The sequence below is a fragment of the Arachis stenosperma genome, chromosome 10, assembly GCF_014773155.1.
Source record: "Arachis stenosperma cultivar V10309 chromosome 10, arast.V10309.gnm1.PFL2, whole genome shotgun sequence".
NCBI lineage: Eukaryota > Viridiplantae > Streptophyta > Magnoliopsida > Fabales > Fabaceae > Arachis > Arachis stenosperma.
This window is the reverse complement of record NC_080386.1, coordinates 119,443,852-119,515,940: the sequence shown is the minus strand read 5'-3', so window position 1 is coordinate 119,515,940 and position 72,089 is coordinate 119,443,852. Positions and strand designations below refer to the sequence as shown.

The 72,089-nt window shown below is 32.5% G+C and overlaps 5 protein-coding genes across 6 annotated transcripts in view; 4 read left to right on the top strand and 1 right to left on the bottom strand.

Annotated features, from left to right (window-relative positions):
• The window catches only part of LOC130954194 (uncharacterized), a 5,088-nt gene extending 2,890 nt beyond the window's left edge, over positions 1 to 2,198 (top strand). The window contains exon 4 of one of the 2 annotated variants that reach the window (XR_009076216.1): positions 1,743 to 2,198. The gene's annotated coding sequence lies outside the window, so the exon portion shown is untranslated. Of the gene's footprint in view, positions 498 to 1,742 lie in introns of those variants that run through there. The other variant, XM_057880925.1, reaches the window with a different exon arrangement.
• LOC130954193 (protein SMALL AUXIN UP-REGULATED RNA 9-like) lies at positions 527 to 1,339 on the bottom strand. The gene has a single exon (XM_057880924.1). The coding sequence runs from the start codon at positions 1,178 to 1,180 to the stop codon at positions 656 to 658; it is 525 nt and encodes a 174-aa protein (XP_057736907.1). The 5' UTR covers positions 1,181 to 1,339; the 3' UTR covers positions 527 to 655.
• A 19,889-nt stretch (positions 2,199 to 22,087) lies between the features above and the next one.
• LOC130957571 (sugar transport protein 10-like) lies at positions 22,088 to 25,007 on the top strand. The gene is made up of 3 exons (XM_057884415.1): positions 22,088 to 22,549; positions 22,784 to 23,407; positions 24,555 to 25,007. The coding sequence occupies exons 1-3, from the start codon at positions 22,088 to 22,090 to the stop codon at positions 25,005 to 25,007; spliced, it is 1,539 nt and encodes a 512-aa protein (XP_057740398.1).
• Positions 25,008 to 43,355: 18,348 nt separating this feature from the next.
• Positions 43,356 to 46,713, top strand: LOC130957549 (uncharacterized). The gene is made up of 2 exons (XM_057884395.1): positions 43,356 to 43,644; positions 46,050 to 46,713. Exons 1-2 carry the CDS (start codon positions 43,474 to 43,476, stop codon positions 46,581 to 46,583), a joined length of 705 nt encoding a protein of 234 aa, XP_057740378.1. The 5' UTR covers positions 43,356 to 43,473; the 3' UTR covers positions 46,584 to 46,713.
• Positions 46,714 to 68,278: 21,565 nt separating this feature from the next.
• On the top strand, positions 68,279 to 71,136 carry LOC130956537 (26S proteasome non-ATPase regulatory subunit 11 homolog). Its single transcript, XM_057883584.1, has 2 exons — positions 68,279 to 68,463; positions 69,774 to 71,136. The coding sequence occupies exon 2, from the start codon at positions 69,794 to 69,796 to the stop codon at positions 71,060 to 71,062; it is 1,269 nt and encodes a 422-aa protein (XP_057739567.1). The 5' UTR covers positions 68,279 to 68,463; positions 69,774 to 69,793; the 3' UTR covers positions 71,063 to 71,136.
• The last annotated feature ends 953 nt before the right edge of the window (positions 71,137 to 72,089 follow it).

The following is a 72,089-nucleotide window of genomic DNA, read 5'->3' as shown; positions in this document are numbered from 1 at the left end:
TGTCAATTGACCCCTCAAATAACTATGTACAAATAACATCTCTATTAGAAACACTAGATAGACATGACTCTAAGGCGAGCAAGTGCAATTTAACATTGTTAAACATGATTCCATCATTGGAATAGTTGTTTGCCTATTTCTGTTCTGGAAGTGTTGGAACTTTTGATCTCCAGCTCTCAGATTTCAAAGGATACTTGAATGTCTCTTCTTTTATCTGTTCCTTCATCATTATTGTTCAATAATTGTGTCCTTTACAACCTTTTGACTCCTTTTTCTTTTGAAAAGTTGGTAGTGAATTCAATTTAAAAAGAATAGTTATTTCCAAGTTCTATAATCTGTATATGATACTGCATGTGTATGATTAAGGTCTTGCATGTAATGCAAGACTTTCTTGATAGTAGGATGTTATATGATTTGAACTGTTAAATATGAAAAACTTTCAACTCTAGATCATTCTAGAATTATATATGATTAAGAGTAGCACTTCTATAAAACAACCATTATTTGCTTCATAATACCCCAAAAGGGATTATCTTACATCTAGTTAAATCACTCTCCCTCACTTTCACTTTCACTTTCAGATAGAAAGAACATTATAAAAAAAATGGACAATGTCAGATTCCTATACTCTCTATCTATCTATCTATCTATATATCTATCTGCACATAGGACTTTGAGGATGATGCGAATAAGTAAGCTGATTGAAGGAGCAGTACCCCATCATCATCTTTTCTACACTGAATAATCCGCAATTGTGAGCCGAAAACTTGTCCTTTTCCTCCACCATCTTCAGGACACTCTCAAACACAGATACTTCACAAGGAATCCTCAGAACGCCTGTCTGCTCAAACCCGAACTCTTCTTCAGCTTCTCTTAGCAACATGTGAAAGGCTTGGTGACCCAAATATACAGTTGGTATGACAAATCTCTTGAGCTCTAGTCCGACGCAAACAGCTAAGTAGCCTTTTGGAACCGCATTGCTTGACGATCCTTTGTCACGCTCGGACAAAGAAAGTGTCCTTTTCAGAAACTTAATGCTTTTACTGCTGGTGCTGCCGCTATGATTGTTGTTGTTGTTGTCACTTGATTTTGAAGAGTTGGCAATCCTTCTCCATTTCTTGAGGATCTGTTGAAGCCTGACAATGTCCTTGATCTTGTTAGATTTCTTTGGTGGATCCATGGATATACTAGTTTCTCTCTTTCTTGGGGTTATTTTGGTAATTTCAGTTTTCTATCTTCCTTTTATTTTGGTAGCTAGTATCTAGAGGAATTGAAACTGAACCCCTTTCCCACATTTTTTTTTGGTTACGAGTTAGAAATCAAGCACTCTTTAATCAGGTTAGCTTTAACTCTTGGCTATGTGGTTGGTGCATGCCTCCAATTTATAAAGAGTAAGAGAACTTGGTAGCTCAATATTAAAATTACATTTCTATTAAACAAAGAATATAATTCTATAATAATTGTTGTGTTTTCTATGTCACATGCATGACAAAACCTAACAGAAGATGTTGTCATAAGGTTAGGTTAAGAAATGGTTCAAGTTGTGTTCTCCAAAACTTTGCATGTGAGTGACTAGTGTATGTGTTAAGGTTTGATGAGCTTTCTTTCTCACTCACAATACTTTGTTTTCAAAGTTAAATCCATATGGTTTTGGACTAATTTATATAAAGTGTGACTAGGACTTTAGATATATTATTAGTGAATTTGCAATTATTGAACATATTTTTCTATGTTAAACTCAGTGACAGGTATTGGCGCATTGGTGAATCATACAGTACAAGGGTACATTACTATTATATTAGTAATGTACCGTAAAAGGAAGTAATGAGGTCCTTTTTTTATTGTGCTAGACTAATGTAAAAGAGTGTATTCTCAAAAATCATGAATAAATATATATATGGGTTAATTTCAAGGTCCAACTTCAACCATAAGCTAAAATGTTTCTTTGCAGATTCATTGCATCCTTGAACAGAAGGTGAAAAGAATATATACCTAATCTTTGGGGGAGGGGTTAATAATAATAATAAGTCCAACGAAACAAGAAATATTGAAAGTTCTGGCTCAACCCATGCAGCTTTCATTCACTACTGTTTAAAGGAAATTAACATTGGAATTAAGGCTTTCTAAATGTATGTGGCTATGTCAATCTTTCTTTGTTTTTCATGGTATTTTTTGACTTAGCAGGTTGACCAATAGGCTGTTGTATAATGTATATACAAGATAGGATTTGAATTTTTAATATTTACTTAAATAGATGAATAAATTAATTACTTGATTGTAAGCATGTCAATCTAATGGAAAAATTTGGCGACATTATTCTCTTTCCATATATGAAGAGTTTAAAAGAAATATCAATAAAATAATGATGCGCCTTATGCACGTATGTAGGTAACTACTTAATTATTTATTATTTTATTTTATAATATTGAAATAGAAGATAACATTTTTGAAAGAGAATTAAAGGGTGCTTCCGTGCTTGCATATGCATAGAATATATACAATGAACCTTTTCTAGCATTAGAGCTTGCTATTTCTTCCTAATAATATAATTATAAAGGTTAAGTTACATATAATTAACATATAATTATAAATATTATATATATATATATATAAAATATTGTATATATATAAAATTATAAAGATTAAGTTACATAAAAAAAAATTTATACTATTTTTTCTCTAGCATTATTCTTGTATTATTAATATTATAGTATGAGCCATTTGACTTTGCCTTATAAATTTTATCTAGTTTAATTCCAAAATCAATACATTATCATGGAAGTTCTCCGATCATGACCCGTACTCAGTTGCACCGTTTTAGACATTAATAAGTAATAACCGACTAGGCTTAAAAATAAAAAAATCATCCATTAATTGTATATTAATGCATATTTAGCATCTTGAAGGAATTATTTATTATTATATTATTATAAATAAATTTAATTATTTTTTATTGTTTTATTATAATATGTTTGATTATTGTAACCGTTAATTATTTAGTTGATTATATATAAATATATACAATTAAATAATAGTTGATTCGGTAGTTATTATTAATTTATAGATAGAGTATTTTTGCAACCCATAACGTTTAATTACTAAATGATAATAATAATAATTGAGTGGTCGGTGATATTATTTTCAAAGTTTTATTAATTTAATAATTTGGTGACACGTTACTTAAACACTAGAACGAATAAATATTGATTGGAATTCAAAAACCATGCTTGGTTTTACCTAGAAGGAATAAATCATTATTAGAAAAATAAAAAAAGTAACATGGTTTGTTTCAGGGTTTTTTTTGTTTAAATTATTTAAATATAATATTAACAAAATGTGTAATATGTGGTATATTTATGTATATACAAAATAGTTCATATTTTGGGTACATAGTCTTAAATTAAGTTATGCACATTCTAGATATATTGTATTTTGGGTAAAATACTAAATTGGTCCCCTAGGTTTGGGCGTAATTCTGTTTTGGTCCTTAAGGTTTAAAGTGTTTTATTTGAATCCAAAAAAGTTTCATTTAGCATCAATTTAGTCCCACAGTGAGGTCAAAATTAAATAATTAACAAAATGTTCTACATAACAACAGTACAAGAACAAAATCGATAATTTGGAGAACAAGTACAAGCTCCAGAGACACAAAATCAACCATTGATGCATCAATACATTTATTTATTATTTTTTATAATATAAATAAAATATTTTCTATAAAACTAAAGAAAATGATAAATAAATGTATTGATGCATCAATTGTTGATTTTGTGCCTTTGGAGCTTGTACTTGTTCTCCACATTATCGATTTTGTTCTTGAACTATTGTTATGTAGGACATTTTGTTAATTATTTAATTTTGACCTCACTGTGGGACTAAATTGATGCTAAATGAAATTTTTTTAGATTCAAATATAACACTTTAAACTTTAAGGACCAAAACAGAATTACGCCCAAACCTAGGGGCAATTTATTACTTTACCCTTGTATTTTAGATATAAAACAGGCAAAACACAATTTGAGTGCTACCGGAATACGCTTAAAATGTAGTAATCAAATATTGTGTATTCGAGACACGTATGTAACAAAAAAGCAGGCATAGTACTTGAGATACGTTAGAACGCTGTATAAAGCGTGTAGCCAAGATTCTTGGCTTCCTTCTAATTTTTTTTTTTAGTTTTGGATAATTTTAAAAGTATACATGGTTAGATACGAAAGTTATGTCTGATAAAAAAATATTAGTAGGCCGAATGTAATCTGATATATGATCGGAGTACTGTATTTTGAAGTCAGTTTGTGTATTTATTATTTTTAATAGTTAATATATTTTAATTTATCTAGTTTTTAGTTAATACCACCTTATATGTTAATTAGATGTTTAATATTTATTTGGATGAGATTTGTTAAAAAAGTAGAATATTAAAATTTAATTAGGTATATATGAAATAATTTTTATCTATCGTGTTAGTTTATTATAAAATATATTTTTTATTTATTATTTTTAATTAAATAATACATTCTCTTATGCATTAAATTAGGTAATAAATCATGCTTAAATTTAATTAAATTATATTATTAAGTAAATAATACATTCTCTTATATATAGTAATATTCATATGCATTAAATTATTTAATGATTCTTGCTTAAATTTAATTAAGTTATATTTTTAATTATTTTATTGTAAAGCAATAGACAAAAGACTAATGAATAGAAGTTGTACAAACACTTTAGTTGCTCTTGGCACGTCGTGTTACTTTGGGGCTCCCGCCGCATGAGGTGCTACTACCTTATATCAGGATGGCTGGGTTTGGACATGCAGTAGAGTTAAGGGATTTCATCTTCGACAATACCTTACTCTCTGTATTTGTAGAGCGGTGGAGACTAGAGATCCATACTTTTCACCTTCTGTGGGACGAGGTCACTATCACACTCTAGCATGTGCCATACCATCTTGAATTGCACACAGATGGTGACTTGATAGGCAGTTGCACTAGAGATTTTTAACAGTTTCATGTGCATCCCACATGACAGTGGGTTGAGGATTTCCTCAATGATAAGCCTGCGCCCTAGCCCGAGGACAAGAAACATAATTTCGAGCTGAAGATGACTTGGCTCAGGAATAGGGTGGCCCACATTCCACCAGGGATTGATGCAGCTACTCTCCGCCAGTATGCCAGATGTTACTTATGTTGATCGAGGGATACTTGTTTACTGACAAGTCAGCCAACCTTGTCTCCCTCAGATGGTTGCCACTTCTGGAGGACTTTGATAGTTGCAGACGGTTATCATGGGGATCTGCGTTGCTGTCATACACCTATCATTCGTTGTGTAACACTGCCCGACGTGATATAGCAGACATTGCTGGGTGCGTGCCATTAGTCATGTCGTGGATCTACCACAGGTTTCTGACTTTCTGTCATGCTGGATACGATATTCTCAGATTTTCACTTGCTTTGAGGTAATTATTTAATATCTTTATTGTAATAATAAGAATGTGCAATTTAAAAACTAACTATAATTTTTTTTTATTAGTAGGTTAGCGGGACTTGAACAGCAGACTCGGGACCACCAACATAACAGAGACCTTAGATTGTGGCACAGGCTGGATGCGCTCAGGTTTGACGAGGTACGACGTCTGGAATCTTCCTATATTATACACAAATTATTCTTCCAGTGCTAAATATAGTATTATGCGTATTTCCAATTCAAATGGACACCGTACGATGATTCCCAACTACAACAGATGACACCTGACTGGATTAGGAACGCTAGAGAGATTCATATATGGAGATCCATGGTGCCATTAGTGTGCTTTCATTTTGTGGAGTTCCATTGTGTGGACAGGATAAATAGACAGCTCAGAGGTCAACAACATCAGCTTGAGGGCCCGGTCAATGTGGATGAGTTCTTGTTTAGGATGACCCGGGGTGACGACGTGTGGTGGCCTGAGCAATACTGTGCTTGGTATGATATGTGGAGGGAGCATGGTCACCAGCATAGGATGGCCACCATTGCGAGTGACCCAGATCCTCGACCCACGAAAGACTACTTATGGTGGCAGGGAGCATGTTTGGGGATGAGGTATTGGCCCCTCCTCAAGAGCACAGCAACATGATACATCATTCACAGTAGGATAGTAGGATGGCATCGATGTAATGGATGAGATTGTCTTCAATGAGTTGTGTGACCTCATGCGTGTGTTGATAGATATCATAGACGCCCTCGTAGATAGGTATCGTGGTAGGAGAGATTTGTTGGTCCATCAGGGAGACCAGTCTTTCACATCTGGGGAGCCCACATATATACTTGGGCACATGGTGAGTCCTGTCATTTAGCAATAGACTCCAGCACAGTAAAACTATACCCAAGGATTTCTGATGTATGAAGCTACATAGGCGGCTCCAATATATCCACATGTACCACCTATAAAAGCGTACCAGGCGATTGTGCCACCTTCTCCACTTCCAGGTTATCAGTCACTCCCATCATCAAGATATCAGTCAGTCTCTCACCCTTCACAGCACCAGTCTGTCATTTGTCTTCGCCCTATCCGACCTCAGTGACAGACACGTGATGCATGAGCATCTTAAACACTTTTCATTGGCATTTATTATAGAAAAGTGATTACTTTTGCTTGATAATTATATGATTTTCAAGGTTATTCTATTAGTACTTTTATTTCCTTGGTTTCATGATTCTTGTAGGAAAATTTTAGGAAAAGAGAAGCAAAAGAACAAGGAGGAACCAAGAATTAAAAACAAGTGCAAAGAGAATTCGTGGATATTGTCAACCCTAAACTCCTCACACTCTAATGCACATAACTTGAGCTACAGAGGTTCAAATGACACGATTTTAGAGGCAATAGAAAGTCAACTTCCAAAGCTTTCTAACGATATATAATGGTTCATGCTTGCTCTCTGTCATCATGGCGCTAAATGCCGCGACATTGGCATTTAGCGATAAACCGTGTCCAACATCACGATCTTCTCGGGACTCCCGACGTTTAGCGCTAAGAAATTGGCGTTTAGCGCCATGCCTGTAGAAAAGAGCGTGTGATTTGTATCAGAAGTGGCGTTTAGTACCACCAAAGTGGCACTAAACGTGAGCAACATGTCCCAGAGTCCAACCACGTTTATATAAAAAAAAGGGATTGAGCAGCGAGAAGATATTCTCTCTTCCGTCTTTCATTCTTTTTAGTTTTAAGTTTTACTCATTATATTAGGATTTCAATTTCTTTGCACTATGGGCAACTAAACCTCCATTATTAAGGTTAGGAGCTCTGTTTACTTTGATGGATTAATAATTATTTGTGCTTCTACTCTTGATTAATGCATTGATTTATGTATGAGAATTAGTTTCATTTTTCATCCTACGGATTAGTGTGTATTAGAAAATAACCCTAATCTAAATTGAATTTTTTTGAATCTTGAAAAAGTTATATCACTAGAATAAAACTTGAAATCCTTTTCTCACAACTCCTTAATTGTCTGGATTTAATGTGACACGTGACATATAATCGGATTATTTTTAGGTTCTTAGGGATTGTGTGGCTTATAAATCAGATTTTGAACTTAACCTTCTAACACAATTGATTGATCAAGGAATTGACGGTTGGTTGGGTTAGAGGAGATTGAATTGCCTAGGAATATGAGTTCAATCACCTAGGATTTGCCATGAATTATATTTTTGCATGATCAAAGTAGATAAATATAATTATTAATCTTGAAATTTAAATATCTCTGACACCTTAACTATCTTTATCATATTACTTTTTTAACCAATTTTAGTTTGTTCTTGTTTAAATTTTTGTTTTTATGTTACTTACTATTCAAAACCTAAATTTTGATTGTCTGACTAGAATAATCAATTTACCATTGCTTGCATAATCCATTAATCCTCGTGGGATCGACACTCACTCACCATGAGTTTATTACTTGGTATGACCCAGTGTACTTACCAGTATGTTGTGGTTAGAAGTTTTGCAGCAAGTTTTTGGCGCCGTTGCCATGAATTATTTGTGATTAACAAAATACTAGTAGATTGATTTCCTAGATTAGACACTTTTTTTTTCTTTTTCTGTTTTCCTTCAGTTTAAAAAAAATTAATTATAAAAATAAAAACTAAAATTAAAATTAAAAAATTAAAAAATAAAATTCTTTCTGTTCCTTTTTCTTTACTTTTCTGTTTACCACATGGTGTGTTTTGGTTGTTTTGTGCTAAGGAAAACAATGGAGAGAGATCACATGGGTTACTACTCACACTCAAAGAATTATTCATATTACTGTGGATGGAGGAACTATCCAAATTTTGGTTGGGAAAGTCAAGACCAAAGAAACTTCAATATTCCATATTCCATCCATCAAGAATCATCATCTCCTTACCCATACCAAGAATCATCATCTATTCATATTAAGAAGCACCACCTCTATATTTATACCAAGGATCATCACCTTTTTATTCATATCAAGAATCATCAGCTCTTGAGCTTGCCATGAAAGAGTTAGTGAATACTACTCAAAGTTGCACACATGATATAAAAATGAGTGTAAAAAATATAGAGAAACATGTGAAGTTGATTACCAAATATTTGATAGAGAAATAAGCAAATTCCTTCCTAAGAGATACAATGTAAGATCCTACGAAAAAATGTGACGAAATCAATCAAAGGAGTTCATACTCCAGGGAATTAGAGAACTCTCCACCCTCACACATGGAAGAGGAGGAGGATGCTCAAACAAAGGAGGAAGTGATAAACCACTATTTTATGATTTATATTGTGCTAAATTGAGTGGTTTTTCATCCATTATTCTCACGCTTATTCATAGAAATCGCATGTTTTACGTTTTCCTTCCTGATTTTGTGCTATGATCGAAAACATGTTTCTTTGGCCTTATATTTGCTATGTTTAATCCTCTCTTATTTCCATTCGATACCATGATATGTGTGTTAAGTGTTTTCAGAGATTATAGGGCAGGAATGACTTAGAGGATGGAAAGGAAGCATGCAAAAGTAGAAGGAATACAAGAAATTGAAGAAACTGCTAAAGCTGTCCAGCCTGACCTTCTGATACTAAATCGATCATAACTTGAGCTACAAAGGTCCAAATGACGCAGTTCTAGTTGCGTTGGAAAGATAACGTCTTGGGCTTCGCAACGATATATAATTTTCCATAGCTGCCCCAAAACCATGCGAGCGAACGCGTGGATCACGCGAACGCGTGACCTGGCAAAAAAAAACCCAATCCGCGCGAACACGTAGACGACGCTTCCGCGTGACTTTGTCGCGATCTGTACGTACCAAAAATCACTAGAGATGATTTCTGGGCTATTTTTGACCCATTTTTTGGCCCAAAAAGCACAGATTAGAGGTTATAAAGTGGGGGAATCCATCCATTCATTCAACGTATACAACATTCATTCATAATTCACAATTTTAGTTTTTAAATGTAATTTTTAGAGAGAGAGGTTCTCTCCTCTCTCTTAGGATTAGGATTTAGGATTTCTATTATGTTTAGGTTACTTCTTTTCAAATTATAGGTTTAATGTTCCATTATTTTATTTTCTACTTTTATTTGTTCTATTACTTTAATTGTTATTTATCTTTTCTAAATTGGCTTATGACCCCTTTCATGTTAGATTTGAATTTATGTTTAGATATAAATTGAGATATTTTAGATTTATGATTTTAATTTAGCTTTTTACACTCTTAGCTTTGGTTGAGTAATTAGTGACACTTGAGTTATCAAATTCAGCTGATGATTGAAAATTAGAATTCTTTGCTGATTGATTTGAATTCCCCCAACTCTAGTCTTTTCTTAGGAATTGACTAGGACTTGAGGAATCAAATTGATTTATCCACTTAACATACCTTCATAGTTAGAGGTTGACCAAGTGGAAACAAAAGTCAATTCTCATCACAATTGATAAGGATAACTAGGATAGGACTTCCAATTTTCATACCCTGACAAGAGTTTTCTTAATTATTAATTTATTTTTCTTGTCATTTAAATTGCTTGTTCCTTATTTCAAAACCCAAAATAAAATATATATTTTTTCATAACCAATAATAAATCATACTTTCCTGCAATTTCTTCGGTTATTTATTTTTATTGGGTTTGCTTAAGTGACAAACAAACTTTTGTACGAAAGGATTCTCTGTTGGTTTAGGAACTATACTTACAACGCGATTATATTTGTGAATTTCTTTACCGATAGAAAATCCGATCTTCAAGAAGCCATGCACACTCCATGCATGCACATTCCAATAATTAAGGAGGTAGCCATATAAGTCCCTTCAACTCTATGCATGCAAGCTTTTGAGAAGAAAATTCTGAAAGTACCGCCCACATTTGAATTGAAGTGTTCTTTCCCAACACTTGAATATGCTTTCCTTAATCCTAGTGAATCAGAGAGTTGTATGGGAGTTGATTTTTGGTGGATATTCTTTTTCTCCTCATGTCCATTGAAGTCATTTCTCTTAACAAATTAGAAAAAGAGGAAGAAAATCCAAGAACCAACTGTCAAGCTAGTGACGTTAAAAAAACGCTTGTTGGGAGGTAACCTGACATTAGGTAATTTCTTTTTATTTTTCTTTTTTCTTTGCTTCATGTTGCATATGTATTTCAAGGATTATGTTTGGTGTTGCTACACCAACATGATGCTTGCATTTCAATGGGTACTTGGCCTAGCCTCTCATTGATTGTGTCACACTAAGTTTGGTGCTCTCACACCAAGTTTGGTGTTGTCCCACTTCACCCATGCAAGGTCCACTCTTCCTAGCAACATGTTTATTTTACTTTATTTTGTCTTGCTTTTTGTTTTATTTTAATTTTTTCTTGTTTTATTTGAATGAGTTTTCACCTTGCTTCCTTATTTCTACTAGACAATAATGATTATTCCTATTTTCGTGACCACTATTTTTCTTTGTTGCTTGAGGACAAGCAATCATTTTGAGTTTGGTGTTGGAGGCTATGCTCTACATAGCCTAAAAAGATAATAAAAAGAAAGATGAGGAAGATGATGGCAATGAGAACTAAGGTTATTGACTTCTATTTGTTTCCTTGTTTTTAATTATATGCATATGTTATCTTGTTCTATCCTATATAATGCATTTGTGAGTCTTGTTAGTCAAGTACATATCATTACTTGTCTTTCACAACCCACAATTATAATTGTGCTTTCTCCTAAATGTGAGTAAGGATCATTTGTCAAGAAAGAACAAAAAGAAAAAGGAGATTGATCATAAAGAGTATGACAATGTGAGTTTGGAAGGTCAAACTAACTAAGAATGTTCAACACAAGCTGAGCCAAATTGCTTGAGGCCTTAGTCTAGAGGACTATTATGGGATCTTTATACTTGACAAAGCCTTAAAGGAGAAACACGTAATGAGAAAAAAAAGGGGTTGAAAGAGAAGTCGAAGGCTCTGAGTACCACTTACTAAGGATCCGAATCAAGTGCTTGTGGTGCTTAAGTATTAAGCAAAAGCCTGAAAATAAAGCATTTAGAGTCATGACTAGGCTCAAGTTACAAAGTACTCCTCCCAAAAGAAGAGAAAGCCAAAGGCTCTGAGCACCAATGATGGGAATGTTAAAAGGACATGGTAAGCTCAAAGAGCTTCCCAATCAAGTGCTTGTGGTGTTTCTGTGTCCAGTAAAGCTTGAGACAAACCATTTAGAGTCACGGCTAGGCTCAAGATGCAAAGCACCCAAAGAAAATAAGTTGTGAAAGGAAAGTAAATTTGCTTGCTTCAAGGCAATGATTCAAGGAAGGATTCTATAATCTAATCCGAACAGAGGCTTTGAAAGATTATAGCCAATTATGTTGAATTATGCATATGTGAAACGGCTAACCAAACTTATTTGAATTGCAACCATTCACCCTTGTATTTTAAGGTTGGAAAGTTTGATAACTATGCCATGATTCTTTGCTTGCTTGAGGACAAGCAAGAGTTTAAGTTTGGTGTTGTGATGCATGAACATCTTAAGCAGTTTTCATTGGCATTTATTATAAAAAAGTTATGAATTTTGCTTGATAATTATATAATTTTCAAGGCTATTCTATTAGTACTTTTATTTTCTTAGTTTCATGATTCTTATAAAGAAATGTTAGGATAAGAGAAGCAAAAGAATAAGGAGGAACCAAAAATTGAAGACAAGTGCAAAGAGAATTCGTGGATGCTGTCAACCCTGACCTCCTCACACTTTAATGAGCATAACTTGAGTTATAAAAGTCTAAATAATGCGGTTATAGTGGCATTAGAAAGCCAACTTCCAAAGCTTTCCAACGATATATATTAGTCTATACTTGATCTCTAGTATCACAGAATTTAATACTGCAATATTGGCATTTAGCGCCAAACCGCGTCCAACATCACCATCTTCTTGGGACTCCCGGCGTTTAGCGCCAAGAAACTGGCATTTAGCGCCAGACCTGTAGAAAGGAGCACGTGATTTGTATCATAAGTGGCATTTAGTGCCACCATGCCAGCAACACGGCCTAGAGCCAACCATGCTTATATAAAAGAAAAAAAGGGACTAGGCAGCGTGAAGACATTCTCTCTTCTGTCTTCCATTCTTTTTAGTTTTAGGTTTTACAAATTAGATTAGGATTTCAATTTCTTTGCACTATGGGCAACTAAACCACCATTATTAAGGTTAGGAGCTCTATTTATTTTGATGAATTAATAATTATTTATTCTTCTACTCTTGATTAACGCATTGATTTATGTTTAAGAATTGGTTTTGTTCTTCATCCTACGGATTAGTGTGTATTGAAAAATAACCCTAATCTAAATTAAATTCTTTTGAATATTGGAAAAGTTACATCACTAGAATTAAAGCTTGAAACCCTTTTCTCACAACTCCTTAAATGTCTGGATTTAATGTGATACGTAATATATAATTAGATTATTTTGGATTCTTAGGGATTGAGTGGCTTATAAATCAGATTTTGAACTTAACTTTCTAACATAATTGATTGATCAAAGAATTGATGGTTGGTTGAGTTAGAGGATATTGAATTGCCTAGGAATATGAGTTCAATCACCTAGGGTTTGTCATGAATTATATCTATGCATGATCAAAGTAGATAAATATAATTATTAATTCTGAAATTGAAATATCTCTGACACCTTAACTAAATTTATCATATTACTTTCTTAACCAATTTTAGTTTGTTCTTGTTTAATTTTTTGTTTTCATATTATTTACTAAAGAAACCCTAAATTTTGATTGTCTGACTAGAATAATCAATTGACCATTACTTGCTTAATTCATTAATCCTTGTGGGATCAATACTCACTCACCATGAGTTTATTACTTGGTATGACCCGGTGCACTTCCTAATAAGTTGTGGTTAAAAATTCTGTTGTGTATATGGTATGAGAAGATGACAAAATCTTATATTTGTGTAGTGGTTTCAAGGCACGATTAGATCGCTTTCTTTAGAGAGATATTTGTCCCCACACTTAGTTGCTATAGGGTTGATGACAATACTCTCCCAGGATACAATGAAACCTAAGAATTTCTTAATTAGCAATAGTAAGAAATTCTCAACTCTCTTGAACAAAAAAAAATCTCTTAATAGTAGTGTAAATTGTACGCTTAGTACTTCATATCTGAAATAGTGGACAAGGACTTATTTATACATATTGCACGTAGCAATTATGATTAGTTATGTATACAAATGGTTGTGTCATTTCTATTGCCAATAGATACAATGTTTTGAACATATACAACTCTTAAAGAGTTGTGTCCGTTTAGCCAATAGACACTATGTTTTGAACATACACAATCCTTAAAAAGTTGTGTCCCTTCAACCAAATGGTACAAAACGGTTAGTAACCATTTATTAATATTAATAATATTAATAATAATATTAATAATATTAATAATATTAATTAATCAAATTTGTAAATACCCTTCAAATTCTGCACCGACACACCCACCTGCATGTGGGACGGGACACGGCTTGATCACCATCCTAGACAGTAATAGTGACTTCACTATTACTCTATATAGTGTTTTATATTGTGTATTCATCTTCTATTTGTTTTTTGGTACTTATAGCCTTTAGAAATCTTGTTACTTTCTGAATTATGTAGCAGTTGCTTATGTTTGCTATGTATGTTATATTATTTATCTGAATACTATATTTAAAAACGCGAAAACTTAATAGGTAAATGGAAACAACACACTTATTCAAATGAGTAAATATTTAGACACATGCGTTAAAATTACATAAACTTTTTGAAATTGACATGAAACAACACTACTATCCTATTAAAGTACTATATCACTGTTCCGATGTTGGAGTGTTAGGACATCCTTGCCTCGTATGACTTTTCTGATGACAAAGACAACACTTCTTCTCAGATCTCTCAACAACGTCCATTTTATTATGTAATCATGTCAATACTGGTCATCCTTTTGCCTTTCTGGTCGTCCATCTCATGTGAGAATTGAGTTTGACTTATAAATGGATGCCTTTTTAAGGAGATCACAAACATAGTTAGTTTGTGCGATATGTATGTCACTAAAAAGCAAAAAGTTAAATTGCATGCCTAAAAAATGATGCAGTGTCTCTAAGTCATTTGATGAGAAAATTTGATTCAATTGAGAGGTAATGAATTCTATTTCAGATTTATCACTACCTGTGATGACTATGTCATCAACATAGCAAGAAGAAAAAAGTAGAAGAGGTTGTGAAACGAACAAATAAAGAAGGATCAGATGAAGTATTTTAAAAATCAAAAATAAATAGAATAGTGCATAGTTTAGAAAACCAAGTCTTGGGAGCCTACTTGAGGTTATATATGGCCTTGTCAAGTTTACATACTAAACCAGAACCAAAACTGAAGAGGCCAGGGGTGGTGCCATATACACATTATTCTCAGTGAGATCTCCATTGAAAAATGTATTGTTAAAATCATATTGCTTAAAAGACTAATTTTTAGATAAAGGCCAAGGATAAGATGACTTTAATAGTTGTTAGTCTAATAACCAGGCTAAAGATTTGAGAATAATCGATACCCTCAATTTGATAGTATCCCTTGGTCACAAGATGAGCTTTATATTTTTTTAATAGAGTTATCAGATCCATGGTTAATGGCAAACACCCATTTAGACTCAATAATTGTGTAGTTGGGTGGTGGCCGGACTAAATGCCAAGTTTTATTTTTTTATTAGAACAGTATATTCCTTTTTCATGGCTTGAAACCAATAAGAGGAGTTCTTAGCTTGAGATACAATACTGAAAACATTATTAACTAAGTCAATATTATTAGAATGTGTAATAAGAGCCTTAGACTTAGAGACACGAGATTTAGAACAAGTTACCATATCACTAACCTTGGAAGCTAAATTTCAAAACCAATTGGTATTAGTGCAGAATCTATAACAACTTCTTCAAAAGGTGATTAATTAATAAATAATGAAGTATTGTTAGTTAGAGGAGTAAAACCTGTATTAGAGTCAGTAAGCATAGTTGATGTAGTTGGAGCTTTACTTGGGATACAAGGTAACTGTGATGTACTAGAATTTGAAATAGGAATCTAAGGTAACATCTTATGCTTATAAAAAAAAAGTTACTGATGAATCAGAGACAATATTCTTATGTAAAAATAGGAAAAATAAAAAAATTCATAAAAAAATAACATTATGTCTAATAACAACTTTATCATCTTGTTTTAAATATTTACACCTTTTTTAAAAAGGAGCATAATAAAAAAATTGCATTATTTAGATTTATAGTCTAATTTATGTTTATTAAAGGGCTTTAAGTTTGGATAACAAGCACACCCAAAAACCTTCAAAATAGAATCATTTGGGGGCTTAGAATGATGAACCTCAAAGGGTGATTTCATATTAAAGACAATCTATTAATAAGAAAAGTAATAGCAAGAAAAGCATCCTCCCAATATTCTATTGGCAAATGTGCAACAGCAAAAGAGGTAAATCCCATTTCATAGATATGTCTATGCTTCTTCTCTACAACACCTTGTTGCTGGTAAGTATAAAAGTGTGACAATCTATGAATAATGCCATTGGTATTGAGAAAGGTTTTGAATTCATTTGATAATAATTCTTTAGCATTATCCATTTGAATATATTTAAGAACTTGACATGTCTGATTTTTCATCATAGATTTATATTATTGTAAAATTGTAAACACTTGAGATTTGGTAGTTAATAAGTAAACACATGTGTATCTAGTGAAGGCATCCACAATACTCAAATAATAAGATTACTAAAATGAGATATAGAAGGAGTAGGGTTTTAAATATCTACGAAAACTAATTGTAAGGGTGCAATATAAGTGATTTTAGAATAAGAAAAAGGTAAGGTGTGCATTTTTTTTCTTTATAACTTGCTTCCAAACAAAAGATGTTGAATCAACTTTATTAGAAAATGGAAGATTATACTGTTTAATGACAATTTCAATAATAATTGGAGATGGATGGCTTAGGTGTTTATGTCATAACTCGTAAATTTGTCCTACAAAGTAGCTAAAAAGGCATGAAAATCTGAATTATCATAACATGATTTTGGAATACAAAATTGATCAAACATATATAGCCCACGTTCAAGTTGTCCTTGAAAGAGTACTTGTTTGGTATCTTGTGATTTAACTACACAATGAAATTGATAAAATTCAAAAAAGACATTATTGCTCAAATAAAATTTTAAACACTAATTAAAATTTTTAGCTATTTGAGAAATATGAAAAAGATTCTTTAAAATGAAAACATGATTATTAGATGAATTCTTAATAAATGAATAACTAGATTTAGAGATAAGCAAACCTGAATCATTGACTATGTATAATTTATCAGGTCTTGTGTATTCTAAGGCTAAAATCAAACTTGATGTATCATTAGTGAGGTGGTGAGTGACACCAAAATCAGGATACCAGGACATATTTGAATTTTGAGAATAGGATGCAAGAAATGATTATGGTTGATGAAATAAGGCTGGTAGAGGAGGTGGTTGATTAATAGTTGGAGAGGAGGTTGAAGAATTTGTAGAAGAAGCTCTCTGGTAATTATGATCATATCAAACGAAGCATTAAAGGGCACTGTATCCAATAACTTGACAAATCTACCTATTATTAAGTTGCTAAGAAATTTTGCCTGCATGAGAGAATCTGTCACCTTTAGCACCCCTTCTACCTTCATAAGGACGATTGAAGTTTTTTGGATTTGAAAAATTAGTTTGAACAAGATTTATTTGAACCGTTATTAAAAAATTCTATTTGAATTTTTCAATGGTAGCTTCATGAGATACTAAGAGTTTTTCAACCTCACCTGTAACACCTAACTTTTAGCACCTCATGATCGTACTAAAAGTTCGAGCGCTACTTACCTCTATTCCTTTAATTATATACTATGTTTATTTAATATTGAGTCTTCGCGAATACGAACCAAAACTTTAATTAAGAAAACGGAAAGTTTTTACTTTTAATCACTTAATCACAAAGATATATATTCACATAGCATTATATACATAGGCTTATTTCAAGATTCTCAAATACAAGTCATATCCCCTCTAAAAATTAAAAACAATAAACAACGAGGGGAAAATAAAATCTAACAACTCAACTTGTAAACCTAATCTTCTATGCTCCTGTAGCTCCCCATTAAACCTTCGCACCTGTAGCTGAAAGTGGTGGAAATAGGGGGTAAGAACTGGAGAGTTCTTAGTAGGGTCGGGGTGTATAGTTATGTTCATTTTTATTATCATAGCCAACAGCAACAAGCAATAGAATACATTTAGACTTAACAAATAAAGAACACAGAAATCAAACAATCATATAGCATACCCACAATCACAGAAAACACACTCACAAACAAATATGTACAAACAAGTATGATGCATGTCTAGTCATATACAAGCCATGAGCTCATGTGTCGGTTTGTTGTTCGATCTCCGACACTGGTCCTGAGATAAGCGTCTCGTATCGCCGTCCCTATCTCAACCAACGTTCTCCTCCATGAGCGTTACGCATCACCGTTCTCCTGGGGGAACCTTCCTTTCGGTCTCCAGTGAGCGTTACACATCGCCGTCCCCACTAGACACTTGGTATTAAGGTCCAAACAGTACTTAATTTCTTTTTTATCTTTGCTTTCTACTCTACTGCGGCAAAGATCCCTTTAATTAATACTTTCTTTTCTATCTGCTCTACTGTGGCAGATATTCATTAAAATCTTTTTAGTCATTGCTCTCTACTCTTCTGTGGCAGAGATTCTTTTACTTAATATATCCTTCTCTTTTTGTTCTTTTTCTTTTCTTTTCCTTCTCATTTTTCTCTTTTATTTTCTTACTTCTTTTATTTCTCTCTTTTTTTTTCAATTTTTTAATTCTTTATCATAATTCAATTTTACATTCTTCTCTTGCCTTTCTCTAATGTCTTATGAAAAAAAAAATCATAAGATTCTTAAATTAACTGTGTCCTCTAAAACTTTTAAGAGTTTTTCTATTTGCTCTTCTCTGACTTAAATATTCTTAATAAAAAGATAACAATAATATAAATAAGATAATTTAAATAGTAAATAAATAATATTATATCTTTTTTTAAAAAACTTAGTTTCGTAAAGCTTTTATTCTTAAACTCTTATTATCTACGTTTTAAACTTCAAACTTTTAAATATTTTATTTTTAACCCAACATTCTTATAAAATTATATTTGAAATCTCACTTATCTCAGTATTTATAAAAGTAACCCTGAAAATTTTATAAAATACCCAATTTTATCCCGTATTTTATTTATTACCCAAAATACTCCAAAACGTATATAATTACAAAACTAACTTCAATATTTTATTAAATTACTATTTCAATCTCAAATATAAATTTTGTTTCCATGATTATAGCTTTACCAAAGGAACGAACCCCATTTTCCAAATTATTCAAGTTTTCTGCTTGATTTTTAAGTCTTTTTTTTAGCTTTACAATTACCGTTTTTTCACAGTTTTTCATTCAATCTTCCAATCACCAAATCTCATCAATTTTCTCAAAATACCACATCAAAACAATCTCAAAATCATTAAAATAACCACAGCTGAGCTGTTCCTCATAGCCAAACCAACAAATCACAAACAACAACAGTAATTCAACATAAACTCATTCAAACTCAAATAATAATCAACCAAATCAACATTCACTTATCAAATTCACATTTAATTATTATAAAGTTACCAAACCCTACCTCCGTACGAAATTAAAGTACTCGAAACTCCGGAGAAGCTTTCTGACTGAGCAGCCGAAGAAAAAAACGTCAGAAATCGTCTGTTTCTCCTAGAACTCCAATTGGCTGAACTCAAGGGAAAGGAGAGCTACGTCACCATCAACTTCTACCGAATAAAAGTGACGCCAACGTGTAGAGAGGGAGGATACAAACACTTTTATCGGATTAGATTTTTTTATTAGAGTTACGGAGTTCAAGAAATCGAAGTCGAAAGCTTTCGGGTGCCATGGAAGCTTTCATGTTCTCTCTGTTTCTCGTCTCCAATTCAATTCGGGGATGATGATGATGATTAATATCTCAGGAAGTGAATTGATGTCATGGTTGTATATATATGTATATATATACATATCTAAATTCAAGCCACGTTTGGTTTTTCCTTGATTTTTTGTTTCTTTATGGCTTCGGCCATTAATAATAATAATAATAATAATAATAATAATAATAATAATTCTTTTATTTTTTTGAAATATTTTATTATAATAAAAATTATTTAAAAATTTTAATGAATTTAAACTTAAAATATTATAATATTTAATTTAATTATTTTTAAAAAAATAATTTTTTTAAAATAAAATTATAAACAAATATAATAAATCATGAATAAACTATTATTTAATTTTCAAAAATTCGAGTTATTATATCACCTCTGCTAAACAATCCAGGTTTAGCTTGGACAAGGATGATGCAACTAAAAAACTCTTCTGACAAACCTTCACAAATAGCCTTAATATAATCTCTATTGCTAAGCTAAAAACTAATTGCTATTAATAAATCTGTAATTTTTTTTGACAAATACTCAATTATCACAAGGTTCTTTTTTTTGGTCATCTTCAATTGATTCCTCGATTGCTTGGTCTTTACTTTAATTGATTCTGTAGAATAGTTATGAAATTTTGCCAAATTTTTCCAAGCTTAAAAAAAATATAATGGATAATTCGATTCTTTTGAAAGAAGAATCTACAGATACTAAGAGCTAAGAATATAGATTATAGTCTTGTTGTATTCATTCTGAATATGTTGAAGAAATTTTATTAGTAACCTTTGTTCCTTTAAATTTAAATTTAGCAGGCATTTTTTTTTCAACTATATATGATCTTTTAGATTCTATCCCTTAATAATTGTAAAGAGTGCTTGTTGTTATCAAGTAACAATTTGTTTTTTCATGCTTATCCAAGATAGCTAGAAACAAAAAAAATTTTGATTTGCTGAATTTACAAATAAAGCTATGGATTAAACCAATGCTTTAAATACCATGTGGAGTTAGATTACGAAAGATGAAAGAATTAAAAATAATTGGAAGAATGAGAGAGCAGAAAATAATTTTTAAGATGAATAATATTGATCTGAAAATGTTATTGAACTAGTATGTTTGTATACACTAAAATTCTATAGTTATAGTGATAGCATGTACTATATGACTTTATTGGTGTCTATATTCTCTATATTTATGGAATCTAAATCTTATTCCAATTTAATTAGTTTACAAACCTAAATAATAAATATTAAAGGTAACCCTCTATTATTATTATTATTAGAGAAAATTCCACTCCCCTCCTCTATGAGATGCTAAAATGATACTCTCCTCCCCTCTATTTTATAAATGTACATTTTTCTCCCTTCTAACTTTTAAAAAACCTCATTTTTAATTCATTTTAAAATTTTTGTGTTAACTAATATTAACTTTATCCATTTTTAAAAAAAAATTATTTTTTAAAAAAATATTCATTAGCAAAAATTTTATTTTTTATTATTAAATTTTGCTTAATAAAATATTCTTTAATAAATTATTTTTTATTAATTAAATTGTATTTTTAAAAAATTTAATAATTATGTTATTTTTTTAAATACCCTTTAATAATTTTTTAATTATTAAATTATAATTTTACCAAAATTTTTGTTAACAATTTGTTTATATTTTACTATTAATTTTTCGATATCTATATATTATTTTAACATTAAATAAAAAATTTTAGTAAGATTATTTTTCAATATCAATAAATATTAATTGTTATACATATTACCAATGGTAAGATTTTTTTATTTAATATTAAAATAATATATATTAATATAAAAAAAATTAATAGTAAATATAAAAATAATTGTTAACAAAAATTTTAGTAAAATCATAATTTAATAATTAAAAAATTATTGAAAAATAGGTATCTTAGAAAAAAATAATTTAATTATTAATTTTTTTCAAAATATTTCGTTAAAAATACAATTTAATTAATAAAAGAATAATTTATTAAAGGATATTTTGGTAAGCAAAATTTAATGATAAAAAATAAAATTTTTGTTAATGGATATTTTTTTAAAAAATAATTTATTTTTTTTCATAAAAAATGGATAAAGTTAACATTATTAACACAAAAAATTTAAAATGGATTAAAGAGGAGGTTTTTTAAAAGTTAGAAGGGAGGAAAATGTACATTTATAAAATAGAGGGGAGGGGAGTGACATTTTAGCATCTCGCAGGGGAAGGGAGTGGCATTTTCTCTTATTATTATTATTATTATTATTATTATTATTATTATTATTATTATTATTATTTATTACTTAGCTTTATCTTTAATTTTATGATTCTAAGATTAGTATATGCATATATTAAAAAGAAAAATAATTTTTTATATATCATTTTTTTACTATACTTTTTTTTTATGTTTTTTTAATATAAAAAATAAATATTTTATTATTTTATATTATGTGATTTCTTATCAACCACTCTTAATACTAAAAATAAAACAAATCCTAGGCAGAAGTGGTTCACATAAGTTTCCTCCTTGGGAAAGGGACGTTAAGAATTAACATGAATGGAATGTAAAGAAAGACATAGAGAGTTCAGAATATGGCAGGAGGTGTTGTCGCAACAGGAGGTGGAACCCACCACGAAGGAAAGATCACATTATTCGTCATAGTCACATGCATTGTTGCCGCCATGGGAGGCTTACTCTTTGGCTATGATCTTGGCATCACAGGAGGCGTGACTTCCATGGACCAATTTTTACTCAAATTCTTTCCCAATGTTTACATCCAAATGAAAGACCAATCCGGTGTTCATCATCACAGTCAATACTGCAAATTCGACAATCCATTGCTCACATTGTTCACGTCTTCTTTATATCTCGCCGCATTGGTTGCTTCTTTCTTCGCTTCCTCCATAACAAGAATCATGGGCCGCAAGATTTCTATGTTTATCGGCGGAATCTTCTTTCTTGTTGGTTCCTTGTTAGACGCTTTCGCCGTCAACGTTGCCATGCTTATCATCGGTCGTTTGTTGCTTGGTTTTGGTGTCGGATTTTGCAATCAGGTAAAATCATAGTTACATGAATTCACTAATCAGGTAGCATATGTATCGCATGCAAATTCGCTTATATTGCATACTAATTCATTTGTAGAATATCATATGTATATTTTTCACATATGATATACTACATACCTATTTTCGTATTGAAACGTATTACGTTCTATGTAACTATGGATAAAATTATTATTTATTATCTAATTAATGCTTAAAGTTTTTTTTTTTTGAACAAACATACAGTCTGTTCCGTTGTACTTATCCGAAATGGCGCCTCCGAAGATTCGAGGCGCGCTTAACATCGGATTTCAATTGATGATCACAATCGGAATCTTAATCGCGAATCTCATCAACTACAAGCTTGCCAAGATTAAGAATGGATGGAGATTTTCCTTGGGAATAGGGGCAGTTCCGGCAATTATTTTGTGTTTGGGAGCAATTTTCTTAGATGACACGCCAAACTCCATGATCGAAAGAGGCAAACAAGAGAAAGCTAGAAAAATGTTGCAACGAATTCGCGGCATTGATAATGTGGATGAGGAGTTTCAAGAACTTGTGAATGCAAGTGAGGAAGCGAAAAAAGTGGATAATGCATGGAAGAATATTATAGAAGCAAAATATAGGCCTCAACTTGTTTTTTGTTCGTTGATTCCATTCTTTCAACAATTCACTGGGATCAATGTGATTATGTTCTATGCGCCCGTTCTTTTCCAAACTTTAGGGTTTGGGAGTAATGCTTCTCTTATGTCTGCTGTCATCACCGGTGGAGTCAATGTTGTTGCCACCATTATTTCTATATTTTCTGTTGACAAATTTGGAAGAAGGATTTTGTTTCTTGAAGGTGGCATCCAAATGTTGCTTTGCCAGGTATAAGTTAGTTACAACATGCATGCTTCAATTTATCATCAATTTATCAATTATCATATATAAACTAGCATTTGTATTGGTGAAAGTTCAGAATATATGTCATCCAATCTATCCAAGAATAAATAGAATTAACTAACTTTAATTTGCACTTATGAACATTCAGTAAATTATTATTTTTACTTATAAAAGTTCTTAATACTGAGAAATCTTTCATTAATAAATTTAGTTGTAGAAAACTATCATTTTTATCACATTATTATCTTTTATAGATACAAAATTAATTCTTTTATTTATGAATAAATTTGATACTATTCTGATTTTTTATGAGTATAAATAAAAGTTTACTCTTTCATTATTACTATATTCTTTCCATGGATAAATTTGGAAGAAGATTTTTGTTTCTTGAAGGTGGAATCCAAATTTTGTTTGTCAGGTAAAAATTAAGAATGGATTCTGTTAATTGTTTCTTTACTTGATCTTATAAAGTGTGGTGTATCATATACAAGACAGACTTTCTCTTGTATGTTTTCTTTTGTCACTTAAATCTTGTATCAATTTTGCTATTTGTATATCAAATATTTAGTTATATATATATATATATATATATATATATATATATATATGTGGGTTGAAATACGAAATATATATTAAAAATGTATATAACAACATATATATTTATACACAAATATATAATGATTGATTTAGTGGTTAATTTTTAGTTTATACATAATATCTTTTTATCTTGTATAGTATATGTAATTAAATTTTACAAACTTAATTGAAATAAAAATTGAGATGATTTATTCAAAAAAGTTAGTTATATCATACGAGTTAAGTTTTAAAGTCAATTTTTAAATTAATCGCACACACTAAAATAGTCTTGACAGAAATTTTAATTGTACCAATTACTTTTTAAAATTGACAAAAATGTACTACATAAACTTTTAACAATGTGATGAGTCATTTATAAAAAGAAAGGACTAATGTAATGTATTTTTATCGATGTCAAAAATGTAATTGATATAATTGAGATTTGATGAACTATTATTTTAGGGCAATCTGAGAAATCATTTGGGGATTGAATAACTGAATACATTACTACATAATTAATTTAGAAAATAAGTGAGAATGATTGTTTAATTTGCAGATTGCGGTTGGAGCTATGATCGCTAAGGAGTTTGGGGTGAGTGGTGTAGGTTCATTTAGCAAAGGAGAAGTGAACCTTCTTTTGTTCTTTATATGTGCATACGTGGCATCATTTGCATGGTCATGGGGCCCACTTGGATGGTTGGTTCCCAGTGAAATATGCTCTCTTGAAATAAGATCCGCAGGACAAGCCATCAATGTTTCGGTTAACATGCTCTTCACTTTTATCATAGGCCAAGTTTTTCTCATGATGCTTTGTCACTTGAAATTCGGTCTTTTCTTCTTTTTTGGCGGTTTTGTAGTTATCATGACTATTTTTATTGCATTCTTCCTTCCTGAGACAAAGAATGTCCCAATTGAAGAAATGAATAGTGTGTGGAGATCACATTGGTTTTGGGCCAGATTCATTCCTCAAGACATGGTTAATAGCCATGCTCATCTTCAGGATCTTTAGTTTAATTTCTTTCATTTAATTAGATTAGTTTTTATGTATTATCTTATGTTGCTACAAATAATATATATCATTTAGTACAATTCACAATATTTAGTACATGTTTTTGCTACTTCTCTTCTAATCTTGATTATAGTATATAATAGTTTAATAAGACCAAAATTATTTATTGAAAATTACTAATTAATTATAAATGATATATTAAACTTTAAATATTTATTTTATATCATGTTAATTTATTGAGTAATAAAACAAATGGATCTTTGAAAAATTTTGCAATAAACATATAAGTTTATTTGTAAGGATGAAAAGATTACCAAATAAATAAATAAATAAATAAATATATCAGAAATTTAATTTTGCGATAAAGTTCTATGTTCACTAAAAAAAAGAAGAAAATATCAAATAAATTCAAAAAGAATTTTAACATTGAACCTTTGTCCTTCTCCCACATGGATCTAAAAAATATTGGAATTTTATAATTTTTTCAAAGAATGAAATGAAATTAAAGACCAAAAGAAAGATCAAATAATGTGTTTGCTATTGCGATTTTTTAGAAAGCTTCGCATTATAATTTTTCAAGAATTTATTTGATTTTCTTTTTATTATTTTAGAAACTTATAATAAGTCCATTATACAAAATTTTTAGAAACCTATTTGTTATATTGTTCTCATTTATTATTTTGATTAATGTCTATAAAATTAGTTTTATAATTTTATTTCTAAATTTTTTAATTTTATTAATTTATTGTTTAAGTGTTAGCAAAAAATAATTAATTTTGTTGGTCATCTAATATTGGTCATATCAAAATATTTGGTAATTCCAAATTTAATGTAAGTTATCTCAAAAAAATTTACAAGAAAGTACTTGTATGGTGTTTTTTTTAAAGAATTTTATTAATGATAATGGTTAATAATTTTGAATTACCTATGAACTTAGTATTGAGTGTGTTTTTTAATGGAAATATAAAGTTTGATCAATCATGATGTAAAGGAAATGTGATGTGATGAGGAAAATGGTACAAACTATATTTCATTATTATTAATTTTTAATCTTATGTAGCAGATTTCGGTGATTCCAAAGTTTCACAAATTTTTAAAACGTAGTTTAGTTTGCAGCGGTTTTAAACTGTCACAACTTTATTTTTTATATGAAAAATTGCCACAATTAATTTTGTCATTTTGCAATGGTTACTCCAACGATGAAAATCGCTGCTAATCGTTTGGCCACAAAACATGGGACAGTGGTTGCTACGTGTTATCCTACCATTTTGTAACGGTTAAAATCGTTACTCAACTTTGAAAAAATGGCCACAAATCTCCCGTGCATGTTTATTTAGTGATATATACTAGTGCGATCCGATATCACTTCCAACATTAAGAAATGGCATATTTTTTTTTATTTAAAAGAAACATAAACCAACCAAGAAGAGACTTTCTTTAGCTCCATAAATATATATCCCTCATGCAATGGATATGTCACCAATATGAATTGTACTCCATTATCTTGGAATCAAAATGAGTCTAATAATTGTGATGTCATATGCATGCCTTATATAAGTAAAAAATAATTACTTTTGTTAACATAATATTTTACTAGATGTTGTATGTATATATTAATAATATATTAAAATTAAATTTATAATAATTCATTAGACCATAATCTCTATTTTCCTTTTTTCTTTTTTTTTTTGGCTTATCTTCTTTTTAATCTTTAAATGGGGTTATATATATAAAAGCATCAATTTAAGTATACAAATAGTATTACTCTTTACAGAAAGAAGGATAATAATATCCGGATGATAAGAGTGATAACAACTAGATCACTCAATTCACTTTTTTTACATGGTATCTAGAGCTCAGTAATGATCCATGACAGAGATTATACCACTACCCACAAATACTTCTTCACAGAAAAAAAAAATTCTATACCAGTTCTTGATGATGATGAAATCAACAAAAGCAACTTTTGTAGTTGGCAAAAATTAACATTACACACAATTGGAGCAAATAGTTTGGAAGATCATCTCATTCAAACAAAAATTCCTCCACAATTCAGCATTGAGCCAGAAAGAACTGCTGGCACAGAATTAGAAAAGTATAAGGAATGAAAGTCTCAGACTATTAGCTTATAGTTTGGTTACTTACATCCATGGATGAGCCTCTCAAGAATCATATGCTTAATTGTAATTTTGCCTATGTGGGAGAGATTCAAGAATTTTTTTTTGAAATCTTCAAAGGCTTAAATCAAACATCTCAAATCTTAGTTCAAGATGATCAAGAAAGAAGGTCTTTCAACAGCAGCAGATTATCTTAGTAAAATTCATACACTAAAAGAAAAAAGGTATGTCGCCATCCACACTTTTTTCTTGCCATGCTTAAAAGCATGGCCAAAAGGGGTCAATAGTTACGCTTTTATGAGGGTGGCGATTGATTAGAGATTTGGCCACATTTTTTCTTGTCACGCTTCAAAAACGTACCCGAAAGGGTCAACAGTCATACTTTTATGAAAGTGACGATTGATTAGTGATTTGAAGCTAGCCATATCAAACAACAAGCACGATTTTAAAGTGTGACAAAATATTTTTTGTTATCGTCACGTTTTTTAAGCGTGCCCATTTTCCTTAACTCTTTTGGCACCCCAAAGAGCGTGGCCACAAATGTTCCAAAAAAAATATAGGTTTTCCACCCCTTTTTTCCTCGAAACACTGAGTTACACAACAATGTCTAACACTTTCTTTTCTTTGAAACATACAATGTTCATCAAAAATCTTCGAACACTCCTCTATCGTCGCAATGCCTCCGTCAACGTTGCCTGTAAGCCTCGAGTAATTAGTGAATAATTAGTTAATAAATAATTAGTAATCAAATAAATCATAAAATGGAATTTTATGATTTAGAGAGGTAGAACTAATTAAAATAAGAATTTTGACACTAATTTTAAAGAATTTAGCCCAATATTAGGCTGAACGAACCGAATCAAGCGAACCAAGCCCAACTTTGCCATTTAATAAAGATGGCTTCAGCCATCTTCTCTCTCCTCATGCATGCTGAAACGCCGGGAAAAAAAAAGAGGGGAAGAACATAAGCTTCCAACCCTTGTTCTTGTTTCTAATTCCAATAACTTTTGATCCGAAGCTCCGATTGTCGTACCATTTGCGGCCACGCGTTCACCATGTCGAGTTTAACAAAGCCTAGTAGTTAATTTGGTAAGGAATCCACTTTTCAGTTTCGATTTTCTCTTCCCCTAATTTTGAAATTCAATACGTAATTATGTTGAATTTTGGTAATTTCGGTGTTTAGGATCGAATTAGCTTCGTGGACTTGCTGAGTTTTGTCCCAATTTCGCGTTGGTAAGGTGAGAAACGCTTAATCCTTTTCAAGTTATCTAATTAGTAAACCCTATGGTAGTTTTAGTGTTATTTGGTGAAATTAGTTTGGATTGTGTACTTTGGAAACAAATTGATGGTGTTGGAGACTTGGTATTGGACTCTGGGGAGCCGGAGACCCATTTGGGGAGACTTTGAAAATTTGGATATCATGGAATGGTAACAAATTCTGACGTTCCGGGTTTTATAGGAAATCGGCCAAGGTATGGTTTAGGTTTCTCGTATTTAATATATAATGTTCTGTGAAAACTTAGGCTAGATGACCATAGGATAGGTTGGAACGTATGAGTATGTTTAATGATTAGCACCCTTGATGTTGATTGCTATTTATGATGATAGAATGTTAAGTGATGAGTTGATGATTTTGGCGTATAGTATGTTGAGTTTGAGTTAGGTTTTAAAGAAAATTGAGGTTTTGAGGTTTTTTATAAAGTTAGTTTTTGGCCGAATTTTGGTGAGTCATAACTCGGCTTTCAGACCTCTGAATGTTTTCAAACTTATTTTATATGAAAATTGGGTCCGTGAAGTTTATGCTGTTCGAAGAACCGATGAAAAATGTTTTAAAACGAAAGAGTTATATACATCGGAAGTTTAGTACAAAAGTGAACTTCTGCAACTTAAATATTTTTGCTGGTTCTGCATAACTCGCGTACGCAACCACTACACGCGACGTGGCCATTCCATTCGGGTTGGGCGTCTCACGTACGTGGGATGGTGCGTGTGTACGCGAGCAAGTAATTTTAAGGTGTTGGGTATGTGACCACTTGCACGCGATGCGACCGACCCATTCGGGTTGGGTATCTCGCATACACAAGCAAGAGGATGCGTACGCGAGTGAGGTTAAAATGGCCCCTGCGTACGTGACGCCCCTGTTTTCAGCAAATGAGATTTTTGTGATTTTAACATGCTTTTGAACCTCTAAACCTCTATTTTACACCCTATGACCCTAGAACTGAGTTGTAAGGATAGTTAAGAGGATTTGAGCTAGGAAGGTGAGACAACTTGAAAGTGAAGAATGGTCTAGAATAATTGAATTGATATGTTAATGATGAGATTGGGGATGACTGTATGTGGCCGGAATGGTCGAGACGTGTGTGTGGCCAGAATGATCGAGCGGGCAAGGTTTGAGTGCGATCCCGCTTGCTTGTTAACTTGAAAATGTATTCGAATGGTAAGTTGAGGAGGGAAGTTCCCTCTCTTGTCATGATGGGGATGTGGGGAAGGTGAAAAGGCACCCTCCTTCGTATTGTTTCCCCCACATTCTTCTCTAGTTGCAAGGTGGAAAGGTACTCTCCTTCGTATATCCTCCAGGAGAAGGTGGAAAGACACACTTCTTCGATGTGGAAAGACATTCTCCTTCGTTTATGATCCTCCTAGAGATGCGCAACCTAGAGACAAATGTCTGGATTAGCTACCAGATGTCTCAGGTTCTGGCGATTTAACTGACACATGAACTCACGGCCACTGTTGTCCATTGATGATCATATTGAAGCCATTTCACAAGGAATCAGGGAATATTATGCTTTGTTTCTTAGTTCGGTTATATCTAAATATGATTCAATAAGCATTCTTGGTCATGAAGACATGTTGGACAAATTTAGAAAAGTGGACACAGGGATATCCAATCTAATTTCACCCAAACATATAATTCTTATGCTAGAGAAAATAGTAGAAGATTTTCTAGAAGAAGAGGTAGAAGAGCAGAAAAAGGTGCAGATAGATTTTTCAGATTTCAAAGATCATCTCCATCAAGAATTCAATGTCAAGTTTATAGCAAATTTAGACACAGCTATTTCATGTTTTCACATATTTGACCATAAATTCTAATCAAATCAGTCTAGCATAGATTCTCAAAATTCAAGTTGAGCTCTTCCACCACCACCACCACCATCCTCATACAACAATCCTAGAGCATATATGGTAACTCCCTCCATCTGTTCTGAAATATCTTGGTTGCATCACATAACTCCAGATCAATCAAATTTACTCACTGCTTCTAAATTCATATGTTCTGACCACATCCTTTTAGATAATAGATCCGGTACTAGAATTGCTAATTTGATTTTTTTGGATACTAGTCAAAAGTTTTTGCTTCGAAATCTTATACATGCACCTGAAATATGTGAAAATCTAATTAGTGTTCAAAAATTCGAAAAGGATAATAATTGTTATTTTCAATTTCATGATGATCGTTGCTTTATAATTTCACAGGCCAATCATCAAATTCTCCTAAGAGGAGTACCTAGAAATGGAGTCTATACTTTTGAACATATTGCTATTTCTTGTCCACATAAAACTGATTGTGCCTATATTCGATTTTCTACTCTTTCTTGTAATAAATCACATAGTAGTGATAATATTGTTAAATAAGATCAAGATGCATATATAGTACAAAGTATTCTCAATATCTACAGTGGCATGATCATTTAGGACATGCTTCATCTAAAGTACTGAATCAGATTCTTTCAAGTTGTAATATACCAGTTTCTTATTCAACAAGTAATGATACTTTGTGGCTAAAATGCATACTCTCCCATTGATAATAATTGAACTGCAAATCTCAAATGGCAATGTTCTTACTAAAAAGGATACAAGTGTCTTACACAACCTGAAAAGATCATTATCACACACCATATTTATATGTCATGTCCGCGCACCTCCATGATGCACAAGTGTTGCCATGGATCACGTTAAAAGACACCCCTTTTAAATTAAATGGTCAATTCAAAAATTAACACAAATGTGACTCGAGTTTAGGATCTCTCGGAGAAAGGAGTGTGAATTTTCCATTAAGGTAACATGTCCTTTAATATTATTAGGGTAAATAATGATATATATTATAAAAGCAATGCCGATACACTTATTATCATGCTAAAGACTAATAATTATATATATTACACTAAAAGTAATTATTTTTATTTTTTCATAACATTGTATTTGTTTATTTTATAGTTTAATTTTGATAAATTAACAATATAAAATATTTTACATAATTATCAATCACCTCTATTTTTTTAATAACTATTCATGCGATTAATATAAAAATAATTATTTTTACTGGCTGGCGTAGCGTTACATAATTAAATATAATGCATCAAAACTTTAATTTTATTATAATTATATATATTTATTTAATTATTATCAGATCAAACAGTTTGATTAGTGATCCAGTAAATTAATTGAATCTATTGTTGATTCAGTTATGATAACTATGACTCTAAAAAATATAATTAATTAATCATATATCTACACTAAAATTAGAAAGATATATACCCTAAAGTGAACCGCCTCCAATACATTGGCTAATCAAATTAATAAGATGATAATAAGAGATTAGACGTCTTTGTCTTTAATTAATGGCATATGTTGTGGTCCGTTGTACAATTAAATTACTCTATAGTGCTCATTAGTTTTGGACTTTTCGGTTCCCTCATAATGCTGTAAGCCACTTTTCAAAAATCTATTGAGCAGTTTAATTAATTAATTAAGCATGCTAATTTTATTACTCACTAGCAGCTATATATTTATATATTACACTGCAAGTCTATCTTATATCCTACGTAGAAAAATATTGACATCAAAATAAACTAAAGAAAATGAATATTCCACAAAATTAAATATCACAATTGTTGTTCTTATCATCAACATTTTTTATTATCATCATGGGTGCCTCTTTTACTCTGCTACTATCCAATACCATGGCAACCAAAACGATTTCCACAGCGTACACAACTAAGTGTGCACAAAGCATCTCCCAAGGAATATTCTGTTTATTTATTAGACGAGGGAAATATTAGGTGAATAATGACATTTTTAAACAATATGAACAACTGATGTTTAATTTACTAGGTATACAAATAGTTATCTTAATATTAGATTTAGAGAAATAATTTAAGAATATAATATATTTTTACTTTATTAAATCTATTATTCATATTATTCACAAAAATTATTGTCAACTTATACTTTTTCAATGATAATTTACTCTTGTTATTGGGTTTCTTCAGCATCCATACTCATGATGAGAACGAAGAAAGTTCTCATAAATATATCCGAGGAAAAATAATTTATCCATAATTAATTAGACTCATTAAATCAAAATTCTATTAAAAGACATTGTTTTTCCTGATGGATATTTTAATTTAACACGAAATAAGAAGAGAGGTATTTTAGGATTATTTACTATTACAGTAATACTAAAAAGACAAAAAAAATTTTCAAAATTTATCTTATTTAATATTTATTAATATTAAATAAAATAAATTATTATTATTTTTTGTTTTATTTTTAAATTATAGATCTCAGGATATTAGATTTATTTGGGTGAGTTTTTAAAATTTTTTTTTCAAGTTATTTTTTTTCAAAAAATCTTATAAAAAAATAAAAATAATTTTATATTTGAATAACTCATACAAAGATCTTTTTATTTATCAATTATGTTTGAGTATAATCATATAAAAATATTTTTTTGTTTATTTATTACGTAACAAACATCTTTTTTGTTTTAAAAAAATAAAAAAATATATAAATTATAACTTCTCAAAAAAAATATTTTTTATTTATTTAATACTTTTATTTTTATTACTAAAAATTTATTAAACACACTAAAAAAATTATTAACTTAATAACACTCAAACAAATACAAACTTCTTGTCATTAGAACCAAAATCACTAATGGTACTTTTATTATCTAATTAAGAATTAATTCTTATAATGATTAGCGACTCAATTTTGTAAATGTTTTCAACTCCTTTTTTAAATATTATTATTATACATTAAGAATATTATTTACGAATATTGCTTATGATAATCTTTATAAATATTCAGCAATTTTCGTTTTTTGAACTACTTTTTTTGAAGTTAAATTACAGTTCAATTTTTTCTTTTCTTTTTTTTTTTCTTGATCTTGGAGCACTAGTAGGCATACACTAGATGAAAAGTGGACATCATGTATCCACTTATTGCAAAGGGTTTTTGCCAACAACTTCTTATGTATCAAAAATCCAATGTATACGTTTCTATTTGATTTTACAAGCTTCAATTATTACTATTATTATTTTAGATAGCTTTTTTTCTTCTAAATATTCTCCCTCGCTCACTTATATATGAACATGTATATGGTTATCTTATCCAGATGAAGTTAGGTAATTGGAGACACATAAAAAACCAGTGATGCTTTTTTTTTCTTAGCCATGTTCTAAATATGATAAGGTGACCTTTATTTTTATCTATAGCCCATATATATATATTAAAAAAATATTAATTAAAAATCATGAGAATTTATTATTTTTAATCATCACTTAGTTATCAATTCAATTTTTTTAGTTTAATAATCTAAATACATATTTTATCCTATATTTTTAAATATTGATGATTAACTGATAATAAAAATAATAAATTCTAATAATTTTTTTCACGTTTTTCAATATATTGCTACCGACCTACCGTGGAACTTTCTGCAAATTTCATAATTCCATAATACAATGTTCTTAACAATCATGCACATCCCCACTATGATCTTGTCCAAATTCATGTTACTTTGGAAAAAAGGACTCCAACTCAAATCACATATCTCATCAGTGACTCCAACTTAGATATATATATGCGATGTCATAATATAGGTATATATATAATTGAATAAGAGAGAAATGATTAATGTCTCCTGATTTTTATAGTATCACTCTTCACATGATTTTTTTATATTATATTTTATATTAATTTATTTAAAAACAAAGAAATGTCACTATTAAAATACCAATAACATTATTATTTTTCGAATAAAAATTAGATAAAATACAAGAGAGTTAATCACTAATTGCATACTTATGTATGTCAAATGATGATTATATTTGTATTAGAAGTGGAAATATGATTATTTCACTGAAAAAAGTTACTGATTACCCTCGAATTTTCTGTTGGTAAAAATGAAAATAATTTGACACTAATTTAGTTATCATCAGAAAAAATCAAATAGTATAAATTTTACTGATAAATATCGTTGAATTTTTTCGTCCGACGGTAATTACTATTGGATTTTACGACGGATTACCTTTTTGCAAAACCATTTTGATTATCTGTAGATTTTTCTAACAATAATTTTGGAGCTAAGATATGTTATTTCCTGCACTATTATCATCGAATTATTCCTTCGATAAATCTGATGATAATGTCAATTTTTTAAAAAAAATTAAAATAAATGATTAATTTTAATTTTTTATTTAAATTTATTTTTCATAAAGTTAATGGTCAATTCAGAAATAATGAAAACCTATTATTTAAAATAAATAATATAATGTTCAAAAAAATAAAAGTCAAGTACATTAAATACATACAAGAAAACAATAAAATGAAACACTAATAACTAAAGATCCAAGTAGTCCTCGTCATTGTCATCAGTCCCGTGGCCCTGAAGAGGAGGCACAGAAGGCGGTAATGTCTGTGTGCCACCAGTATGGATGATGGAAGCGGTGTGCATCTGGCTTGGTACACCTCTATCTGAGTCTCCATCCGCTGAAGCCACTTCAGCTGCTCCCTCCACTCCAGCTTGAGGTCATCAGTGTCCGTCGTGTGTGTGAGGATCTCCTAATACCTCTCCCGATAATCGTTCAGCTCCTGAGCCTGCTGGTGAAATCTGCGTTGGAACTCATGTACCTGCAGTCTCAAATCTACGTCTTCCTCGGGTTTGACGGCTCAACTGGTGCCAGAACCTAACGATGGCCTCGACGTGGAGGTGCGAGGTTGCTAACGAAGAACAACCCCAACCCATATATACAGTTCTTGTATGGTGCTGAGGCGGTCTCACGCCAAATTGCATCGAGATTGACGACTGAAGCAACAGAGCCATTGGTGATGTCCTCCCCACTTTGCTGAGATTGTTGAGCCGTGGCATCCACTCTCTGCGTATAGGATTTCTATGTAACACAGTACGACAGTTATACAATTAATCTCCAATAATTTTATGCCAAAAGATCAGATGTATGTTTACTCACAATGGTCCTGAGACTGCTGATCAGCAAATCTCTCTTTGTTCTCTTTTTTCGTGTGGGTGTACTTGAATGTCTCTGCCAATGTTGCCTCGCGATCAAACGACTTCGACTACACATGTTGCATTGAAACAATATGATTAAAATTGATGCCTAGTAGAAGATATGTAAGAAAATATAACTTAGTTATTAACAAAATTAAAGACACTACATACCAGCCCTTAGTTTTCAGGAAAGTCGCTAAGTCGCCGGGTTACTTGGATGACCTGGCCGATATCCTGTTAGCTCTATTGGTGAGACGCCGATGCTTGAACCCCTTATCGGTCTCCCAATGAACTAACGGAGCCTTCTTTATTTTCGGTCAGAGCTAGGTTGTTAGGTGGCCCTGCTCCTGACGAATATCATCTATCATTTGTTGTAGCTGTTGACTCATTCGATGGTCGTATATCTTCTTGATGGTAAGATCGTGCTCAGCGTCCCATATAAAGTGCAACTACAAAAAGAAATTTTAAAATTAGTTAATCAAAATAGAGGATATAAACTAGCTAGAAAGGTTTGAAATTAAAAAAAATAATTACTGCCCACATCTGAAACCATCGCTCTTTGGTCTCAGAGGGGATCTTCTTGTAGCTGGACCAGGGATGGTCGTACATCAGCTTGATGATGTTGGTCATCTCCTGAGTACAAGCATTGTTGTTCGGCACAAACCTATCAACAATCCACAAACAAAATAATATGGCAATTTCATAAATAAGAATCAATAACCATACACTTTCAGCAATAACATAATCAGGAAAGCAGGAAATTAAACACTTTCAGGCAATCAAACATAAATCCACTAACACAAAAATCAATAACCAAATACTTTCAACAATAACAATGATAAGGAAATAGGAATCACTTTCAATCAATCAAACCTAAATCCACTAAAAAGAATCAATAACCAGACACTTTCAACAATAACAATGATCAGGAAATAGAAAACACGTTTAGGCAATCAACATCCATTTACTCCTGCACATACCCCGTTGTGGATGTCACAGATATCTCCTGCATCTGGAGCATCATACGGGGCGGGGTTTTGACTGGGTGCCTAGTATGCGACACCACTATCTTACGACTACGGTATGTTGCTGACCTCATCACGGCCTCCGGTGACCCTTCCATCAAATCCACCGTCTCACCCTCAGCCTCAGTTACATCAGTACACCACAATTTTGTACTCTAGAGGCTATTACATCCCACCTCTGTCATCCCATCCGCAGTAGTCACAGGATCCTGTTATTCAGCCCATGCCTATGGGAGACCCTTGACCTACCCGACCTCAGTGCCTGACTCAACCTCCACCGTGTGGTACCGGGCACTGGTGCCACTATTAGGATGCCCACCACCGTTGATGTGTTATGTTTATTAGGTCAAGTAGCTTGTTTTCATTTTTATGGAAGTTGTATTGTATAATGCTGTTGTTTATTACACTCTAGTTATTTATTATAGTTATATGCTTTGTTTATATGTAGTCACACGTACCCGCTGATAGTCGGACACAGAAGGAACCTTGCAACCAACCATCGAACGACTCTAAGCCTCTAAATCCTCCACGACAAACACGGAAGCTCGCCTATCACAATGAGTAACATGCATCTTCGAGATACCTTTTTTGTTCTTCTCAATGGCTGCCATCAGCCTCTGGGAGAAGCGGTTTCTAGAAACCAGCTGTGACTGCTCCTCCCTGCCCTTTGTGACGAACAACTTCTGCAAACGTTAGTACGTGATGTGCACAATTGCAAAAATCGGCAAGTATCGTGTACCCTTGAGAACTGCATTGATGCACTCTGACAGATTTGTTGTCATGTGACCAAACCGCCAACCATTGTCGCAGTGTTGCAGCCATATCTCTTTGTTGAAACGACCAGCCCAGTCCGCTATCCTCGGAGACACTCCTCTCAAGGCATCCATGTACCACTCATACCCAGCCTTGCTTGGAATGTAAGCGGCATTTATAAGGTATCTCTTGCCCCCAGCTGACTTAAAACAAGTCATCAAGTTCGTGGCCATGTGTCTAATACAGTAAGTGTGGAACGCCCGAGGAGGATGCCAACCACTATCATCGGCACTAGGTGCAGCCTTGATGGCCTACGATTTGTTGGAGATAACCAACAAACCTTCTTGTGGGGTGACATGGTGTCTCAGATTAGTAAGGAAGAACGACCATGACTCGGTACTCTCGAACTCCATAATGACAAAAGCAATAGGCAGGATATTGTTGTTGACGTCTTGTGCCACCGCAATAAGCAACACTCCACCGTATCTGCCATACAGATGCTTGCCATCGACAGAAACAAATGGCTTGCAATGCTTGAAAGCCTCGACACAGGATGGAAAAGCCCAAAATACTTTATCAAACATGCTACAGTCGCGGACCAGAAGATGTCCATCATAGTACGGTACGGCCCATAGCTCACAAATAGTTCCTGAGAAACAACTCTACAGCGCCTGAAGTAGTTTCAGCACTTTGTTGTATGACTCCTCCCAATCCCTATAGATCTGAGCAATTACCTTCTGCTTCGCCATCCACACCTTTCCGTATGAAGGTTTGAAGTGATAGCTCTGTCGGACTACAACTTGCAGGACAGGGGTGCTAACGGAGGGGTTGGACTGTATCAACAGCATTATGACCTTGTAGATGAGACTGCTATCCAACTGTCGATGGTTCAAAACTACTTAACATATGACAACCATAAATTAGTAAATACGCCTCAATTAAACTTGAAATCACCAACCCAATGTTCTGTCGAGGGGTAACACGGAGACTACATGGACATCCATTCGCAGCTTGACGACATTGCACATGGTACTATAATCAATCCGATTCGATCACCCGGTACTCAATACTCTTGCGAATTCTGTAGTTCTTCACACCCTGCATCACAGCATCTCGACATTTGAATATGTGGCCGACCCGAAACTCTACCCCACCGTCTAGGTTGTAATCTTCTTCTCCCATGTTAGAAAATTGAGTTCTCTAATGCATGGCGTCCAGATCCAATGTATGATAGTGACTTGGTACATCTGATAGGGCCAAAATTGGGTGGGGGGAGCCAAAACATAATGCACTGCTGTCCCGGATGGTGTCTCCGGTACAAACTCCTCCTCATCACCCCATTCAGAAGAATCACTATCGGCAATGTACTATTTGTTAGAGTCTTCCTCACCCACCTCTATGTCCTCCACTGAAATGGCGACATGAATGGGTGGTGGTGCGAGAGGTCGATCGTCTTGTACATAGGTCGAGTGTACAGAGCCACCACCACCATCTCCAACCTTGGTGGAAAGCTCCATCACTTGTTCTATCATGATTCTCCTATTGATTTTGAACATGAGTCGCACATGCTTGTCCCCTAGAAGCCGAAATAATCGAAATCGAAAAAATTCATTACCCAACGATGCCAGCAATTTATACCCCACCCTTCCGACTTCCCTCGTTTCTATGCCACCAAGGTTGTTCAAAATCAAACTCTTCAACTCGGACAACGAACTCACAAGCTGAGTGCGCAACAGTATCGGATTCTCACACTCAAATATCACCCCATTGTCGTCATTTCTCATACGACAATTAGGGTAAACACACAAAACTATGTATACGTTATTACTAGCCATTGCTGCCTTCTTTTTGTGAGAAAAATGGGACAGTAGAAGATATGAAATGTACGTGGAGAATGCCAACGGTTACACATCCTTTTATAGCTACTGAAAAATTGTCTCACTGTATCTCGTTTACACTATGAACGAGATAATTTTACACATATCTCATTTACAGTGTAAGCGAGATATACACATATTACGTCCACGTGTCTTATCTCGTTTACACTGTAAACGAGATACGTGTAAAATTATCTCGTTCACAGTGTAAACGAGATAAGAAAAACTGACGAATTTCAATAATAACTTTTAAAATTATTTAATTCAGTAATTATTATATTTATTTTATTTATTAAAATAAAAAATCCATACATAATCGGCACCCAATTTTTTAGAAAACAAAAATGATATCATTAAGAGTGTGATAATACATATTTTTTTGTAAACTTGCTGCAATGACTTAAATAAAAGAAAAAAAAAGTGCTGATAGTGTAGGGAGATTCCGACACTAATAGGGACTATAGAGACCAATAGAGTAATTAAACCTAATAATTATATATTTTCTGTAAACTTTTCAAAAATACATACGAATGACTGTATTTATTTATCAGCACAAGACATTGACATAAAAATATGGGGCAGAAACACAATTTATTTTATTTTCTTCTATTATCATTTTTAATTTTTTATAAATATATTTTTTATTATTTTTTTAAATTTTTTTATAAAAAACAAAAGTAAATTAAAATTTTTATTATTTATTCTATTTTATATTTAATTTATTATCAAATAAAATATAAATAAAAAATAATAATTTTTTGTGTTTTGTCTTTTTTATTATATTTTTAGCGTCTTATTTTATTCTATTCTTAAAATCAAACACAATCCAATAGATTGATTTAAAAGTATATAAAAAAATATATATATTTTTAACGGTGTTAAATTAATGTAAAATATTAGAAAAACAATCCATAAAATATATATAAATTTACATTCTAATAACTAATTTGTGAAAAAGAATAAAATATTAATAATAGGATTTTTTCTGGTGGTGTAAAATTATAAAATCTGAACATCATTTCTTATTTCTTAACACTGAGAATGCATAAAAATTTAAAGTTTAATTTTGATATATTAATCGTCTTTTTATATACATAATTATTTAATTATATCCGTGGTTTCAATAAATTAAGAATAATGTTATATATTTAAGTTGTTTGTTAATTAAATTTAATAAAATTAATCTAACATAACAAAAATTAGTTATGATTAGTATTATTTTAAATTTTATTTTTTAACTTAGTTGAATTTAATTTATAAAAAAATTAAATATATAACATTATTTTTTAAATAATTATTCATATAATCAATATAAAAAATTATCTTTATTTGTTGATATTATTATATAACTAAATATAGGTATAAAATTATTTTATATATCAAAATTAAATTCTAAACCATATTGAAATTATACTAGTTTTAACGTCAATAATCGATTCTAAAGAACAACCTTTATATGAAAATGAATGCAATCATCAGATTATAATATAAAAATAAAACTACGTCGTTACTTCTTTAACGTCTTTTTCTTTTCTGGGTCAGTAGTCTTTTTAATCCTTCGTCCATCATGTATATCTCTTTACATTATTTTAACTTGCTTTTCTTTCTTCTTTGACCATCTTTTATAAAGCAGGAAATGATTTGCAACTAAATAATTTCTAGCTCTAACAAAAGACACAAATGATTGAGCCTCTTAAGAAAAGAAAAAGAAAATATAATAAATTTAATATATATTATTCTATACTTTAAAAAATTCAAATACATTTTAATCTTATTTACTTGGCTCTATTTATTAATACCTGCAATTTTTTGTATATATGCTTTTTTTTTTCAAAACTTATTTAATTTATTATTATGGGAAGGAAAGTTCATTCCAAAATTAGACCTAACAATTTTTTTTTAATTTAAATGTATCTTCTACTATTCAGTAATTAACAATATAGTGTGTATCAAGTGTGTTTCACACTTCAATCATGACTTCTTTTTTTATCAATCTGCCATCGTTTTTAAAAGTTACTATCAAAATATCATTGATTTCAAGCGTAAATGCATCTGCTTGCATGTCAAATTTTAAAATTTTTTCTATTATTTACAGTACCGTTTGAATCAATTTAAAAGGTAAAACAGATATAATTTATAAGAAAGTATAAGAAACTAATGTAATTAGTGTACAATGTGTATAATTAGAGTATTTTTGAAATTAATATTAAATAATAATAATTAAATTAATTAATTACAAAATTATTTTTAATTTTAAATACAAAACAAATAAAAATTTTAAATAATTACAAACATCTCCAACTGGTCTCCCTCTCTCTCTTTCTCTCTCCCTCTCCATCCTCCACAGACACCAACCGCCGTAGCCCTCAACATCCACTGCCACTTGACCTGAAGCCTTCATCAACGCTGATCAGAATTGCAGCGCCCAACCTCCTTCGCACGCGTCTTCTCCCCGTTGGCAGCAGCTGTTTCGGTGGTCTCGGTCCTGCACCACTCACCCATTGCGCGTGCTCGTCTCTCTCTGCGCCAGTAACCTACACGGTGCGTGCGCTATACGTTTGCCTGGCTCCTGCCTCCTTCGTCAGCCAATTGAAGGCGTGACCGTTGGACGGGTCAAAGTCATATTAGTGTTACCGCCCCCTCATCACACCTACCATCGTCGTCTTCTCCTCATCTGTTCCAGCTTTTTTCTTTTCTTTTTTTTATTTTTTCATTTTATAATTGTTACATCAAATCATAAGATTCATGTGTCAAATTATACTTTTTTTTTGGATAATTATAGTTGCTTCTTCTGTTTATTCATTTTCTTTTTTTTCTATTTTAATGGTCAATTTAAGATGATCATTTTAGTAGTATGCGGATGGTTATTTTAAATTTTATATAGATAATTATTTTGACTGGATTGGGTTTAGTTATATATAATTAAAATATGTTGGATGTTCAATTCATTATGTAAGCAGATGATTATTTTTATTTTTAAATAAATGGTTATTTTTACTAAAAGTGAGTGGCGTGTGGCAAGCCAAGCAATAAAAGTGAAGTGGGATGATTATTGATGAAGGTGGAGGTGGCTGCCGGTTGAAAAAGAATTGAGTATTGGAGTGAAATGTTTTGGTACATTAGAATTTTAGATAGTTATTTTTTTGAAATAATTAATTGGATTTTTGAAAAATTAAAATTTGAGGTGAAATAACTAGATGAGAATTTTTGAATTTAGGATAATATGTGGAAGAGTTTTTATTATTTATTTTTATTGGGTTAAATAACTAGCCAATTGTATACATTATCAAGATTTTTTCTTGTCTCTAACAAAATTCTTTATTTATTACAATTTGAATTGGATCAGTTTGTATCTAATTCAAATTTAAAATTTTATATTTAAAAAGTTATTTTTCTAAAATTAAATTAAAATATTTATAATTTTTTATTTTATTGTTTATCTCATTTATACTAATTACAAAAAATTTAACATTTTAGAAAATAAATTAATAATTTAAAATTCTTAAATTATAAAATTTTAAAATTTAAAATTTAGGTGATATAAAATTTTAAAATTTAAAATTTAGATAATACATGAAGTATTTGCAACTGAACATCACCTATGTTGCAATTTTTAAATTAAAAAAATTTAAAATTTTATTACATCAGGTATTTCCCTCAATATTTCTTAAAAAAAAAAACAATCTATACACACATATATACATACGCTATATATATAGCCATATAAAAATTCATGCTAAATATGTAGGCAATAAAAAAATATATATGTAGGCAATAAAATTCATGCCAAATGGGCCCTAACTAATTGGAAGGATAAGACAGGAGACAAAAGGTGGAGTACACAACTTTCCCCACATGTAATATTAGAATAATATTTTTCTTCAAAATAAAATAGGTTTGGCTCATGATCGAGTATCCGGGAAAAAAATTACAAGGAGAAAAAATAATTAAAACTAAAAATTTTAAAAAATTTTAATATATTTAATATATATACTAAAAATTTAAAACAAATGTATTATTTTCATATATTCATTGGCAAAAAAAAAATATATTCATTAGAAAAATAAAATAAAACAAGGTTTTGTAATTTGGTGATAAAGCAAGGCCTTTTTTCCTCTTTATGTTTTCAGTTACATAGCATGGATGAATTGCATGGTGGAACAAGTCTCCATTCATTCTCCCTCAATGAGTATATAAACCTTGGTTGGTAGTTGGAATTGCATAAGAACAAGATATGGATATATATTAAATTCCCACTAAGATTCTTATTATTGCTTACCTTTAAGGCACATTTAGAAGTGGTGGAAACTGGGAAGTGCTATCTATATAGCAACAATAATAATATTAAATATTAATATATATAGCTTGTTGCTAGCTTCATTCATCATTCACATATAGATGATGGAATGGAAGAAATGTTATTTGGATGTGATATTAGTGCCATTAGGGTTTCTATTAACCATTGGTTACCATTTTTGGCTTTGGTACAGTGTTAGGACTCATCCACATACAACTATTATTGGCATCAATGCCAGTGCCAGAAGGAATTGGGTTGCTGCTATCATGAAGGTATTTCATTAGTTTTTCCATATTTTATTTAGTATTTAGCATAAAGAATTTTATAGTCATTTAATCATATTTTTTTTAGATGACTTTTTAATTTTTACATATATGGTAAGAGTGAAAAATAATTATTTTTATTTATGTCACAATATCTAATTATATTTAATTAAATAATATATGTATAATATTATATCAAAATTAAATTCAACTTATTATTAAGTCTAAATTTAACAAACTAAATATTGACCCAGATTCAATAAATATTTATGATAAAAGCTTGCTTAGGACTCAAATATTTAAGTTGTTAGTTGTTACTAATTATGTTTTCTTTCATTAAAGTTATATTTAGAAGTCTATGAAGTATAGACATTTCGTTTAATTACTATGTTTACATGTTGGATACATGTTGAATACTATACTCGTCCAATATGCATATTTTTTTGTGTCAAATCGTGTCTTAATAAAAAATAAAAATTACTTTTCTGAACATGTTTAAACATATATCTAAAGAATCTTGCTAGAGAGCCAATGGAATATTTGTAGGATAATAAATATCTCATGTCATAAAACCACTCATCCCAAAAACTTAAGCTAATTTTGGAGTTCAATAAGGATCGAACTCTTAACCTTTCGGATTTAGAATTCTGATACCATGTCATGAAACCACTCATCCCAAAAAGTTAAGCTGATAAGAAAATGCATCACTAATGATAATATCTCTAATACAGAATCGGACATTCTTAAACTTCTATTATACATATTGTACAAATACCATGCATTGATTTTCTATACTTCCTCATATCTAAATATCACCAAGTATTTGTGTGTTCAACTTTATTATTAATTTATATTCTTGAAATAAATTTAAAAATGGTATATATTATTTATTAAAATAAAAAATATTTTATATAATTAAAAAAATATTTAAAATAATTAAAATATTAATTTATATTTTAATATTAATAAAATATTAAACTTTTTTAAAATTTATGTGTCTACGTACATCATATTTTATGTCGTGTCAAACCGTATTCTATTTCTGTATTAATATCCATACTTCATATATAGGTTTGTAACTGGTTTTAATTACTTATATAACCGTTTTTTTATCTATTTATATAATTTTTGGGATGATTCGTATACTCGAGTTCAGTTAGTATTATTTTTTTTCTTAAAATTATATGCACGTCATGTGTGTTGCAAGTAATAAGCTTATTCTTAGCATTTACAGTATCGTTTAAGTAACTCCTTTCCTCATCTATTTTTTTAGGTGTTATAACTCCATTTTTTATTTTATATATACTTATAATTTTTCTTGATATTTGATGCCCTCGTCAATTTTGATCACATTTCTAATATAATCTTAACAAATGGAATTAGAATATGAAATTGACTTTTTTTTTTTCTGAGAATAAGAATGGAATTAAATCAGGACCAATGCAAAAAAAGGGTGGGAAAGAATGGAATAACAAAGTAAAAGTATGTACAAGGATTCTATTGGATTAGCATCAATAGCATTTCATTCGTATATTACAAATAAAAAGTATTCTTTTTCCACTTGCATTTTCTTAATTTATTCTTTGATCCCACCAGATAAAATGTTATGCTGGTTACTAAGTAATAAGAAAAAGGTAAGTGAACATTTATTTTAAAGTTAAAATATATATTCTAAGAGTTTTTTTGTTTAGGAATATTATGTTTACAAATATTATACCCGAATGTTATTAAAAATAAAACTTGTTTGATTGGTGCCAAAAATGGTTGAAAATGGTTTTTAATATATATTTTCAATAATAAATTAAAATACATTTATTTTATTTTATTTTATATATTTCTGAGGATAGATTATTAATTTTCAAAATAACCTCAATATCCATATATAAAAAAGGGTGAGCTCTTTGACAAGAAACATAATTGTTAAGGATGTAATATTAATTTATTTCTTCGACATAGTACGTAATATCAAATACCCACCTTTTGTATAGGAATAAATTTTTTGTTTCAGAAAAAATATTATTCCTAAGAATCAGATTTTAAAATTTTAAACAAATATGAGAATAATAAAATTTTTAAACAATTTCTAAGAATAAATTGAAATTACCTGAAACAAACGCCATTAAAACATTGATTAGGTGAATATACAGTCCAATATGTATGAAGCTACTGTGCTAGACCTAAATGATGAGCATGCAAATCCATACATTAATATTGACAATATTTAAAAAAAAAAAATTGTGAAGCATTTACTTAATATAAAAACAAAAAATCTAATATAATTATAAAACCAATTTGGTGAAATTTCATATACAATTGTATTTATGTAAAGTTGATAGTTGAGAATCATTCTATTAATTCCGCATTTTGACTAACAAATTTGATTGTGATTTTGATATGAATAATTCTTTTTTTAGGACAATGATAAAAAGAATATTTTGGCCGTTCAATCACTTCGGAACACAATCATGGGGTCAACTCTAATGGCCACAACTTCCATTCTCCTCTCCTCTGGGCTCGCCGCCGTAATAAGCAGCACTTACAGCATAAAAAAACCGCTAGATGACGCCCTCTACGGCGGACACGGAGAATTTATGGTGGCGTTGAAATACGTGACGCTTCTCATCTTCTTCCTTTTCTCGTTCTTTTGTCACTCGCTGTCGATCCGGTTCATCAATCAAGTCAACATTCTAATTAATACACCAGAAGATGAAATGTCATTAGTGACCCTGGATTATGTTAATGAAATATTAGAGAAAGGGTTTGTGTTGAACACTGTGGGGAATAGGATTTTCTATGCGGCACTTCCTCTATTGCTTTGGATATTTGGACCTGTTTTGGTGTTCTTGTGTTCTATTACTATGGTTCCTGTGCTTTATAACCTTGACTTTGTGGTCAATAGTGGAAAGGGAAAGTTCAATAATAACAATGGGACTAGGGATTTTGCATGAATTAATTAATTGAATAACATAAGGTTTATTATTGTTGCATAAAGTTTTATTTTGGTGATTAATTAGAAGCATGTGTTTGTGCGTGTCCATTGTTGTATCAAGCAATCTTTATTAGCAAAGGTTTTGATTGTGCTTAAAATGTGATTATGTGGGGTAATTATATATGTTATTTGTACAACTTACTAGGAACCTTGTCTATAATGAAAAACAAAATAGTGTAACTTCTATTATTAATAATTGAAAGTAATATATAAATTGCACCCAAAAAGAAAAGCAAGAAATACGTAAAAATGAGAGAGAAAACAAATGGAAAGTCGTTGCGCAAATTGTGAATTGTACAAAATAAATATCACTAGCAAATTAGCAAGAAGCCTCACAAACAATTTCTATTTTTTTAGACCTGGAATAATAGTTTGACAAAAACTATATATTAAGATATATACTCCAATCTTTCAATTAAGTAAATATTCAACTATCTCAGAGAGAAAAAATGCTAAAATTTGCATGTTGATCAGTTATCCATATATCAATTAAACCTATGTTTTGATGATATGAGCTTTTTTTTTTTGACCGAACATAACACAAAAAAAAGATCTAAGAAAAAGAATAGCACTCTTTTCTAATAATAATGTCTAAATTATTAGGGAGCGGCAACCACTTTAGGTACACCTGTTTGTTTAAAATAGTAGTCTTAGCCATTAAATCAGTCGCTCTGTTTGCTGTGCCCTGGATGAGCATTAAAGTAGCTATCCGATTGCGCTGGACCATATCTTTGATTTTGTCAAGCAGATCAGAGTCATTCCTAATTATGCTGGTTGTGTCTCGCGAAACAAGAAGAAACACATCAAGATTATCAGTTTCACATATGACCTATTTGCTCTCGCAATCCCAAGTCATAACAAGCCCTCTCCAAATAGCATAAAACTCACAACAGAGAACACTAGAAAGAGGTATACTGGCAAAACAACCTTTTATCCAAATTCCCATGCTGTCTCTAATAATACACCCAAAGTTAGCTAAATTCTCATTTTCAAAAATGCTTGCATCGCAGTTCACTTTACAGACATTCATTGGAGGTGGTTCCCAGTTATATTGTAAAGAGGAAGGAATAATATGTTTTTGGGTGGTAACGACATTGGAGAAATCTCGAGTAGCATGCATGTTTAAACAAGTGAACAATTTTCTCCTTACTCCATGGATCATCTTGATGGAAGATGTCATTATTCCTATCCCTCCAAATTCACCAAAAGGCCGCTGCAAAGAGAAACTCATTTTTGTTGAGGTTAGAACGAATCTAAGACACAAAATCCAAATTAGAGCCACAGCGGTCATTCCCAAGTTTAAGATAATCCAAATCTGACGAATTTTTTGGCAAGTCCTAAAGCAATGGTTAATATCCTCTAGAACAAGATAATATCTCTAATAAAAATCAGAAGTAGCAAGACCTCTTTGAAACCGATAACTAGGTATGAAAACTCTGTTGTTGAGGCAAAGTCAGAGCAGACACTTTATCTTCTCCGGTATTCTCAAGCGCCAAAGTCAAAGCCAATTTTCATTATCATTCTAGCCAAATTTCTTCTTCAATAGCCATTCATACCCGCTTTTAGTCGAATAGGTGAGACTATTTGAGTTTGTCGAAAACCAACCTGTTTTATCTCCTGCCTGCTTGATAGGATCAAAGAGCATCAAATCAAGTTTAACTTCTTCCGGAATCATTGTGCAAAGAATATCCCACCGCCAATGTACATGATACCAGACATCTTCTAACTTCAAGTGAGAATCAGAAATGTGCACAAAAGGAACCAAAGGAGCTAGCATTCCACATGGTCTCCAAACATGATACCAAAATGATTGAGACATCCTGCCTATACACCAATCAAAACTATCACGAAGCTTTTCTATTGTCTTATAAATTGCTCGCCAAGTGCTTGAAATATTATTAGAAAAATTGGGTGAAAAGCAAGAACTCCCAAATAAATATTTTGCCAACATAATTCTTACCCAAAACTTATCTTTATTATGCAGTAATTGCCAAACAAGCTTTCCTAATAAAGAAAAATTTACACATTGAATGTTGATGCGGAATTTATAACCCACACTTACTAACCGGCAAGTGCACCGGGTCGTACCAAGTAATATCTTACGTGAGTAAGGGTCGATCCCACGAGAATTGATGGATCAAGCAACAATAGCATTTGATAGAATTAGTTAGGCAAGCGGAAAAGAATGTTGGAAGTTCAAAAGCATTAAACAGTAATGTTAGACTTTCAGAAAGCAAAAGCAGCAATGAGTTGGGAATAAAATATGTAGAAAATAGTTAAGGCTTCAGAGTTATCTATTTTTCCGGATTAACTTTTCTTACTAACTATTTTAATTATGTAGGATTTAATTTATGGCAAACTATATGTGACTAGACCCTAATTCCTTAGACCTTCTTAGTCTCCTCTAAAATTCATTAACTGCCAATTCCTTGGTCAATTAATTCCAATTAGAGGGTAAAAATCAATTTTCAGTTTTCATGCCACAAAAACTCTAATTACCCAAAAATAAGGGGATTATATGTCACGTATCCCCTTAAATCCAAATAATTAAAATTTAGGAGAATATGTTTTCAAGCTATTGTTCAAGTATAGAGCTTTTCCAAGTTATACAAGAACTCAAATATAAATAGGGGCATACTTCCGTTCCACCCAAATTCATAATATAAAGAACGAAAACAATTCTTAAATATAAATCCAAAACATAAATTAAAATAGAAAAAGTAATAAAATCAATCCATACAAATAGACAGAGCTCCTAACCTTAACAATAGAAGATTAGTGGCTCATGGTTCAGAATAGAAAATAAATAAGGGTTCAGGTAACAAAATGTATTCCCAATGATGGGATCCAATCCCCCCAATGGAGTCTCTCTAATAGAAGAGAAGTCTCCCCTTTTTATAACTAATCCTAATTAATTTAAAATCTAATTATCTAAAAATAAAAATAATATCTTTTCCTAAAAGATAAGATTTGAATTTAAATTTGAATTAATTAACAGATCTTCAGTTGATGGGTGGGGACCACTTGCTTTGTCCATTCTGCAGCTTCTAATCTGTAATTTCTGGGCTGGAAAGTAGGTCAAAATAGCCCAGAATTTGCCTCCAGCGTTTTTCTGTATTTTCTGCACGTGGCGCATGTCACGCGGACGCGTCAGGCACGCGATCGCGTCGATGATCTTTTCTGCGAGTCACGCGGACGCGTCAGTCACGCGGACGCGTCAGTCACGCGGACGCGTCAGTCACGCGGACGCGTCATTTGTGCAAATTCCAGTCCACGCATTTGCGTCAGGCACGTGATCGCGTCATTACGCTTTCCTCCATTCCGCGCGATCGCGTGAGCCATGCGTCCGCGTCGGTCTTCGCTGGTCATCTCTTTGGTTTCTTCTTTTTCTCTGCAGAAACTTCATCAAATCCCTCCTAATGCTACCTAAAATAAATAAAATTGCACAAAACTCAAAATAGCATCCATAGTGGCTAAAATATAATTAATTCTTAATTAAACTCAACAAATTAAGTGCAAATTCACTAGGAAAAGATAGATAAGATGCTCACGCATCACAACACTAAACTTAAACTGTTGCTTGTCCTCAAGCAACCAAAACTAATATAAGCTTAGGATGTGAATTTGCATGAGAATGAGAGTTCAATTAAGCTCATGTATCTTTTTATAGTGGGGTTTATAACTATAATCCTGAATAGTTTTTGGCATCTCACTCTCCTTTAAATCAGAAGGATGTCATTGTCATTCGGAATTAGAATCCGGATAATATTATGAATTCTCTGATTTTTATATTTCAGTTTAATCCTTGAACACAGCAAAATTTACTTTAATTTATTTTTCTTTGGTGCTTTGCACCTTGAGCCTAGCCGTGACTTTAAATGTTTTGTCTCAAGAGTTACTTGACACAGAAACACCACAAGCACTTAACTGGGGAACTCTCTTTGAGTTCTGATTTTTCTTTTAATTACTCCCAGACAGTGGTGCTCAAAGCCTTTGGTATACTCTGTTAAACACACTTGGTCTCGACTCTAAGTGTTCTGTCTCAAGGATTACTTGACACAATCACACCACAAGCATATGACTAGGAAAACAACTCTTTGAGCTTTTAATCATGTCCGACCTCCCTAGTCATTGATGCTAAGAGCCTTGGACCTTGCTTTTATTATTATTTATTTATTTATATAATGATTTTTTTTTCAAGGAAATTTTTTTTATTTCAGAGAAGTCATAATAATTCTCTAAATTCCTGTTCCTTATATATCAACATCCCTTTATTCAAATTCAAATATACACTGTTCATATCATGCATTCAAAAATCACAGAAAATACCACCACATTTATGTAAATAAGACTATTCTTAAAATTAACTCAATTTCTCATGCAATACATCACTTCTTTCTCTTTTCTTTTTGGATTCAAGTTCAGTGAGTGGTACATGAAACATCTTTTCAGCATTAAAGAAATTAAAAAAAAAAACTAGTCCTAGAATTCTAACTAATAAAAGATCATGCAACAAACAAAGCAAAATAGCAGAAAGCCAGAACATAACATAGAAAAAAGAGGGGAGGAATAAAAATGAAAGGAACTCAACCACCTTAGTTATCCTAGCGGTCGCTTTATTCTTCAGGTTGTGCTCCTCCGTGAAGATGATTCGCCTCCCTTTTGTGCCAGAAAACCAATAAGCGCAGCGTCCAACAACACCAAACTTAAAGGTTTGCTTGTCCTCAAGCAAATAAGAACTGAAAATAGAAGAGACAAATATTATGAGGAGAGAAAAATAAAAGGATAAAAGAATAAGAGAGAATTAGGATTGGGAGAGAGGGAGAGAAAGAAAACTGGGCGACGAACTAGTGTGGCGCAAGCGACGCAAACGCGTGGAGCACGCGGTCGCGTGGGTCGCGCATTCTTCTTAATGACGCGTTAGCATCAGGCACGCGTTCGCGTGACTTGTATTTTGTGTAATTCGCGCGAAGCCAGCAGTGTTCCCGCGCGACTTTCTGTTCGCATGGCTTGGGATGCCTATTTTCATACGACGCGATCGCGTCGGTCACGCTAACGCGTGGATGACCATTTGTGCAATCGACGCGATCGCATCGGTCACGCGTCCGCGTGACCAATTCCGTGCGTTTAGCACAACTCTCTGCCCAAACACTCTTTTACGTCGATTTCGCAGGCCACGCGTCTGCGTCAGTGACGCGGCCGCGTGGATGGCGAAACAATCACAAGCGATGCGAACGCGTGGGGCACGCGATCGCGTGGGCTTGTTTGTGCGAAAGGCTCCATTCTCGCGCCACTCTCGCGCAACTCTCTATCAAATTTATTTTTCACACACATCCATCTGACGCGAACGCGTCAACGACGCTTTCGCGTCGTGTGTGCATTTTTTTTTGAAATATAGCTTGAGGTGTTCGGTTCCTGAGATAGGATAGCTGCATGGTCAGAATATTAGAAAGAACTTAATAAAAATTAAATAAGAAAACTACTACTACGAAAAACAACTAAAACTGAAAAGAAATGATCATACCACGGTGGGTTGTCTCCCACCAAGCACTTTTAGTTAAAGTCCTTAAGTTGGACATGTGGTGAGCTCCTTGTCATGGTGGCTTGTGCTTGTACTGATCCAGGAATCTCCACCAATGTTTGTAATTCCAATGGCTACCAGGATCCCAAGTCAGGCGCATAACGCCTTTGAACAAGCTGAAGCAAGTGACAAAGTCCCAAGAGTGTTGATTGTGGGAATGAATTCCAGGGTTCCAGACCTTGCTTTTACACCCGTCTTCTTATGTATCACCATTGTTCCCACCGGATGGCAAGCAATCTGAATTTTCACAGAGACATCCAAGCAACCTTCTAGACCCATTCAAATTAGCTCTACACCAATCCTTGCACTTTAATTTGGAGCATGCAACCATACTGAACCTTGCTTGACATCTCTTGCCACTAACCATCTTCCTCTTATTCTTAATGCCACAAAGAGCTCTAAGTTGACCATCCGTCTCCAGTAGCCCATATTCAAGTGGGAAAGGAAAGGTTAAGGGTAGGAATTTTACCCACTTGAATGTTGTATTGGATGGTGATGGCTTTGGGAGAAGTCTTGTAAGCTCCACTCTCTTGTGTTCTTCTTTGAATTCTTCTACCTCTTTGTAAGCTTCCTCAATTTCAACCTCTTCCTCTTGGTAGCTTTTTTCTAATGCAATCTCTTCTTCATTACTTACCAAGGGTATTGGAGGTTGTGCATCTTCCTCTTCTTCTAATTGCTTGCTTATTTGGCTCATTTGCACTTCCAAGTTTTTAATGGAGGCTCTGGTTTCCTGCATAAAACTTTCCAAGATTGCTTCCAAATTATTGTTCTGTTGGGGCTGAGAAGACTGAAACTGGTGGTTATTAAAATTATTCTGTGGAAAACCAGCTTGAGAATTATGATTAAAATTTTGTGGCCTCTAAGGTTGCTCTCTCCACCCAAAATTTGAGTGTTGGGTGTTGATAGCTGGGACTTGCATGCCACTCATCTGTTGAGTAAGTAGACTTAATTGCTGAGTCATAAGCTTGTTCTGGGTAAGGATAGCATTAAGGGTTTCTACTTCCATAACACTCTTCTTCTGAGAAGTCTCAATATCTGATGGTGGCTCTTGATATGGGTAGAAAGATGATGGTTCTTGATAGTTGGAACATGGAGCATTGAAGTTTCTTTGGTTTTGGCTTTGCCAACCAAAATTTTGATAGTTCCTCCATCCACCATAATATGAATCACTACTCGGGTGTAAGTAGTAACCTATGTGATTTCTCTCCATTATTTTTCCTCAGCACAAAACACCAAACAGGATTAAATGCACCATGTGGTTAACAAACAAGCAAAGAAGAAAGAGCATAAAGAAGATTTAAACTCAATAGCCAAGGGAACACCAAACTTAATTTCAGCAATAAATAAAAAAAATATTGGTGCTATTTATTTAATTTTTTTTTAAATTTTAAAATTTAATTAAATATTTTTTTTAGAAAAAAAATGAAAGAAAACGAACAGGGTAAAACGAAGAAGAAAAAAAAATTAACGTAAAAAAAAGGAAAAAGAAAATTGAAAGAAAAAATAAATAAAAAATAAAAGAAAAACGAAACAGGGGAGGGGGTTGCTAACGAAAAAAAAGAAAATAAGGAAAAATTGAAAATTTTTTTTAATAAAATTAAAAATATTTTTTTTGAAAATATTTAAAACAAAATTTAAATAAAATTAAAATAAAAACGCCTAATCTAAGCAGTCAAACAACTAATAGTTGTCAATCACAATCAATCCCCGGCAACGGCGCCAAAAATTTGATGCGGAATTTATAATCCACACTTACTAACTAGCAAGTGCACCGGGTCGTACCAAGTGATACCTTACGTGAGTAAGGGTCGATCCCACGAGGATTGATGGATCAAGCAACAATAGCGTTTGATAGAATTAGTTAGGCAAGCGGAAAAGGATGTTGGAAGTTCAAAAGCATTAAACAGTAATGTTAGACTTTCAGAAAGCAAAAGTAGCAATGAATTGGGAATAAAATATGTAGAAAATAGTTAAGGCTTCAGAGTTATCTATTTTTCCGGATTAACTTTTCTTACTAACTATTTTAATTATGTAGGATTTAATTTATGGCAAACTATATGTGACTAGACCCTAATTCCTTAGACCTTCTTAGTCTCCTCTAAAATTCATTAACTGCCAATTCCTTGGTCAATTAATTCCAATTAGAGGGTAAAAATCAATTTTCAGTTTTCATGCCACAAAAACTCTAATTACCCAAAAATAAGGGGATTATATGTCACGTATCCCCTTAAATCCAAATAATTAAAATTTAGGTGAATTTGTTTTCAAGCTATTGTTCAAGTATAGAGCTTTTCCAAGTTATACAAGAACTCAAATAGAAAGAGGGGCATACTTCCGTTCCACCCAAATTCATAATATAAAGAACGAAAACAGTTCTTAAATATAAATCCAAAACATAAATTAAAATAGAAAAAGTAATAAAATCAATCCATACAAATAGACATAGCTCCTAACCTTAACAATGGAAGATTAGTGGCTCATGGTTCAGAATAGAAAATAAATAAGGGTTCAGGTAACAAAATGTATTCCCAATGATGGGATCCAATCCCCCCAATGGAGTCTCTCTAATAGAAGAGAAGTCTCCCATTTTTATAACTAATCCTAATTAATTTAAAATCTAATTATCTAAAAATAAAAATAATATCTTTTCCTAAAAGATAAGATTTGAATTTAAATTTGAATTAATTAACAGATCTTCAGTTGATGGGTGGGGACCACTTGCTTTGTCCATTCTGCAGCTTCTAATCTGTATTTTCTGGGCTGGAAAGTGGGTCAAAATAGCCCAGAATTTGCCTCCAGCGTTTTTCTGTATTTTCTGCACGTGGCGCATGTCACGCGGACGCGTCAGGCACGCGATCGCGTCGATGATCTTTTCTGCAAGTCATGCGGACGCGTCATTTGTGCAAATTCCAGTCCACGCGTTTGCGTCAGGCACGCGATCGCGTCATTGCGCTTTCCTCCATTCCGCGCGGTCGCGTGAGCCATGCGTCCGCGTCGGTCTTCGCTGGTCATCTCTTTGGTTTCTTCTTTTTCTCTGCAGAAACTTCATCAAATCCCTCCGAATGCTACCTAAAATAAATAAAATTGCACAAAACTCAAAATAGCATCCATAGTGGCTAAAATATAATTAATTCTTAATTAAACTCAACAAATTAAGTGCAAATTCACTAGGAAAAGATAGATAAGATGCTCACGCATCAAATGTCTCTAATTTCCAAGCCTCTATATTTTCTTGGAGTAACAACTTTGCTCCACTTGACCAAATTTAAGCAACGCTCCCTTACCCTTCCCTTTCACAAGAATTGTCTAAGCACAGAATCAATCTTTTGACAAACTGAAATGGGAAAAAGAGTCAGTTGCATCTGATAAATAGGAAGAGAAGAAGCAATAGATTTAATTAAGCAAAGTCTGCCTGCTCTGTTAAGGAGCCGACCTTTCCAACTAGCCAGCCTATTCTTGATCTTCTCTAAAGAGTCTAAAAAAATAGACCTAGCAGCTCGAGGATGATTAAGGTTCACCCCCAAGTATTTACCTAGGTCACTAGTAAAAGGAATATGAGAAATATCAGACAACATTTTCTTTCTTCTATTAGAGATTTTCCTAGAACAAATAGCTTTAGATTTTTCAATGTTAACCTTCATACCTGAAGCTTTGCAGAACAACTCCAAGGTGTGCACAACAGTCTGAATTTGATTTTTTTAGCTTTACAAAAAAGGAGGAAGTCATCTGCAAACATCAAGTGAGAAACTCTAGATCCCCCTCTAGAAACAGCCACACCATCCCAAATACCCTTGTCAACTTGTTTGGAAATGAAGCACGTCAATCTCTCCATGCACAAAATAAATAAATAAGTAGAAATCGGATCTACTTGCCTGAGTCCTCTGCGAGGTTGGAAGCTGTCCAATCTATTCTCATTCCAAAGGATGGAAAGATTTGAGGCCTGAACACAATTTATTACAAGCCAAAAAATTAGAGAAGGAAAGCCAAAAGATTCAAGAGTGTGCTCAAGAAAATTCCAATCAATTCTATCATAAGCCTTTTCTAAATCAATCTTAAAAGTCATAACTCCTTTTCTAGACTTTGTCCACTTAAGAAAGTGAAGAACTTCTTGGGCGACAATAATATTATCAGGCGCTCCTCTACCATGAATAAACTCTCACTGAGTTGGGCTAACAATCTCATCCAAAAAAGTCGTAATCTATTAACCAGCACTTTAGTCACTAGCTTATAAATTACATTATGAAGGCTTATTGGTCGAAACTCCTTCAATCTAGTTGGAGGGTCGCACTTAGGGATAAGAACAATCAAAGTTTTCAACAAAGAATGGCTTAACGTCTCCTCTAAGAATGCTTTCTGAACAGTACGACACACTTCATTACCCACCACATCCCAATATTCCTTGAAGAAAAAAACTTGAAAACCATCCGGTTCAGGAGCTTTGAACGAGCTCATATTATCTAGAGCTTTTTTAACCTCCAACATTGTCACTCGTTTAGACAAATTATCACAAACATCTTGGCTAAGAGATGGCATAGGAATTTCTCCCATGCAATTAACCTCAACAGGCTCAGTAGAACAAAAAATATTTTTGAAGAAATGAACAACCTCTTTTTGCAAAACTTCTGGATCATCAGACCAGGACCAATCACTGACCAGCAACCCATGAACCTTGTTAGATTTTCTTCTAAGGATGGTTTGCATATGGAAAAAGCTAGTATTTCTATCGCCATACCGAACCCATTGATCTCTTGACTTCTGGTATCAAAGCATTTCTTCCTGGGCCAACACTAGATTATACTCAACTCTTAATTCTTCCTCTTTGTGCTTCAAAATTGGATCATCGTCAGCTTCTATTTTTTGTTGAATACAATTCAAATAAGCCTCCAATTCTCTCTTTTTAATAAAAATATTGTTGAAGACCGTAGAGTTGAATTCCAACGAAACTTCTTGAACCCCGAGTAGCTTCCTATGAATGCCAAAGTCTGTACTATCCCAAGATTTCTGAACAATGGCCTTGTAATCAGGATGCATTGCCCATGCCGCTTGGAATCTAAAAGGCCGATTTCCTTTCTTGACAGGAAATCCTTGACATCGGATAAGTAGGGGACAATGATCAGAGTGAGAATGGCTGAGAACTTCAACAAAAGCTTTAGGAAAAAGAAGGTGCCATTCTGTAGTACAGCAAGCTCTATCCAATCTCTTTGCAATTTTTTTGTTTCCTTGAATTTTACGAAACCAAGTAAATCATCTTCCAGAGGTTGTCAGATAAAAAAGACCACAAGAATCTAGAGTACTTGCAAAGATACTACTGCGATTCGAATAGAAATTACCCTCCCTTCACCTCATGAATACTCAAAATATCATTAAAATCTCCTACCACAACCCACGGGTCCTGAATGCACAAATCAATATCAAGCAGATGACTCCGTAATTCTACTCTATTAGTGGTTTGAGGGCTGCCATAAACCGTACTGCATATCCATATTCTCCTACCACCATCGTACCAACTCCTTACAGTGCACCCGAGACATCTTATTTGACGCCCCCTTACATTTCAAATAATAATATTTAAATAGTCACAATCCATTAAAATAAATTAAATAATTGAGATGTTTAATCATCTTACCTCACGTTGATAGACCTTTGTCTCCAAGTGTCTTCTCTTGAACTTGCGCTGCATAACTATCATTCTTCTGTTGAGGTTGGTTCTCCAAGTTTGTTGTTGCACTAGCTTTATCAAGATCTTTTTGTGATCGAGAATCCATTGACAATGCTTCAATAGGTGAGTTTTGAAGCAAAATAGGACGCTGCCTTTTGTTCTCTGCTTTGAAAAAGGGAGTAATTTGATCCTTGAAAGCCACCTGAATTGTTTCCAAATAGGCAAGCGTGGATGGAGGATCCTTCTTTTCCTTAGACTCCACCTTTATATTTGATAAAGACTTCACCTTTACATTTGATGAGGATCCAGCATGCATGTTATTAGGCCCAAAAAAAAATTTCTTACTCACCAACTTGGAACATATTGCTATATTGGCTTTTTTTGGCACCACTTTTGGGCCTTTACCCACTTTTTCCTTGCATTTTCTACTAACTATAACCCATTCACCCTCTTTTGCATGAGTATCCCTATCCATGCGTGATTCTTGCAAATTATCATGCACAAGATCCATGCTTCTCCATAATTGGAATTGATTTGGCATTAATTCCAAATTCAAAAGTTGAATTTTAATTTTTTATTGAGATTTGACTACCTTTCACTGTTTTCTTGTTGTTATCCATCGTAAATAGTGACAAAAAATTTTTCTCCTTCACCGTGTTTTTTTTCCAATGCCATTGTTGTTCTCTTTTGCACATTCTCTTGTTACGTGCCCAAAGCAGCTATATTTTTCACAAATTAAATTCAAGTGCTTATATTCTATGTCATACATATGACCATCAACTTGAACTCTCTTTATAACTGGAAGTCCCAAGTTAATTTGCACACATGCTCCTGCATACTTTTCTCTCTCCGCAGACTTGGTGGCTAAGTCGATGCAGATCGGTTTGCCAACCGCTGACGCAATCATTTTCATGGCTCTCTCTTGATAATAGTTAATGTTTAAACATGTGATTCTTATCCAAACCATGGTAGACTCAAAAGTGTTTTCACAATGTCTGAATGAAGAACTCCAAAATTTAACCGCAACATAACTACCAGTAATCATCCACGGTCATCCAAGGAGAACTTTTTCTTTATCCTCCAAGAGATCAAATTTGACTAAGAAATAGCCAAAATCGACATCTAGTACCTTATATTCTCCTTTGGTTCTCCAGACACCTTTAAGCCTGTGCATGATCGCCGTATAGCTAAAATTTTTTTTCAAGAACTTTGATCACGATGGCATCTTTGTAGGGCTCTGCCAATAACAGTTGGTATCTTCGAATCGCCTTACTTACTAACTACTGTAGCCATCTTATCCCCATTAAGAGAATCAGCAACCTCCAAAACTCTCCTTGCTGAAGCACCAACAACTTTATCTCTGAACGATATCTTGAGTCTTGTTATTGTCTCCTTTAATCTCCTCCTTTTCACCTGATACATGCCCTCTTCCGCTCTCTCCCTTATTGCTTCTGCCGGCATGGCCGGCTGCCTCATTATGTGCCACTCTCGAAGACTCTCTCCCACTCTCACCACTCTCACCACTCTCCATTTTACATACTCTCACGTACTTTCTCTCATATTAGATCACTCAATCTAAAAAGCCACATATGAGTTATTATTTGATTATATAAAGCTTGAATTCAATCACTCCATAAACATATACGGAGTAAACTACTAAAATAATATTTAAAATTTTGTATTGTTGGCAAAATAAATTTTAAAAAATACTAATAATAAATAAGTTTTCAAAAGAATTAAAAATATAATAAAAAAAATTAGATATTAATATATATTTTAAATAATAACTTTAAAAATTAAATTTTAATATAAATTTCTATAATTATTATAAAAAATAAGATATTTTTATCTTAAAATTTAATAATTTTTTAAAAAATTATTGTGAATGACTATATTTTTTTAAATAAAAATAAAAAATTTTAAAATCAAATTTTATTTCAAAATTTTTATATATTTTTTAAATATTTATATATTCAAATTCTACAAAAATTTAAATCTAATAAATAAATCATTTATTAAATATAAAATGAGTAAACTACTATTTCTACCCATAAAAGTTGAAAACGCTGACATATTTATCCATAAAAGATTAAAATTACCATTTATACCCATAAAAGATTGACTTTCGCAAGCAAAATTACCCAAACCCTAAATAATTACAAAAAATTCACAAACTACTCTTAGTGGTCATCTTCTTCAATTCTTCATCTAAGCACGCATCACCATCCCCTTTCTACTCTCTCTCTCTCTCTCTCTCTTCTCCTCCATCTTATTCAATCGTTCTTTCTCTCTTTCTCTTTCTCCTCTTCGCACTTTTCTCCTTCCTCTTCTTTTTCTATTGATGTTTCTCTTTTCTCTATTGTTTTTCTCTCTCTTTTGTGCATTAATGGTGGTTTCTTCTTCTTCTTCTTCGAGAGGTTTCTGACTTCAGGAAATAGCAATTTTGAATCCTCTATTTTCTGCAACCCCAACTTCTTCAGCGTTGAGTTCCTTCTTTTTTCAAATGTCGTATCTTCGTCTTCTCCTTCTCTCGGTTCTCTTCTCCTCCTAGCAATGCGTCTTCGTCATCTCCTCCCAGTATCGCCAAAATCAAATTAGTGTTCTGTGTTATTTACAACTAAATTGGTGATCTGAAATCTAAGAAATTGTCAATTTTTGGTGAAGGTTCTAAGAAATTAGGATTTTATTTTGAATCTGTACATGTTCTATTCTTCAATTTGATCTGAGTTTGTTTTTTTTTTGTGATTTTGAAGAGGATAATGGCTGGGTTATGTTGGTGTTCAGGAGATGAGAGAGAAAAAGCGAGTGAGTGAGTGAGTGATAGAGAGAGAGAGAGAGAGAGAGAGCGAGTAGGAAGGGAGATGATGCTACGGTAGTGGTGGTTTAGGTGCTGCAGATAGTGAGTGAGGGTAATTTGGGGATTTTATGTAATTATTTAGGGTTTGGGTAATTTTGCTTGCAAAAGTCAATCTTTTATGGGTACAATGGTAATTTTAATCTTTTGTAGGTAAATATCTTAGCATTTTTAACTTTTATGGGTAGAAATGATAATTTACTCATATAAAATTTTCTATTATTTAAATAAAATATAATATTTATTAATATTTTTTATTGTATTTTCAAATCATTCTGGAATTGTGTCCATTTGATAACATCAACTTTTTTTTGTGTGAATCTTTCGGATACTGGTAACCCAGCATAAGATTCGATAGTCGCAGAACGTTTGGACTATTAAATGATCTAATAACAAAACATGTCTTTTTATAGTTTTTAATAATTATTAAATAATACTTATTTAATTTTAAGAACAACTTAATTCTTTATATATTATTTAATTATTAAATCTACCATCTATTTTATAAATTATTATTTTATTATTCATCTATTATGTTTATTAACAATTAGAAACAAAAATAATAACGAAATAGATCTTTCATTAATCGTGACCTTCATAAATATTTTGACAATGCGAATCAACGAGTTTTTTTGTCTTTGATTTGTTTTTTTTAAACGCCAGAAAAATTGTGTTTCTTGGTAATTCAATCGATTGAATATCGCACCTTTCTTCAAAATTCAATCTATTAGAGATGTAACACAATCGATTGAATTTCGCACGACAACGTGGGTTTTCTCAAAATTCAATCGATTGAATTGCACTATAGAATATAGGATTTTGTATTCAATCGATTGAATTTTGTAAAGCAATAAGAGTGTTTTCTTATTCAATCGATTGACATGGTAATACAATTGATTGGTTTTGTAACACAATTCGATTGAATTTTGTACGTAATTAAAGGTATTTTCGTATCAATCGATTATTGTGGTAAACTGGTAACACAATCGATTGAATTGAGAACTGCAATGTATATTAAGCCATTATAACTCTTTTGCCACTTTTTTATAAAGGGAGATGCTCTTGTAAAGACGCTTAAGTGTCACATTATTATTGGACGTATTAATGAACCATCTATTTTTTAATTTCTTAACAAATTAGAATAAAACTGATTTTTTTATAACAATAACAATAAATCTATTTTTTTAGAAATTTAATTGTATTTTTAAATTTTTAGGGATTTAAATGTTCGCAAAACAAAAAGTTAAGGATATATTTGACTTTTTATCAAAAAAATTTAAAGATATTCGGATTAGATTGTGTAATTCGATTGGATCAAATCAGGTCTTATAACTATAATGCAGACAATTGGGTTTATTATTGTTGCTATAATAAACCGATTTGTTCTGATTTATTAAAAAATAAATTAACCGGTTTAATAAAGATGTCCAATAATAACATATCACATGTAGACGTCTTTAAAAAAAGATATTTTTAGTGTCTTTATTAGAGTGGTCTTCTTTTATAAATTATTATCTTATTATTATTCATCTATCTTATCTTTAAAATTATAGTTTTAATTTTTAAGTTTTTATTTTGATTTAGATATCATAATCTTATCTTTTTCAATACTAATATTAATAATGAGTGAATAATCTATCGTCAATTTATTTTTTAACTATATATCCAATTCTACAATTGTAATCATTTATCAAACTCCTTGATTATTAATTTGTTTATCGTTTTTGTTCATCATTTATTCATCTTCTTAATATCTAATTTTTCTTCTTTGTCTATCCATCTCCTCAATATCCAATTTTTTAGAGAATTTTATTCCAGTGGTTAATCAATACAAAATACATTACTCTAAAGAATAGTAGAAATTAAAAAAAAAGTCTATGTAATCATTAAAAAATATTAATTTATGTCATAAATATCTAAAAAATGGAAATAACATTAATATATGCAAACATATAAATAGAATACAAACAAATAAAAAAATAAAAAAATATTTTTTTATAAACATATTAATATATAAAATAAAATATAATTTTTTTCCAAAGATAATAGGTTATATTTCATTAATTATTAAAAAATGAAATACAAAGATGTCCAAAAGCAGGATAGCATAATAAAAGGTGGGGATTTCCCAAAAACACTACACTGAAGGTATTCATCCAACGGTGCGTGGTCGAAAAACGAAGAAAAATCTTAAAGAAGAAATAATGATAAATCAAATTGAATGCACCTAAGAGCTTGTCTCATGGAGATGACGACCTAAACTGGGAGTTCTTTGGATTTCACGGAGCAACTTGACAGAGCTTGCTAGGATGGCAGACGGCATAGAAGTAGAACCTTCAAAAATCAACTGGTTGCGAGCTTTCCAGCAGTTCCAGCAAATGATGGCAAGCAATTGAGGATTACGGTCAGCATTCTTCAACGGGTTAAGTATCTCTGTTGATGCAGTCCACCATGTCCAAAAGTCGTTAGAACTCTGAGGGGAAGACAGTCACGAAGATAACTCTGAGACCATACGTCTTTAATTCTAGAGCAATCGATCAAACAATGAGTGACTGTTTTCGTTGCTTCATGACAGCAAGGGCATATTGGTGATATAGATGGGATGCGGTGATGAATCTGAGCAAGCACCGGAAGTCGGCCATGGAGAGCTTTCCAGATAAATAGCTTAATTTTGTGAGGCAAGTTCAACTTCCATAGATCAATCCACGGCTTTTTCTGTTGCATATAATTAGGGCAAAGCTCCAGAGGCGGATGGTAAAATAAATAGCCAATTCTGTAACCTGAAGTTGTATCATATTGCTTGGATTTGTTCAAATCCCATTGCAATTTGTCCCTACTCTGCTGAATTTTAACTGACAAAATCCTGTTTGCAACGTCTTGGGGAAATAGTTCTTGAATGAGATTCTGATTCCAATTTCTATCTTCAGTAATTAGATCTTTAACTCTTGGAAATAACTCAGAAATAGTCTGTCTATTTGGCATATCAGAAATCATTAAAGGATACGGAGGAGGCAGCCAAGGATCCTTAAAGGTTCGGATATTCTCACCAGTACCCACAGCCCAATTAAGACTTTTTTCAACAATCTTTCGGCCTTCCAGTATGCTCCTCCATCCCCAAGAAGGTAAGACTCCAATTTCTGCCGTTATAGCATTACCATTGCTAAAGTATTTACCTCTTAAGATTTTGGATAATAAGGAAGTAGGCTGTGTTACAATTCGCCAAAACTGTTTGCCTAAAAGCGCCAGATTTTGGATTCTGAGATCTTTAAATCCAAGGCCTCCTTCTTTTCGTGGGCGAGTCATAGTGTCCCAGCTAATCCAAGCCATCCTCCTTTCAGAACCTTTTTGTCCCCACCAAAACTGAGAAAGTAGAGAGTGAATTTCCGAAATTAAACCATCAGACAACTTGAAGCAAGACAATGTATAAATAGGAATAGCTTCTCCCACTGCCTTAAGCAATACGTGTCTACCACCTGACGAAAGAAGATTGCGCTTCCACCCTTGGATTCTTTTCCAAACCTTTTCTTTGATCATACTAAAAGAAGCCTTTTTTGATTTAGAGACTGTAGAAGGCAAACCAAGGTATTTATCCTGAGCCCCAATATGATTAATATTCATAGAGTTAGCCAGTACTGTATGAGTAGTGGACGGAGTGTTGTGGCTAAAGAATACAGCAGATTTATTAAGATTTACCCTCTGGCCACTGATGCTTTCATAAGAATTCAATAAATGCAGGATATTTGAACATGCTTCAGGATTAGCCTTACAGAATAAAATGGAATCATCAGCAAACAGGAGGTGGTTGACCTTGGGACATCGCCTATGTATCTGAAGACCCTGAATTAGTCTGTTTTGTTCTGCCTTGTGTAGCAAGAAGGAGAGACCTTCTGCACAAAAAAGAAAAAGATAGGGGGATAGAGGATCTCCTTGTCGAATACCTCTATTTGGTTTGAAGAAACCATAAGGTTGTCCTTCCACAATAACAGAATGAGAAACAGTTGTCACTAATTCTCGAATCCACATGATCCATCGAGAGTCAAAACCAAACTTCTCCAATATAAACCAAAGAAAGTGCCATTCCACCCTATCATATGCCTTACTCATATCTAATTTTAGCGCCATTTCATTTTCGAGACCCCTTTTTTTGTTCTTTAAGTAATGCATACACTCGTGAGCAATTAGGATATTATCAGAGATTAATCTGCCTTTAATAAAAGCACTCTGCGTAGGGCTAATTAGTCTATTCATCATACTCTGAAGCCTATGTACAAATACTTTGGAGATAATCTTGTAAAAGACTGAAGATAGGCTTATTGGTCTTACCTGAGTCATATCTTTAGCATCAGAAATCTTGGGAATAAGACAGATCTGAGTGTGGTTAAAACCCTTCAAGATTCTGCCCCCAGAAAAGAAGCTCTTAACTGCTCGAAACACATCACCACTAAGTATGTTCCAGAAGCTTTGAAAAAATTTTGCTGTCATACCATCATCTCCTGGAGCACTTTGAGGATGAATGCTAAATGTTGCGCGTTTCACTTCCTCCATAGTCACTGGTCTTTGAAGCCTACGGTTCATGTGAGCTGTAACCTTAGGTTCAAAATCAGTAAACAGAGGTTCAGGGTTCTCATGACAAGTGGAGGAAAAGATGTCCTTGAAATAAGATTCAGCCACAGAAGCAATACCAGCATTTGAAGTAGCCACTTCACCATCATTGCCAGTTAGTTGCCAAATTCTATTCCTTCGGGTTCGATTTCTAAATTTTTGATGGAAGAAAGCTGTATTCTGATCACCAGATTTGAGCCATTTGACTCTAGACTTATCTTTCCAATAAGATTCCTCATTTTGCAATGCTTTTTCAAGTTTGTCCTCTATTTCTGAAATGATGTCGCCTCCATGAATTCCTGCTAAACGAAGTTCCTCTAATTCCGACTGTAGTAAATCAATCTCCACCTTCGAATTAGATCTGTGTTCTTGCTACCATTTGACAATCTTATGCCGACAACGCTTTATTTTTTGAGCTAGGATATACATGGCTGAACCATCAATCTGTTCATGCCAAACCTCTCTAACAATCTGCCTTATTTCATCATTGGAACACCATCTTTCTTGGAATTTGAATTGGCGTTTAGATCTCTCAGTTCTCGGATTAGAGTCTAGGAGAAGAGGGGCATGATCCGAGCCTGATTCTGACAGTCTAAGAACCGTTGCATTGGGATAGAGTTGCTGCCAATCAACTCCTACCAGGAATCGGTCCAGTCTTTCCTGTATCAACTTATCACCCCCTCCGTCTATTTGACCAAGTGAATGGTCTTCCGACCATACCAATATCAATCAGGGAATTATCATCAATAAAACTATTAAAGGTTTCAATAGAAGAAGGAGATTTAGCACCCCCACCTTCTTTCTCCAATTGATTAGAAATGACATTAAAATCCCCCATTAACACAACCTTACCATCAAACTGTTGGGTGACTGAAGTTAATTAAGCAAATTGAGCTATTCTATGTTGATCATTTGAACTGAGATAAACACCTAGAACACCATAGGGATCATTAGAACCAGCTGTCAGAACTGATGCCGCTATGAAAAATCTACCATACTGTAAAATCTGAACAGTGCAACCATCCCTCCATGCCATTGCCAAACCCCCTGATAATCCATCCGGATCTACAATAAACCATTCCTTGAAACCACAAGATCTTAGTTTTCCTTCAACTTGTCGAGATTGATTTTTTATTTCACAGATAAAACCAACCTCGGGGGAGTAGGATTTGCAAATCCCTTTAAGATTGTGGATTGTCAGGGGTCTCCCCAAACCCCACAATTCCACGAGAGCAGTTTCATATTTCTTTGGGTGCCACTTGAAGGCTGGCACCCTCCACCGTCATAGCAATTATATGAGGGTTTTGAGTCTCTAATTTGTTGCTCATGGTGTAGAAAAAATCAGAATTGGTATTCAATAATTCCAAAGAGACATAAGATATATGGAATGAGTGAATTAGAAAACAGAATGAATTAAAAGAGCAATGAATTGGGAGAGAAAACAAAAATTAGGGAGCTAAGTGGAGAAGAAATTAAGAAAAAAATAAAAAATAGAAGAAGATGGAAAAGAGTTTGACGAAGAAAAGACAAAGAAAGGTGTAACCATGGAGGCGGCGCAGTGAAACCCTAGCAGAGCGTCGGGTGCTAGATGAGGAGTACGTAAATAAAATATAATTAACAAGACACAATATTTGTATGACATAATTGTTGAAATAATAAATAAAAATGACATTATTTCATCGTAAAAATATAAGTTTTTTAAATTGATATATATATCTCGATTGAATACGAAAATAATATTAATTACGGACAAAATTCAATCGATTTTGTTACACAATTAATCGACTGAATAAGAAAATACTTTTGTTGTTTTGCGAAATTCAATCGATTGTGTAACAATTTCAATTGATTGAATTTTGAGAAAACTCATTCCAAGTGATTGAATTTTGAGAAAACTCATATCGATTGTGTTGTACCTCTAATTGATTAAATTACCAAAAAATACTATTTGTACAGATGTAACGGATCAAAGATAAAATAATTTGTTGATTCGCATTACCAAAATATTTATAAAAATTATGATTAATAAAAGATCTATTTTTTTTATTTTTATTTTTAATTATTAATAAATATAATAAATAAATAATAAAATAATAATTTATAAAATAAATAATAGATTTAATAATTAAATAATATATAAAACATTAAATTGTAATTAAAATTGAATAAATATTATTTAATAATTATTAAAAAATTTAAAAACAATATTTTATTATTAGATTATTTAATGGTCCAAAGGATTCTGGACCGTCAAATCCTATGCCTGGTAAATGGTAACACACATTTTGGTATAGCTGCACACGGATCGGATCGGATCGGATATGACCTAAAATTCTATCCGATCCGCACTGCATTCATCGGATCGGATCGGATACGATATCCGCAATTTTTTAGATCGGATCGGATATCGGGTATATTCGCATAATTAAAAAAATTTTATTTTAAGATTTTGTTTGGCTTTTTTACAAAAAAAATATCCAGAAAATTTATTTTTTATCTATTTAAGCCTATTTACTCCTAGAATATTATCAATAATAGTTCTTTTGAATAACAAAAACAAAATAATAACACAAGATTTAAGTTTAATTATTCTAAGTTGAAGTACAACATAAAAAATTAAAAACAAAATATCATAAAATTCATAAAATAATATACTAAAATTCATATCACATTAGGGTCTACTGTCTTAAACTATGCTATTTATATGTGATGTGCGGATATGCGGATTTGCGGATCGGATCTGCGGATATCACTGCCGAATCCGCAATCCGATCCGACCATAGTGCGGATCGGATCCAATCCGATCCGATGACTCTGCGGATCGGATAATATCCGTAAAATTCGGATCGGATGCGAATAATTACCGCAGATATGCGGATATTATCCGATCCATGTGCAGCCCTACATTTTGGAGATTGTTTCTTCTTCTTTTAATCTTTCTAACAAACTCATTTTGGACTCCAATTCCGAAAGTCTTTGCTTCAAGGTGAGGTATTCTATCCCTCTTTAACAGAAAATCGCACAAACCCTAAATCACTCTCTCAGTCATCATTCACCATTCACCATTCACAGCGCCTCCATTCTCATCCCCCGTCCGCGATTCACCACCATTGCCTCAAGCTGCGTCGTCTCTCCGTTTCGTGGTACCATTTTCTGCTTCCATGTTCTTCTTTTTTGTCTGTTTTCCCTGTAAGTTCTAATAATATTCTTCAGACAGTGCTGAAGTTTGCATTGAAGAAAAAAAAGAAATAAAAAACAATAAAACCAAAATTAGTTTTCCGTAGAGAAGGAGTCTTTGAAATCTGAATGTAGCATATACAGGCACAGTGGAAAAGTAGAAACTTTCTCAACTATAACATGCTTTTGTTTGCTGCAGCAATTGCCTTTGATGTATAGATTTAACATACCTTAATCTCAAGTATAATTGATGATTTCACATCTTGCTTGATCCACTCCTTTTCCAGAACGTGGTTTGTTTTAACATGTTCTTCTTGCTAGTTTAAAGAAACATTTTCTGCCCTAATAGAAGGGGATAGGAAAATTCTGGATGCAACGAAAAAAAAAAAGTAAGTATTCGGATTCAACAATGAGTACTTACCACTGATCTAGGAGTTGAACCATGAATCCTACTCCCCTGTTTTTTCACAAGACTTTTAATTTTAAAGTGAGTGTGTTAATCATCTCTAAACGCTAACCTTTGCATCATGAAGAACTATCTCCATAGTTATGTTTGAACTTTGAACTTCACTTTTGTTTAACCTTGACAGGAACAATTCCTTCTTCCATGGAAAAAAAAGTTCCACCCTTGAGAAGAAGGCTGAATTTGTTCTATATATATAAAAACATTTTGGTGGGAAAATAGATTTGAAAAAACCTGGACACCTATTTGCAACAAAATCAAATAGAATATAGGTAGATAAGATAGATAGATAGAAGAATATTATTACCTATATTTCAGAGGTCAATGCATGATTTTAGAAATAGGGGGTCAGGTTTTTATTTCATCAAACCTCAAAAGGGGTGATTCATGTGTGTAATTTGCCTTTGGTTTTATGATGATACTTTTACAGTGCATTTGATAAACTTGATTTTCATTTGAAAAACTGCTATCATCTGAACCCACCTAATGTGAACAAACTTTTTTCTCTTTATGCACTTGCCATTTGTGGTTGCTAATGCTGGACGATATATACCATGGACAACACCGGCGAAAAAAGTATATGTTTCACTACTGCAACCAATCTGAATTATAGAATAGAAAATTTGATCCAACAAGTCTTAATTAATGCAAGGCTTAAACGTTCAGATTATTTAAATGTTAAAATTATTAAAACTGATTTAATCTGCACCTACTTGTTTTTTTCATACAATCACAAATTAAATGATAGTAATGCAGAAGTTGCTACTTTTGCTTCTTATTTCCAAAACTCATGTTATAAATGTTTTGTTGTAGAGTTTTTCCCAACAGGAGCCATGGCTACAACTCATCTTGCTGCAACAACAGAGTCACTTGCTCTTGCTGTTGAGGCCAAAGACCCATCTGAGGCTATTTCTATTCTTTATCGTGTACTTGAGGATCCTTCTTCCTCACCCGAAGCTCTGCGTATGAAAGAGCAGGCAATCACAAACCTTACTGACCTTCTAAGGCAAGAGAATAGAGGAGAGGATCTACGCAGCCTTCTCACACAATTGAGGCCCTTTTTCTCAGTGATACCCAAGGCAAAAACTGCAAAGATAGTTAGGGGGATAATTGATGCAGTTGCTAAAATCCCAGGGACATCTGATCTTCAAATTGTGCTTTGCAGAGAAATGGTGCAGTGGACTTATGCTGAGAAGCGTACATTCCTGAGGCAGCGAGTCGAGGCAAGACTTGCAGCACTTCTAATGGAAAATAAGGAGTATTCAGAAGCTTTGACTCTTCTGTCAAGCTTGATCAAAGAGGTTAGAAGATTAGATGACAAGCTTCTACTCGTAGACATAGACTTGCTGGAAAGCAAACTACACTTCTCATTAAGAAACCTTCCAAAGGCGAAAGCCGCGCTAACTGCAGCAAGAACTGCTGCTAATGCCATTTATGTGCCTCCGGCACAACAAGGTGCCATAGATCTGCAGAGTGGAATACTTCATGCTGAGGAGAAGGATTATAAAACTGCATATAGTTATTTCTTTGAAGCTTTTGAGTCTTTCAATGCACTTGAAGATCCAAAGGCTGTTTTCAGCCTGAAATATATGTTGTTGTGTAAGATCATGGTAAATCAAGCTGATGACGTTGGTGGAATCATATCTTCTAAAGCCGGGTTGCAATATGTTGGCCCTGACTTGGATGCAATGAAAGCTGTTGCAGATGCTCATTCTAAGCGATCACTGAGATTGTTCGAGATTGCTCTGCGGGACTACAATGCACAGTTGGAGGAAGACCCAATCGTCCATAGGCACTTACAATCCTTGTATGATACCCTCTTGGAACAGAATCTTTGCAGGTTGATTGAGCCGTTCTCAAGGGTTGAGATTGCACACATTGCTGAGCTCATTGAACTGCCTATGGATCACGTGGAGCGGAAGTTGTCTCAGATGATCTTGGACAAGAAGTTTGCGGGGACATTGGATCAAGGTGCCGGATGCCTCGTCATATTTGACGACCCCAAGACTGACGCGATATATCCTGCAACTCTGGAGACCATTTCCAATATTGGGAAAGTTGTCGATAGTCTTTATGCTAAGTCTGCCAAGATAATGGCATGAGCTTTCTTGTTACTCAACACAATACTTGTCCATGTTTACTTCTTGATGAAATCAAGCTTATGAATTTTTTGGTATTTCGAATTTTTTCAACCCAAAAGTGTGGTACACCTCTTACATTATCTGCTATGATTGTGTCTTATAGCTGAACAGCTTGGTTTGGAGAGTTGCAATGAGAGTTGCAATCAGTCAAACGTGCTTAAATTTATGCAATAAGATGCATCAATTTGGCAGTTAGGTTTGCAGTTAAATCTATGCAGTTTGTGTGCTTATAATCTTAATGAATTTAATTGGATTCTCTATTACATTTTCATTTTAAACTCTCATATTCCATTCCTCTAGCAGCCTTAGTCAAGGTTAGTAACAAAAATTAAAAATTTAATTTAAAATTTAAAGATGAAATAAAAAATGGACTAAGAAAATATAAGGTGTAATTGTGTAAACATTTAGTTACACACAGACAGTAAACTGTACATATATCAGATTTATATTATATAAATAAAGAAAATCCCACCCAGCTCAGTGTTAAAACATTGAATATATTTTTTTTCGTGTACTCAATATAGTAAAATTGCTTGTATATTGTTTTAATTTATGTGATATATATTTTAATAATATCCACAATATATCAGTACAAGAAATACGTCGGGTATCATCAGATTTATCGTCAGATTTAGCGTCTTGAGTTATCATCGGATTTATCGATTGATTTATAGAAGGTTTTGTGATAGAATTTGTTATGTCAAATAATTACCGGTGGATTAACTTTTTCAACGGTAAATTCGTGGGTAATACTTGGCGGGAAAATGTGAAGGAATAGGCGCGAACTTTAACGTCGAATTTACCGTCGGTAAAATCCGGCAGTAAGTCTTTTTAGTTAAACGTTGCGTTTTGATGACACGCAAGAAATTACCATAAGATTTATTCGACGGTAATCAAACTTAAAATTGAGAGCACAAATGCTCTCCTCCTTTATTTCGAAAAGCCTCCCTCTCTCTAAACCCCTCTTCTCTGTTTCTCTCTCTACCTG

Excerpts from the sequence above, each read along its gene's own strand:
- LOC130956537 (XM_057883584.1), top strand. The coding sequence starts at position 69,794 with ATGGCTACAACTCATCTTGCTGCAACAACAGAGTCACTTGCTCTTGCT.
- LOC130957571 (XM_057884415.1), top strand. The coding sequence starts at position 22,088 with ATGGCAGGAGGTGTTGTCGCAACAGGAGGTGGAACCCACCACGAAGGA. Across the intron at positions 22,550-22,783 it reads GTGTCGGATTTTGCAATCAG|TCTGTTCCGTTGTACTTATC; the intron begins GTAAAATCATAG and ends ACAAACATACAG. Across the intron at positions 23,408-24,554 it reads TCCAAATGTTGCTTTGCCAG|ATTGCGGTTGGAGCTATGAT; the intron begins GTATAAGTTAGT and ends TTTAATTTGCAG.
- LOC130957549 (XM_057884395.1), top strand. The coding sequence starts at position 43,474 with ATGATGGAATGGAAGAAATGTTATTTGGATGTGATATTAGTGCCATTA. Across the intron at positions 43,645-46,049 it reads GGGTTGCTGCTATCATGAAG|GACAATGATAAAAAGAATAT; the intron begins GTATTTCATTAG and ends TTCTTTTTTTAG.
- LOC130954193 (XM_057880924.1), bottom strand. The coding sequence starts at position 1,180 with ATGGATCCACCAAAGAAATCTAACAAGATCAAGGACATTGTCAGGCTT.